Source organism: Mytilus edulis, chromosome 4 (genome assembly GCF_963676685.1).
Source record: "Mytilus edulis chromosome 4, xbMytEdul2.2, whole genome shotgun sequence".
NCBI classification, from domain to species: domain Eukaryota; kingdom Metazoa; phylum Mollusca; class Bivalvia; order Mytilida; family Mytilidae; genus Mytilus; species Mytilus edulis.
Genome location: NC_092347.1, coordinates 24,811,490 through 24,883,578, shown reverse-complemented (window position 1 = coordinate 24,883,578; position 72,089 = coordinate 24,811,490). Strand labels below are relative to the sequence as shown.

Genomic DNA, 72,089 nt, shown 5'->3' with positions numbered 1-72,089 from the left:
CCTTTATAACCAATAACAGTAAAAATGAGAACTAAATGACGTAAAATTTGGAGCATGCAATAAAATGTAAAGTTTTAGATGATGAAAAAATTAAACAAATTTTGAGGAATCCAGTTAGTTTTTTTCCAAAAAATAACGATAATGATCATTATTTGATGCTAACAGTAGCCAATAATGACTGCTTGAAGCCTGATGGTAAAGGGCATTACTACCCTCTTACAAATTTTATTAATTGATATAATCTTATGGACAGTTTAAATTTCTATAAATCTTTATTATTTGCAATTATATTTCATCTTTATATTTTCTACTGCAGCCTTTATAGATGTAAATCAGATGTTTTAATGATCAGAAGGTTTATAGAGGGGGGCAAGGGGTTTAACTGTTATGCTGTTATGGGGCATTTTAATTCTTTGTTATCTGTTATTCTGAAAATATATTTACTGTTAGCTGTTATTGTCTTATTCTTTGTTAGCTGTTATAGGACTATTATCTATTTTGTTATCTGTTATTGTGAGAATCTATTTGCTGTTAACTGTTATTGAAAATTGGAATGTTAGCATTTTGACAGCCAATCTTCCGTCGAAATTGAAGATAATTGAAAATTGTGATTTGAATGGATAATAGTCTCATTGGCACGCTTACCACATCTTCTTACAATGTATATCTATTGGGGTCTTTCTACCGGTAATATCGGGTGGCCCTGTATTTGCAGAAGAATTTCAGTATTTTACATCACATAAACATATAAAATCAATTAGACCCAGGACCATTCCAGTATATATTATTATTATCCTTTGTAATAAATTACATTGTCTGTGAACATGTAGCAGTTTGTACAAATTATAATTCACTTATTACTTGTACAATAACTTATAGTATGGATTTTGTTATAAAAAAGGCATTGGTACACCCTATAGACTGTTTTATTCAATGACCACATAATAATCTTTATGTTGTACTATTACACCACTGTCCCTAATTAGGGGAGGATTGGACACCAACTAGCATGCTAAAGTTGACGCAGTCACATTCTGTATGTGCCTATTTCCAAGTCAGGAGCCTGGATTCAGTGGTTGTAGTTTGTTACTGTTGTTGCTAAGTTTCTCGTTCACTATTTTGTGGATAAATAAGCCAGTTAGCTTTCTCCTTTGAATTGTTTTATATTACTAAGTGGTGTGGGTTTGAATTATGGCTTTGGGAATTATACAACATCTTTTTCTTTTAGCATTTATATTATAAGTGCTACTCCCTCTCTTTTCATTTACATGAAAGAGAACCCTGATCACCATATTTTTAAAAGCTTTTTAGCTGCTTCACATGGCGAAAGTGAAGCTCAGAAACCATTGATGCAAATACAGATGTGTCTTCAGTTTAATTTTTTGACAAATACCCTTTTTAAAATCCTACAGCTTCTCCAATGCTGTACCCAAATTTTCCATATTCTATAATTTCACATAAGATACATGATTAATGTTTCACTTGGTGTCATCCAAATTTTCACTAGGTCCAATTTCTATTATACTATCAGAATTCTCACTTGAGTCCATTTCTATTATCAGAATAACCACAACTGACATGCGTGTTTCAGTTACAAGTCCTGTCTCCAATGATCTGGGTATTTTTGTATTTTATAAGTGAGTTTTATCATGAGGTCATTAAATTAAAAAAAATATATTGTGCATCAATGTATTTTTTATTACTTGTAAAGTATATATATTGCTTTTCAGAATTTTTTTTATCTAAAAATCAAATTGAAAATAAAGTGTCACTGGCTGCACTACTTTCAAAAATTAAATAAAAAAACCTAAATCATTAAAAATTGATCCCTCAAATGCCCTAGATTAAAAATATCCCTATATCAAAAACAGAAACTAGTAATTTCGTTCAGAAAAATTCAACATCCATACTATAACTTATTGTACAAGTTACGGAAAAAAATAGACCAAGGCAGAACTGCCTCAACGGCCGAAACGTCTTGTTTATACAAATTTTCTAGGTCCATACCACAAGTTATATACTAAGATCTACGAGTCATCTACTGGATTGGTCCTGGACAGATTCATTTTCATATTTCATTACTGTTATCTGTTATTATCCCTTTTCAATTCCTTGTTATCTGTTTTTCACCAAATCAATTCACTGTTTTGCTGTTATGGGGACCCCCCTTGCCCCCCTCTTTATAGTTCTTTTTAACTTCTTTCTCTTCTTTTCTTCTGAAATTACTATGGATTGTCAGGAAATGAAATATCATTTTATTTCTTTTACAGGTGCCCTTGTGTGGTCAATCCAATGGACAATAACAATCATGCAGACAAGATATATATTGCTTTATTGTTTAATAAAATCTTTAAATGATAATTCTGAAAGCCAAATGATTCATTTTTTTATGCTGTTACTTTTTATACGACCGCAAATTTTGAAAAAATTTTCGTCGTATATTGCTATCACGTTGGCGTCTGCGTCGTCGTCCGTCGTCCGAATACTTTTAGTTTTCGCACTCTAACTTTAGTAAAAGTGAATGGAAATCTATGAAATTTTAACACAAGGTTTATGACCACAAAAGGAAGGTTGGTATTGATTTTGGGAGTTTTGGTCCCAATATTTTAGGAATTAGGGGCCAAAAAGGGCCCAAATAAGCATTTTCTTGGTTTTCGCACTATAACTTTAGTTTAAGTTAATAGAAATCTATGAAATTTTGACACAAGGTTTATGACCACAAAAGAACGGTTGGGATTGATTTTGGGAGTTTTGGTCTCAACAGTTTAGGAATTAGGGGCCAAAAAAGGGCCCAAATAAGCATTATTCTTGGTTTTCGCACAATAACATTAGTTTAAGTAAATAGAAATCAATGAAATTTAAACACAATGTTAATGACTACAAAAGGAAGGTTGGTATTGATTTTGGGAGTTTAGGTCCCAACAGTTTAGGAATTAGGGGCCAAAAAGGGACCCAAATAAGCATTTTTCTTGGTTTTCGCACCATAACGTTAGTATAAGTAAATAGAAATCTATGAAATTTAAACACAAGGTTTATGACCATAAAAGAAAGGTTGGGTTTGATTTTGGGAGTTTTGGTCCCAACATAATAAGGGGCCCAAAGGGTCCAAAATTAAACTTTTGTTTGATTTCATCAAAATTGAATAATTGGGGTTCTTTGATATGCTGAATCTAACTGTCATGACTGTGTATGTAGATTCTTAACTTTTGGTCCCGTTTTCAAATTGGTCTACATTAAGGTCCAAAGGGTCCAAAATTAAACTTAGTTTGATTTTGACAAAAAATGAATCAGTTAGGTTCTTTGATATGCTGAATCTAAAAATGTACTTAGATTCTTGATTATTGGCCCAGTTTTCAAGTTGGTCCAAATCGGGGTCCAAAATTAAAATTTGTTTGATTTCATCAAAAATTGAATAAATGGGGTTCTTTGATATACCAAATCTAACTGTGTATGTAGATTCTTCATTTTTGGTCCTGTTTTCAAATTGGTCTACACTAAAGTCCAAAGGGTCCAAAATTAAACTTAGTCTGATTTTAACAAAAATTGAAATCTTGAAGTTCTTTGATATGCTGAATCCAAAAATGTACTTAGATTTTTTATTATGGGCCCAGTTTTCAAGTTGGTCCAAATCAGGATCTAAAATTATTATATTAAGTATTGTGCAATAGCAAGTCTTTTCAATTGCACAGTATTGCACAATGGCAAGAAATATCTAATTGCACAATATTGTGAAATATCAAATTTTTTTTTAATTAGAGTTATCTTTCTTTGTCCAGAATAGTAAGCAAGAAATATCTAATTGCAAAATATTGTGCAATAGCAAGATTTTTTTTTAATTGGAGTTATCTTTCTTTGTCCAGAATCAACTTAAATCTTTGTTATATACAATATACAGTGTATATTCACTTTTTACTACCAACTGATAAATTAAAATAATCTTTACCATTCAGTGATAAGAAGCAGTTTTTTTTACATCTTAATATTTTATGATGTATTTAAATGAGTAGTTATTGTTGCAAACTCCATTAGAAATTTTAATTGAGATTAGTTTTGGAATAAGGGAAAGGGGGATGTGATTAAAAAAATTGGGTTCAATTTTTCTCATTTGAAATTTCATAAATAAAAAAGAAAATTTCTTCAAACATTTTTTTGAGAGGATTAATATTCAACAGCATAGTGAATTGCTCTAAGAGAAACAAAAATTTTAAGTTCATTAGAACACATTCATTCTGTGTCAGAAACCTATGCTGTGTCAACTATTTAATCACAATCCAAATTTAGAGCTGAATCCAGCTTGAATGTTGTGTCCATACTTGCCCTAACCGTTCAGGGTTCAACCTCTGCGGTCGTATAAAGCTACGCCCTGCGGAGCATCTGGTTCCATTTACTGTAAATTAACAAATTTTTTTATAATGCTGTTATTAGTTTGGCTCAAATGTAGTATACACATATTTAGTTCTGGCTTTTGATATATGTATTCCTATGCAAATAAAAACTTGTAATATAGTTATAAAAATAGTTGATTAATACTTATCATTTTATAATTATTATTTGATGAAATGGAAAATTATAATTGTAATGGTTGACAATTTGATAGAATAAAGTTCTTCTTTTTTAAATTTTATGGTTGACTTGTAGACAGATCGACAGGTGGACAAGTCAACAAATGCCTTTATTAAGGAAAATGGCTTATATATCAAAATGAGCATGGTGACCTATGTTGGTTTTTTGGCTCTTTTGATTCCTTTATTAATCCCCTATCAATATAAACTTGTCTTTTGAAACAGAGAAGCGAGTTCCCTTAAAATAATCCCTTTTTTAGCTCACCTGGCCGAAAGGGCCAAGTGAGCTTTTCTCATCACTTGGCGTCCGGCGTCCGTCGTCGTCCTGCGTTAACTTTTACAAAAATCTTCTCCTGTGAAACTACTGGGCCAAATTTAACCAAACTTGGCCACAATCATCATTGGGGTATCTAGTTTAAAAAATGTGTCCGATGACCCGGCCAACCAACCAAGATGGCCGCCATGGCTAAAAATAGAACATAGGGGTAAAATGCAGTTTTTGGCTTATAACTCAAAAACCAAAGCATTTAGAGCAAATCTGACAGGGGTATTATTGTTCAACAGGTCAAGATCTATCTGCCCTGAAATTTTCAGATGAATCGGACATTTCGTTGTTGGGTTGCTGCCCCTGAAATGGTAATTTTAAGGAAATTTTGCTGTTTTTGGTTATTATCTTGAATATTATTATAGATAGTGGTAAACTGTAAACAGCAAAAATGTTCAGCAAAGTAAGATCTACAAATAAGTCAACATGATCAAAATGGTCAGTTGACCACTTTAGGAGTTATTGCCCTTTATAGTCAATTTTTAACCATTTTTCGTAAATCTTAGTAATCTTTTAGAAAAATCTTCTCCTCTGAAACTAGTGGGTCAAATTTAACCAAACTTGGCCATAATCATCATTGGGGTAACTAGTTTAAAAAATGTGTCCGGTGCCCCGCCCAACCAACCAAGATGGCCACCATGGCTAAAAATAGAACATAGGGGTAAAATGCAGTTTTTGGCTTATAACTCAAAAACCAAAGCATTAAGAGCAAATCTGACATGGGGTAAAATTGTTTATCAGGTCAAGATCTATCTGCCCTGAAATTTTCAGATGAATCCGACATTCCGTTGTTGGGTTACTGCCCCTGAAATGGTAATTTTAAGGAAATTTTGCTGTTTTTGGTTAATATCCTGAATATTATTATAGATAGAGATAAACTGTAAACAGCAATAATGTTCAGCAAAGTAAGATCTACAAATAAGTCAACATGACCAAAATGGTCAGTTGACCACTTTAGGAGTTATTGCCCTTTATAGTCAATTTTTTAACCATTTTTCGTAAATCTTAGTAATCTTTTAGAAAAATCTAATCCTCTGAAACTACTGGGCCAAATTTAACCAAACTTGGCCATAATCATCATTGTGGTATCTAGATTTAAAAATGTTTCCGGTGACCCGGCCAACCAACCAAGATGGCGGCCATGGCTAAAAATAGAACATAGGGGTAAAATTCAGTTTTTGGCTTATAACTCAAAAACCAAAGCATTTAGAGCAAATCTGACATGCATAAAATTGTTCATCATGTCAAGATCTGTCTGCCCTGAAATTTTCAGATGAATCGGACATTCCGTTGTTGGGTTGCTGCCCCTGAAATGGTAATTTTAAGGAAATTTTGCTGTTTTTGGTTATTATCTTGAATATTATTATAGATAGAGATAAACTGTAAACAGCAATAATGTTCAGCAAAGTAAGATCTACAAATACGACAACATGACCAAAATGGTCAGTTGACCACTTTAGGAGTTATTGCCCTTTATAGTCAATTTTTAACCATTTTTCGTAAATCTTAGTAATCGTAGAAAAATCTTCTCCTCTGAAACTACTGTGCCAAATTTAACCAAACTTAGCCATAATCATCATTGGGTATCTAGTTAAAAAAATGTGTCCGCTAACTCGGCCAACAAACCAAGATGGCCACCTTGGCTAAAAATAGAACATGGGGGTAAAATGCAATTTTTGGCTTATAACTCAAAAACCAAAGCATTAAGAGCAAATCTGAGAGGAAGTAAAATTGTTGATCAGGTCACGATCTATCTGCCCTGAAATTTTCAGATGAATCGGATAATCGGTTGTTAGGTTGCTGCCCCTGAATTGGAAATTTTGCTGTTTTTTTGTTATTATCTTGAATATTATTATAGATAGAGATAAACTGTAAACAGCAATAATGTACAGCAAAGTAAGAACTAAAAATAAGTCAGTCTGACCAAAATAGTCGATTGACCCCCTAAGGAGTTATTGCCCTTCATAGTCAATTTTTAACAATTTTCTTAAAATTTGAAGATTTTCAATAACATTTTCCACGGTCATGAATCCATCTGTGTCCATTGTTTAATATTCACATGGACCAAGGTGAGCGACACAGGCTCTTTAGAGCCTCTAGTTTTTATCTCACTAAGTAACAAAATATAGGGCACTTAATTACACATCAAGGTAGCACAATACAAAGATTTTTCATACGGAATCAGACATCTTTAAACTGATGTAATTCAGCTCATCTTTCTTTAAATTTTATAAATGAGGTACCAAAAGAAAGAAGGATTAATCTTTCAAATTGTGATAATTTCATTATGACATAATTATTACATAACTTATTATGTAATTAGTTGCCATATTGTGATGTCCATACTTGAATGAATTTAGCTTCTTTGTTATTCATAGCATCCCAAAATATTTTATAGATTCTTGCACAACACGAAAAAAGAAAAATGGGCAAATTTTTTAATGGATAAAACCTGAGGATTTTGAAAATCTGCCAAAAAAATTCCAAAACATGACAAGCAAACATCCTTAATCATAATCCTTACACTTGCATGGGTGCATGGGTATTAACTCTATGCCTAACCCATACCTTACCACGAACCCTTGAAACTTGTCGACCTATGTAGGTATAGACAATTATTTGTAAAAGTTAATTTGTTGACCTGTCGACCAACAATTTTGTTAATGTTAATTTGTTGAGCTGTGAATGTAGACAATTTTTTTTAAAGTAAACTTGTCTTCCTGTGAATTTAAACATTTTTTTCAAGATTCTACTGTCAACTTGACAACTGTATGATATCTCATATCTAACAAAAGAAGATAGTCAGCAAGGAACTACATAACTGTATACTCCAGTTTATCCATTTATTTTCCAATGACTGAAAATTCACAGATTTTTGATACATTTTTTTTTAAATTGCTACACCAGTAAAGATTTCACAAAAATAAAGTTATATTGTAAATTTCGATAGCATGATTTATTTTGAACATTTCCTGAAATGACAACAATTATTTATTCTTTTTGTCCAATGTTTAACATTACCAAGCTATAAATACTTCGAAGTTAGGTTTGAATTTACAGTATAAATATGTTTTCATTATTTATATATCCATGATACTATTGTACATTTTATGTTGCTTTATAATAAACAAAATTGTATAATAATTTTTTATTTGAGAAATACCTATTTCACAAAGCATCCTCGAGACTTTCATCAGTTTACAGACGTTATTATAAGTTTTGCATGTTGGCACAATGGAACGGGATATGTCCGTTGAATGTTACTACGTTTGATATGTTTGGCTTTATTTTAAAATAAAATGTTCCACAGCATGCCGCTTGGTACATCATGACCAGTTGGAGCAAATATGGACACAGCATTTAAGATTGATACAGGTCTTATTTGGATTGTGATTAAATATTAGACACAGAATAGGTTTCTAACACAATGAATGTGGTCTAATGAACTTATAAATTTAGAATTTGTGATTTACTTACTGATTTTAAAAAGATGTGGTATGATGCTAATGAGACACTCTCCACAAGAGACCAAATGACAGAGATTAACAGCTATAGGTCACTGTACAGCCTTCAACAATGAGCAAAGCCCATACGGCTCTTCAGCTATAAAAAGCCCCAAAATGACAAATATAAAACAATTCAAACGAGGAAAACTAACGGCCTAATTAATGTAGAAAAAATGAATCAAAAACAAATATGTAACACAGTAACAAATGACAACCATTGAATTACAGACTCCTGACTGAGGACAGGCACATGCATACAGAAGTAACAAAATGTGGGTGGGGTTTAACATGTTACTGAGATCCCAACCCTCCCCTAACCTGGGACTGTGGTGTAACAGAACAACATAAGAAAGAATTATAAAAAGTTGAAAAAGGGCTCAACTCATCAGATGGATACAAATAAAAATACATCTCACAAAAACAGAGTGGACGTGAACGGGAACTTGTTCATCCCAATAACAAAAAGACACTTAAGTACAGATCTGAGAGTACTCCTAGTTACTGATAGCTAGTTCAAAGCCCAAAACAACTAATCAAATGATCATTAAACTAAGACAAAACTATCAATCAGTGCACATCCAACATCCAATGGATTGAGTATAAACAGTCAGAGAAAAACATGACCTTGTGCAATGCCAAGATACAGGAAAAACGAAAAAAATATCAAGATAATGGTCAGTGTTGTTGAATTCATCAATCAAATGCAATTTAGACAGGTCTCTACTGAGTTTGGTTATAAACTTTGTTTCATAACAGTACAAAAACAAGTCTATTAAAGGGGTGCAATAAGTGCCCATAGGAATACCTACATCTGTGACAAACTTTGTCACAGAAACGTACATAAATATTATCAAGGAGAAAATTAACAGCTTCAATCATCTCATCACACCTTATGTAAGTATATCTAGCATATATGCCTTTCTCATTAATAATTATAATACAAATATATTTCCGTGAGACCCATTCTATATGGTCCAATATCCAAAATTTAAATGCATGGTTAGGTTGTGAAGCATATCGAGGAACCATGGCGGTGAATTATATTTTTTTTATGAAATTTGACCACTTCAATGTGGACTAAATGACAGCGGGCCTAAAATTCTAAATCTACTTAAATTGTTAGATTCAGCTTATAAAAAAACTCGCCATATCCAATCCTTGTTGACACCAAACAAAGACGTAGAAATTCTATATATTGTAAATAGTATTTTATTTCGTATTGTCACTTTTATTGTGTATTTATATATCTAATTACAAGAGACTATTAAAATGCATATAGTCTATATGCATTTTAATAGTCTCTTATAAATAATTCTGTATAGAATTGCTCTCATTTTATTTGGTGTAATTTTACAATTAATGTATAAAGATTGATTGTACTTTTTGAGAGATGAGACTTTAATAAAACATTCAATATTATATATGTAAAAAAAACTACTAGCAAAGCAGACGTGTTGAAGAAGATTGATTAGATGATGAGAGGGACGAATGGGCTTTGAAAAAAAAACAAGCAAAAAAATCCTACTTTTGATATAAAAGTAAGAAAATGTGGTATAATTTCATTCCAATGAGACAACACTCCACCAAATACCAAACGAAACTATATGTCACTGTACGGCCTTCTACATCTTTATAACATTGACGGAACCATATTTTTTTTCCTGCATCAGATACGCATTTCGACAATAAATGTCTCTACAGTGATGCTAAAGCCAAAATACTTAAAAATCAAAAGCTTATTCAAAAGATGAAGAGCTATACTAATCCAAAAGGTTAAAAACCAAAAGCTTATTCAAAAGATAAAAAGCTATACTAATCCAAAAGGTTAAAAACCAAAAGCTTATTAAAATACGCAAAGGATGAAGAGCTATACTAATCCAAAAGGTTCAAAAGGTATAGCCAAAGCCAGGCAAGGAATAAGAGCTTTGTATGAGGGAGATATATTCCTTAATTCAAAATCATCTTTAACATTTTGTAACAACAGAATTTAATAATAAAATAAAATCATTTTTTCATGAATGCCAGTACCAAAGTCACTGGCTACTGGACTGGTGATAACCTCCATGACTAATAGTTCATCAGCAGAGGTATCAATCTAGTGGTACTAATAACATTAAAGGTACCATTTTTTTTTCTGCACCAGACGCACATTCGGTCTACAAAAGAGGGACGAAAGACACCAAAGGGACAGTCAAACTCAGAAATCTAAAACAAACTGACAACGCCATGGCCAAAAACGTAAAAGACAAACAGACTAACAACAGTACACATGACACAACATAGAAAACCAAAGAATAAACAACACGAACCCCACCAAAAACTAGGGGTGATATCAGGTGCTCCGAAAGGGTAAGCAGATCCTGATCCACATGTGGCACCCGTCGTGTTGCTTATGTGATAACAAATCCGGTAAAAAGTCTAATTCGGTAGGTAACATTCATGAAAGGGAAGGGGATTGTAGTTACGACGTAAGGAACATATCGGATATCATTTGTGAAACGGTTATTCCATAACGGTCAACCAACTTGTGATGGCGTCCATAAAATTTACGAAGGGATGATTTCAACTTTACTATTTAGAATCTTGGCTATAGCTTCCTTGTGAGCAGCAACCCTCTATCAAGAAAATCATGATATGAAAATGCAAGCACGGGAATCTCGTATCAATTGGGAGATATATACCCTGTATGCAGGTGCTGCTGGAATGTTGCTACTTAGAAATGGAAAGTTTACAATTGGAAAGCTGAAATCATCTCTTTTGTCGTAAAGTTTTGTTTTCAACCGACCCTCATTGTCAATTTCTAGGTGTAATTCAAGATATGAGGCTGACTGAACTGTATCTGTAGTATCCTTTATCTTTAGTTCGATGGGATAGATGCATTCCACATAGTCACCAAATTTTGAATTATTTAGTGAAAGAACATCATCTATATAGCGGAAAGTAGAGTTAAAGGATATTGCTAACTTCTTGTCTTTCTTCCTAAGAAGTTCCTGCATGAAGTCAGTCTCGTAATAATAAAGAAACAAGTCGGCAAGTAGAGGGGCACAGTTTGTTCCCATTGGAAAGGCGACAGTCTGTTGAAAAACACGTCCTCAGAACGTAACAAATATGTTGTCAATCTGAGACTACTATAACACAGTAGTAGTAGTTATAGTAGTCTCAGATGAAATCAACGATAATTGGTATTCTTTTCACAAATAATTCGTGTAAATGATTGTCCTATGAATTCAATTATGTATAAAGAATGAAATGTTAAAAAGAAACTTACTTACTGGTAAATTATTAAACCAGGGATATCATTACCATAAATTACTTAAAACCTTTACTAAATTTTTCCATAGATATAAAGATTTGGTTTTGAAGTTTGGTTGTTTTAGTTTGGTTGTACCTGTAGAAAAGTTATTTTAAACGGGATAGCACATCCTCATTTTTACAGAAATGTTGTTAACTGTGCCCAGAAATTTAGAAATGATCCATGTAAACTTGTCGCTCCTTTAAATAAACTTATTCTTAAAGGTTACCTATTCAACACTGTAATAAGATCATTGAATATTGTTTTTATTGGTATAAATATTGATTTTGTTATCAGTAAATTAAAAGCTAATTACATATTCCTAGTATGTTATATGTATATATACATATTCATAGAGCTACAATCTGTCGATACCTGTAACTTGGCATTGCACAAGGTCATGTTTTTCTCTGGCTGTTTATGACGTCTTTACACTAAATCCATTGGATGTTGGATGTGTACGGATTGATAGTTTAGTCTTAGTTGCATGATTTTTTTTATTAGTTGTTAGTGGCTTTGAACTAGCTGTCAGATAACTGCGAGTACTCTCAGATCTGATCATTGTGTCTTTTTGTGTCGGGATGTATAAGTACCGGGCCACGTCCACTTGTATTTTTGTCCATCTGATGAGTTAAGCCTTTTTCAACTGATTTTTATAGTTCGTTCTTATGTTGTACTGTTATACCACTGTCCCAGGTTAGGGGGAGGGTTGGGATCCCGCTAACATGTTTAACCCCGGCCCATTATTAATGTATGTGTGCCTGTCCCAAGTCAGGAGCCTGTAATTCAGTGGTTGTCGTTTGTTTATATGTTACATATTTGTTGTTCGTTCATTTTTTTACAAAAATAAGGCCATTAGTTTTCTCGTTTGAATTGTTTTACATTGTCTTATCGGGGCCTTTTATAGCTGACTATGCGGTATGGGCTTTGTTCATTGTTGAAGGCCGTACGGTGACCTATAGTTGTTAATGTCTCTGTCATTTTGGTCTTTTGTGGATAGTTGTCTCATTGGCAATCATACCACATCTTCTTTTTTATAAATATCAAAAAAATCATGCATGTTGTATTTTGTAATTTTTTTTAATTAAAACCTTGAAAATTGCGATAGTTTAACGATTGTAAGCATTTAAACTCAGCCAGATTCGAATACAAGTTAAGAAATTCCGGTAAAGTATATCAAACAGATGTACAATTGTATATCCTTATCAAATTGGGAAATATTACATTTAGTTTTTTATTAAAGATTAAAAGTACTATTTGTTACTTCATATTTGAATCTTTACGCTAATTGCCGCTTAGAAAGTAATCAAAAATTGTTTCATTTTAATTTTATACACTTTTGGAATTACGAATCTGAATTTTTCAATTAATTTTATACACCTGTTTGTTCGTAACAGTAGCCACATCCCTTTTCACCGTCACCTGTTTATTTATTAACCATTTGTGTAAACTTCCGGTATTCCCGAACGAAATAACAATTTCACTTTTTATGGTCAAGGGGTAGAGGGAGGTTGACTTTGTGAAGTCTTTGTATGGACAATGCATTTAATTACTCACAGTATCGTTTAAGAGCGATGCAAGGTATCTTTTGCTTGGTATTATAGATAAAACATATAATTCCACTGAACCTATAGTACTACAAAATATATAATATATTAGTAGGTGCACATCAGAAATTTGTATAGTGCTGTTAGGGACGACATCAAAAGATCAATGTAGGAGAAAAAAAACTGAAACTGAATAGGTTGAAAAAGGGGGGGGGGGTAAAGTTGCTGCAATTTTGACATTGATTTTACATGTACATTATCTATATTGGTCAATCAATTTTTCACAAATTAAGTTAAGAGGGGGTGGGTCACTCTAAAAACTATGTGAAAAGTAAACTTTCAAGTTCATTCGTCACTGGGAAAAACTCTTCAATTATGCACGCCTTTTTAAAATCATTTGTCAGATAGAGGGGATCACCTGTATCCCTGCACTAATATGAGGCAGGCATTACTTGTAAATGGGGACGAAGTCTGTATTATTTATCATGTTGACAAAACGAAACGGAAATTCCGTAACATTCTATTGTTAGGGATATAGTTGTGACGTTATTTAAGTTATGACGTCATTTTCAATGTAAACAAAGAAACGATGTTACATGTATCAGGTAACGTTTTTTCATATCAAACAATTATTAATAATGATTTGGTGTTGAATAAACAAGACCAACTGGAAAACATTTGTGCGCAGATGCAGACTGGAAAAGGAAGTAGATCTAGAAAAAAAAGTTAACAATTTTGAGTTCATTAGTAGAATAAAAAATTTGGATAATTTTCCCAAATTTAAAAAAATAAATTTTTTATTGATTTTTCTACCGTAATTGGGGACTTCATCCCCATATAAGTATAATGTTCATCAAGGGTCTAAGTGATTGTCATTGTGCAGGATAAACTAGAAATGAAGTTTGTTTTTTTAAGTACAATGTACTTAATCACAATCCCCTAATGACAGCAGTGTTGATTGTCAGACTCAATTTTGAGAATTTAATTTGAAAACCAAAGTTTTCGAAGGAAATGGATCGAACTCAAACGTTGTCTATTAAGGTTTTAACTTATTAGCTCACCTGACCTGAAAGGTCAAGTGAGCTTTTCTCATCACTTGGCGTCTGTCGTCCGTTGTCCATCGTCCATAAACTTTTACAAAAATCTTCTCCTCTGAAACTACTGGGCCAAATTTAACCAAACTTGACCACAGTCATCATTGGGGTATCTAGTTCAAAGAATGTGTGGTGTGACCCAGCCAACCAACCAAGATGGCTGTCATGGCTAAAAAAAGAACATAGGGGTAAAATGTAGATTTTGGCTTATAACTCTGAAACCAAAGCATTTAGAGGAAATCTGACTTTTTAGTTAAATTATTTATTAGGTCAAGATCTATCTGCCCTGAAATTTTTAGACTAATCAGACAACTCATTCTTGGGTTGCTGCCACCAAATTAGTAATTTTAAGGAAAATTTTGCAGTTTTTTGTTATTATCTTGAATATTATTATAGATAGAGATAAACTGTAAACAGCAATAATGTTTAGCAAAGTAAAATCTATAAATAAATCAACATGACCAAAATTGTCAGTTGACCCCTTATTAAAGGAGTTAGTGCCCTTTAAAGTCAATTTTTTAACCATTTTTTGTAAATCTTAGTTATCTTTTACAAAAATATTCTCCTCTGAAATCTGGGCCAAATTTAACCAAACTTGGCCACAATCATCATTGGGGTATCGAGTTTTAAAAATGTGTTTAATGACCAGGCCAACCAACCATGATGGCCACCATGGCTAAAAATATAACAGGGGGAAAATGTAGATTTTGGCTTTTATCTGAAATCAAAGAATTTAGAGCAAATCTGACATGGGGTAAAATTGTTTATCAGGTCAAGATCTATCTACCCTGAAATTTTCAGACAAATCAGACAATCCATTGTTGGGTTGCTGCCCCTGAATTAGTAACTTTAAGAAAAATTTGCATATTTTTGTTATTATCTGGAATATTATTACAGATACAGTTCAACTGTAAACAGCAATAATGATAAGCCAAATAAGATCTTCAAGTAAGTCAACATGACCAAAATTGTCAATTGAACCCTTTTGAGTTATTGCCCGTTATACATGTAGTCAATTTTTAACAATTTTTATAAATTTTTGTAAATTTTTAGAAAATATTTTTCACTGTACGGTAATTACTGGGCCAAGTTCATTATAGATAGAGATAAGTGTAGCAACAAGAATTTCAGTAAAGTAAGATCTACAAACACATCACCATCACCAAAACACAATTTTGTCATGAATTTATCTGTGTCCATTGTTTAATATGCACACAGACCAAGGTGAGCGACACAGGCTCTTGAGAGCCTCTAGTTTTAACCTACATTGATCTTTTGATGTCATCCCTTAATGTTATGAACAAGATGAACTTTGAACATAAATTAAAAGCTTTTCAAATTACAATGTAAAAGTCTTCTTGAACACTATACTATACCCCTTTCTGTAGGTGTTCACTTGAGTTATTGAACATCAGTAAAAAATTCTCATAAACACTCTTTCAATTAACATGATTAATACAAAATCTCTGCATGTAAAAAATATCGTTAATCGGGTCTCATTTATATTTAAAGACAGCTGAATGTCAAGAAGAAATAAATTTATAGTGACAAGAAGAGAAAAAAAAATAGCAAAATAGCATTAAATGGTAGTTAACATATTTTAAAAATGTCAACTTTTATGTAGAAGAAAAATAATGATAAGGTTCATCAAAGAAATGAAAAATATGGCCATGTTTACACCACAAAATCTACTTTGAGAAACTGATGCATCTAGGAATGTTTTAAGGTATAGCAGGACCTAGATATTTAAAGTTATATGTATAATCTATGTTTCAGAAAATTAAGAACTTACCTTACCCTAATTTTGATGTGCATTTTTTTCCAGTCTGCAGAAGATTGTAAAATAAACTAACAGTAATCAAACAAGTTTCATTTGATTAGGTCCACTCAGATACACACTTTAAATCACCTATTGGTTGCAGTTGTCTATATTGTTCATCTGTTGTCTATTTAAATCCATACTACTCACAACATTGATTATATGTCATGAGGGGAGCTTCTCAAACTTTTCTCTGCAACTTAAAGTATCTTTTGCACCTTCTGCTGAAAAAAATTAATAACAAAACCCTGAAAATTTTATAATTTTATGAAACATAAAATGGATTTAAAATTTAATTATCTAGGTCCTGCCATGCCTTAAAACTTCTTCAGGTACACAGGTTTGTCTGTACTCTTGAGGTAAATTTGTGATGTAAAAACAGCAATATTAGCAAAATGGTTGATGAACCTTAAGCTACCACATTGATTTCACAATCTTCTGCAAGAGTCATCTGACTCAGACCATGTCTGGCATTTTGTTGCATATTGATATGTTGAACCTTATGAACAACATTTAAATATCAGAAAAAAGGTCATGGTTGTAACTTCCTTGTTTTTCATGTTTGTCTGAATTCATGCAAATGCCTTGTTCAGAACAAAATAAAAGATGATTTATTTTTTTCATTGATTCTTTAAATGTCTTTTTGTTTTTTAATCTGATAATAATGTTTTAAGTTTATTGGTATCTACAGTTAATTAACGGTATGTCAATGTATGTAGATAATTGTTGTATAAATATATTGATATGCATGCTCAGATCATAAATCTACATTTTGTATCTGTAAAACTGTCACATTGTTAAGTTCATTGTTTTTGAAAGAACTCACTTTATTCTGTCTTTCTTTTATCTCTTTAATTTCTGATATCAAAAAGAAAAATTTCTTATGTTGGAATTGAAAAAAAAATAAACCTGCATTTATTATCACAGGGTTTGAAATTAGCAGGGGTCCACTCGCCAATGGCCCCTAAAATTTTGTGTGGGCTCCCAAAGTTTCTGCTTTTCTTGTATAGAACTAAATAAATTGGCTACAAGTTTAAAGCTGTGGTCTACCATTGTCAAAATCTTAAGTTCAATCCCTGTTATCATATTTTCTTACTGTTTTTATTCAGAGAATATTTGTATATTCGTCAAAGATGTTCAACTGACTTTATTAAGATAGGTTATATTGTTTAAGATTATGAGTCTTAGCCAACTTACTTACAAGTACTGTTACTTTTTTGCAAGCATTCAAAAAGATTCCCATTAAAACTTAATTTTTTCAAATTTCAAATTTGGAAAAGTTTCAAGAAGAAATCTTCAATTACACAGTATTGTGCAATAGATTTGTTAGATCTTTGACCACATTAATTTTGTGACTTGTGACAAAAACCTATATTATGTCAAAAATTTTATCACAATCCAAATTCAGACTTCAAGCTTGAATATTGTGACCAAATTTGCCCCAACTGTTCAGGGTTCAACAACTGGGGTCGTATAAAACTCCGCCCTGTGGAGCACCTGGTTTGGCATCAGCATCAATACATGTTGGTTTATTACATGTTATTATGCTTACAAGTTACTGGCTCCATGCCTTGATTACATGTATGTCTAACTTGTGACATAGACTTCTTTGGGTATTTGTATTTCCCTTTCTTTCTTTAATTTCATTATGATGTGCACAAATTCATGTTATATACAATGCTTTTATTTTGACTTTTATATAAAGTCCATGTTGTTGTAATTTTTTTTAAGAATTCTGTTGTTGTCCTTACATTTTATACTTTGTAGTTACTTAGTGGCACCCAAATTTGTGTGTGTTGTTAAGTTGCTGTCTCATAAATGTATCATCTGCACTGTGTTTATAAATTTGTTTCTATTTGTACTAGTTTCAAACCTATACCATGGCAGTAAAACTAAAAGAGAACAACATTACAAAAATAGCATCAAAGTGCAAGTGTAGGATAATTTTATAACATTAAGCATAATTAATCAGTTTCTCTAAAAGAGGGGCGAAATATACCAGAGGGATAGACGCCCGGATAGTCAAACTCATAGATCGAAATAAACTGACAATGTCATGGCTAAAACTAAAAAAAACAAACAGACAAATAATAGTACAATAGACACAACATAGAAAACTAAAGACTAAGCAACAAGAACCCCACCAGAAACTGAGGGTGGTCTCAGATGCTCTGGAAGGGTAAGCAGATTCTAAGTTTGTTTTATCACTATGAAAGTAAAGAGATGTTGTACTAGGATTGCCAATGAGACCAACATCCACCAAGAGTCTTTCCTGATAAACATTTTGAAACAGATGGTTTATATTTGGACTTTTATAATTCTGAGACTTGCATGTAATTTTTAGTTTATTTGTTTAGGTTTCATCCACTTTTATACTGTTTGAGCTGTTATCTCATATAAAATATTTTCATTTAATGCTTTATTAATTCAATAGTACTACAATACTTTTTGTGTCCTTTTTTCAGTGAAATTGGACTGTTGTTATATTCTATATCAAATTCAATGTACGTACTGCAATACTATTAGTGTCCTTTTCTCATTGATGTTAGACAGTCGTTGTATTGTTTATCAAGTTCATTGTGGGTATTTAGGCAGACCTTTAAATCAGAGATTTCCTACATTATGTTTTATATCTTTTATAGGTGGGGACAGTTTGTACAATAGAATGGCTACAGCAAACTTGTTTAAAGAGGCTCAAGATGCTGAATTAGAATACAAAGCTAGAAAAGGTAAGACTATTCTAGAACAAGTTGTTTTCAATTTTAAAATATTAAAGGAAGAAAGAAATTGTTGTGTTAGAGTATAGTAATACAGAAATTACTTATGCTTTACCATGCTTAATTTTATTGTCTTGTATAATTAAATAACACCATAATTACTTTTTTTTCAAATTGAGATTGGAAATATGAAAACCAATGTCTAGGCTGAAATAGTGCAACAGTTAAAATGAGAATTACTATGAAATACAGAATTTCTAGTAATGCCACATAGTGTGTTTCTTTTCAAATTAATTTAAGAAAAATGTTGACTCTGTCACTCAGGATCTAAACTAAAAAAGGGTTGAAACCAATACTGTACCTGTAGTAATTAATAGCAGAACATTCATAGGAGAGATAATTGTTAAAGTTAAGATTATATAAATGTTTAATTTCAAATTGTTTCCAGTTTTGTTTCTGTGGATGTTTGAATTAATTCAAGAAGATAAAATTTGTGAATTAGAATGAAATACAAAATGAAAATTACAAGATTACAAAAGATTTTTTTCATTGATTAAAAATGAATTATAAGGACTATATTAGAAATTAATTTCTACATGAAACATTGTGTGGAAGATGTCATAAAACATTTCATAATGTTCTCATGCACATTAAAATTTCTTTTTTTTTTAAATTGTAGAAACAATGACAACAATCTTTTTTACATGTTACTTAAACAAGATGGGAAGTGGAACAAGACTTATAACTAGGAATTTAATTTCCCAACATGGGCTTTGACTATCTAAGCTTTTAAAATCACTAAATGTTGTGTTAGTACACTATAAATTTTAAAGTTGACTATAGGCGGATCAAGGGGGGCCCAGGGCCCACCTTTTTGTGGGAAAAATTTGGATGGTTATATAGGGAATCACTGAATCATGACGGTAGCTTTTTTAGGTCAGTCAGTCCCTTAGGAAAAGTTCTTGATCCGCCACTGTCGACAAAATTTTTACACAGAATCTTTGAGCCTCAAATCTCTTGGAAATAACCATGGTATTTTTGTAATTAAAAAAAAAAAATCCTTGCAACATGTCTCTATCATGTCTATCAAATAAATAAATGTCAGTACTCTTGTTAATTCTATAAATCCTGTGAAAAAACTTTCTGTTAATAATTTATTGGATCATCATTTTCCAGTGACAGACAAAATATCAGAAAATATGAATGTGATAGCTAATGAACCATCTTTAGCCTTCTTCAGAATCCAAGAACATGTGAGAAAATCTCTACCTCAGCTTGTAGAAACTAAGGTAAGTCAGCGTGTAGAAACTGAGGTAAGTTAGCTTGTAGAAACTAAAGTAAGCTGGTAGAAACTGAGGTTTTAAAGTCAGCTTGTAGAAACTAAGGTAAGTCAGCTTGTAGAAACTGAGGTAAGTCAGCTTGTAGAAACTAAGGTAAGTTAGCTTGTAAAAATAAGATAAGGCAGCTTATAGAAACTACTGGTAAGGCAAGTCAGCTTGTAGAAACTAAGGTAAGTCAAACGGAATGGGGGTATAGCAAAATGTTTGGAAATGTGTTTATATTCGGAGACAGATGTCTTACCCATTTGTCTGATTGGATAGGAAACTTAATTTCCAATGCAGTTCTAACCTTAATTTTTTAGGAACTAAAGTAAATGTAGAAGAAGGGATGGGAGATAAAGGCATTTGTTAAGGAGACTTCAATTCAGTTATTGAAAAATGTAGAAACTGAATTGAATGAGTTAGTCACTATAAATGAATAGAATCTAGAAATAAATAAAGAAACAAAAAATGGAAAGAAACAAGTTGACAAATTCTCTTTAATGAAAAGCCTCTACCTCAGCTTAAAGAAACTTTTGGCTAAAATACTTTAGTTCAAGACAAAAATGCATTACTTGACCTTGCAGAATTTCATTATGACCTGTCTAAAAGGGAACAAAGAAAATCCCTGACATTTGTATGAATTCTGAAATATGTATAAAATACGTTGAATTGATGAATAAATATACTAATAAGAGGATTTAGTATGATTGCCATTAATACATATTATTCACCAAATACCATTATTACTGACACGGAACGTCATCGTTGTCATCAATTCACAAGTCATCATCACAGAATTATACGACTTTTCAAACTTTCTTTTTTCTCTTTTTACTTTCTATCCTCTTTGTTCACCTATGAAAGCTAGTATTATATTGTATAAACTGGTTTTTTTTTTATATGCATGTCCATTATATTATACTATTATTGTAACTTTATATTGTATTATGGAGAAGATTTCATAAGTATGATTTACTTGTGTCTAATCCATTTTGCTTTAATTCAGCAAATAAAAGATATTTAAACTAAACCAAATACCAGAACACACTGAAATCTAAATATTTCAAGCAGTATCATTTGATTTTCATTAAGTTGTATCTAAAATAGAAATTATAAACCCTTGATGTCGTAATTCTATCTTTTTCTAAAGCTAATTACAAGAACTTTACATTTTCTTTCAATCAAATTTAATCGTAAAACATTTTGGATATAAAGAATATTTTGAAAAGTACAGTGTTTTATATTAATTTTTTCAGCATGAAGTTCAAGACATACAACAGAAGGTACAGGGTGCCAGCTTTGACACAGAATATGCTACAAAGTATATATATTGTATAAATTTTATTGTTTAATGTACTAGAAAGTATATACAAGGAATTCAATTGATTTAGTATTTTCTTACTCAGAAGTGGGGCCCTATATTGCAATCACTTTTTCCTTTCCATCAGTCCCTTTCTCCAACAAGTATTTTTTGAAACTACTAAGTAGACTATTTCATATTTTGTCAGCAACAAATAAGAGTCACTTATGTGTCAGATTGAGAAGAATTTCACTTTTAAAACTTGGTATCTTTTATGACCTTTTTATTAAAGAGAAGAGAGGAGTTTTCTTTTTTAGCTCACCTGGCCCAAAGGGCCAAGTGAGCTTTTCTCATCACTTGGCGTCCGGCGTCCGTCGTCGTCGTCGTCGTCGTCGTCCTGCGTCCGGCGTTAACTTTTACAAAAATCTTCTCCTCTGAAACTACTAGGCCAAATGTAACCAAACTTGGCCACAATCATCATTGGGGTATCTAGTTTAAAAATTGTGTCCGGTGACCCCGCCAACTAACCAAGATGGCCGCCATGGCTATAAATAGAACATAGGGGTAAAATGCAGTTTTTGGCTTATAACTCAAAAACCAAAGCATTTAGGGCAAATCTGACATGGGGTAATATTGTTAATCAGGTTAAGATCTATCTGCTCTGAAATTTTCAGATGAATCTGACATTCCGTTGTTAGGTTGCTGCCCCTGAATTGGTAATTTTAAGGAAATTTTGTTGTTTTTGGTTATTATCTTGAATATTATTTTAGATAGAGATAAACTGTAAAAAGCAATAATGTTCAGCAAAGTAAGATCTACAAATAAGTCAACATGACCAAAATGATCAGTTGACCACTTTAGGAGTTATTGCCCTTTATAGTCAATTTTTAACCATTTTTCGTAAATCTTAGTAATCTTTTAGAAAAATCTTCTCCTCTGAAACTGCTGGGCCAAATTATTTGAAACTTGGCCACAATCATCATTTGGGTATCTAGTTTAAAAATTGTGTCCAGTGACCCCGCCAACTAACCAAGATGAACGCCATGGCTATAAATAGAACATAGGGGTAAAATGCAGTTTTTGGCTTATAACTCAAAAACCAAAGCATTTAGAGCAAATCTGACATTGGGTAAAATTGTTAATCAGGTGAAGATCTATCTGCCCTGAAATTTTCAGATGAATTGGACAACCTGTTTTTGGGTTGCGGCCCCTGAATTGGTAATTTTAAGGAAATTTTGCTGTTTTTGGTTATTATATTGAATATTATTATAGATATAGGTAAACTGTAAACAGCAATAATGTTCATCAAGGTCAGATTTACAAATAAGTCAACATGACCAAAATGGTCAGTTGACCTCTTTTGGAGTTATTGCCCTTTAAAGTCAATTTTTAACCATTTTTCGTAAATTTTATATATCTTTTACTAAAATCTTCTTCTCTGAAACTGCTGTGCCAAATTGATCCAAACTTGGCCACAATCATCTTTGGGGTTTCTTGTTTAAAAAATGTGTCCGGTGACCTGGCCATCAAACCAAGATGGCCGCCACGGCTAAAAATAGAACATAGGGGTAAAATGCAGTTTTTGGCTTATAACTCAAAAACCAAATAATTTAGAGAAAATTTGACATGAAGTAAAATTGTTAATCAGGTCAAGATCTATCTGCCCTGAAATTTTCAGATGAATTGAACAACCTGTTTTTGAGTTGCGGCCCCTGAATTGGTAATTTTAAGGAAATTTTGCTGTTTTTGGTTATTATATTGAATATTATTATAGATATAGGTAAACTGTAAACAGCAATAATGTTCAGCAAGGTCAGATTTACAAATAAGTCAACATGAACGAAATGGTCAATTGACCCCTGTAGGAGTTATTGACCTTTGTAGTCAATTTTCAATCTGCTTCCTTTGTTTAATATTCACATAGACCAAGGTGAGCGACACAGGCTCTTTAGAGCCTCTAGTTTGAAAACAGAAAATCAGTATTTTTTCTATTTTACAGTGCAGTGAAGAATTTACAGAAAAGTAGTATGCATTTCCAGAATATACAAGATCTTATGAAAAATGCCATGTTTATGAAGCAGCAGATAGATTACCAACATGACAGAAGGTATTATGAGATTTAAGAACTGCCTAATTATAAAAAAGAAGATGTGGTATGAATCGTATGATTGCCAATGAAACAACTCTCCACAAGAGACCAAATGACAAATAACTTAACAACTATAGGTCACTGTATGGCCTTCAACAATGAGCAAAGCCTAATCTAAGTATGAAATGGTCTCTATAGAAACTGCCCTGAATGTGGTCTTAAAAACATTTAAATAATATTTTAACTTTCTTGCTTTAAGTTTCTATGCATAGTTTCTTGGTTTGACAGATATTTTGGAGAATGAGCAGATTGATGATTATAAAATCAAAGGCTAGAGATGACAACCTCTTTCAGATAACAAATTTCTTTAAGTAAAAGGACATGTTTGAATAAGATTGAGGAGAAACACCTACCGTATGATAAAGTACAATTTTTATACAGGGTAAATGTTGTAGTTCAAACCTCTTTCTGACAGATGGTGAAGGGCTAGTTATAGTTGTAGTTGTTCAAATGCATTCACCCTGTTCATCATGATACTTTAAACGTCAACAGTGCTCTTCTCACACTATCACATTTATATGTTCAGTGAACAACTAAATCTGGATCAAAACCTAAATTTAGAATTTAGCCTACATTTAGGTAAATTCTTCATAATGAATATGTTTACTAAGTTTATTTTTACTGAGGAACTACAAATTAGAGCTTCCTGAAATTTAGTATCAAACTTCATGCGAGCATGCAATACTATCTGATGTGCTTTCACGTCAATCACTTATCAACAGAGAACAGGAAAAGGTGAGATCAAGTATGTACATGTCCCTTACTGATGAACAACTATTTTCGGATAGTCAATCACATGACAAGTAAGTTGCTTGGCAACAACCATGTGATGCTTAGCAACAATCTCTTTGTTGCATGCTCGAACACATTTGAAAGCATTTTGATTTAGTTAGAAATAAAATAAATTCATGAAAAGCTTAGTTAAAAAATTGAATTGAATTTCTATTAGAATAAAGAGGTAGTATGATATAAATGTTTTGACAAATATTTATATATTTAACTTTTAACAACTGTGTTCATAATTATGACCTTATATGCCAAATTAAGCTTTTGTGATGACGTTTATTTTATTCCAGTTTTTGTGAAAAAAAAGAAGTGTATTGTCATATTATATATATATTTTTGGAAGAACCTTATTTTTTTATGTTTGTAAGTTGATACTGTGCATGAAGTGATAAGCATGTACTAATATTACAGGACCTAGTGTTGTGTTGGTCAGTATTCTGTTAATGCTTTTGAGTAAGTCAATGATGTTGTTTGTAGTTGTAAACTGTGTCATTTAGATGTTGTATGTTTTGAACTACTTTTATTTCATTGTTTACAAACTATTACAGTTCACTAATGATAATATTATAAAGTACTTAGTTAAACAGGGAATGAAAGGGAAATAAAAAAAACACTTTTTAAAAAATGAATAATATGCAATTTTATTTTTTAAGTTTCTTTAGTTGAGCTGCCTGCTGATCCTTATGTCCAATTTCAACATTTTTATAAGATCTCTGCAATTCGGTTAATTACTTGATCTGAAATTCTCTTTGAGGAAATCAGTTGGAAGAATTTTGCAAGGCTTATTTTCTCCCCATATCTAACATAACTTGTTTTGTCAGTGATAGTCCAAATGTCTGGTCCATCATACGTTTTTTGATTGAGTTAAGCTTTCCAATTGATATTTTATAGTGTGTCTTTGTATGTTGTGATGTTATATTATTGTTTCAGAAAAGAGGAGTCACCTTATGCATTCATTTCAAAGCTGTTAATTTTTTAAATTATGTAATTTGATCAATTTTTTATTTCAAATGGCATATAGACTGAATCCAGCAAGTGGCAACTAGAGTCAAAGTTTTAACTGAAGTTGAAATCAGTGATTAAAACCTTTGTCAAAAATTGACATAAAAATGAATAAAGTGAATGAGAATAAAATACAGCAAACAAGACAGGATGATTCAAAAGTTTTTAAACAGTTAATGTAAACATGTATAAAACCACTTAGAAACTCAAGAAATCCAAACGAAGATGTATGTTTATATCGTCGCTGTTATGCAAAAACCTTGTATCTTAGGTTTTGATAATTTTACACCAGACAGAAAAAACTGAAATCTTTTTATCGATTATTTAGAATTAAATATGTATTTTCCACTGAATGCGAAAATATCTGATCTTCTAACCAATCAATTACCAAGACGAGCAAAAATTTCTGCACCTATATTGTATTTTCAAAGCTTTTCATCATTTATTAGCTTTGAGAACCTAAAATTGATAAAACAGTACCTGTTATAATGTCAGCTGCTATGCCATGTGTTTTTCTTTTGAGATACGATATTTTTGCACAACAAAATGTCTCACCAAATCCGACGACACTTTTTCGTCACATGTCAGAATTCGAGTTAATGATTGGTTAGAAGATCAGATATTTTCGCATACAGTGGAAAATACATAGTTAACCCTAAATAATCGATAAAAAGATTTCTGCAAAAAATTGAGATACAAGGTTTTTGCATAACACTGACGATATGCCAATGCATCTAAGCTACTAGTAATGAATACATTTTGAGCTTCTGATAATTATTTATTTCAGTGAGCCACTAGGAACACCAGTTAATGAGCCAGTTGAACCAGTAGTAGAAGCATTAGTATCACCAGGTGGATTAAGTATAAATGCTGATGCATCATGACAAGAATATTAAGAGGGTGATGTGCAATAACATTCCATTTATTTATTGTTGTTAAGTAGATTTTTGTTATGTATATAAATGTCTACATTTTATGAATAAAGAAACTTATTACTGTTATCCATAGTAATTTTACACAGGTATTTCTTGATCTTCTAGAATATTAAATTAACAGGAACTTTTTTTAATTTTTAATTTCACCATTTTTCTTGGAGATTTACTTGAAAAATACCTTACAAGTTCCTCATGCCCATCAAATAGGTTTTCACTGGACTTTGACCTCATTTCAGGATCAGTGAATCAGGTTAAGTTTTTGTGGTCAAGTACCTCATATACTTTAAGCAATAGATCTACAATATTTGATGTATGGAATGATTGTAAGGTGAACCTGACCAACTGCATGGTAGGTGTCATCTGACCTTGATCTCATTTTCATGGTTCATTGGTTAAAGTTAAGTTTTGGTCTTGTTTTTTTCTGCTGCTGTATGCAATAGGTCGTCTATTTTTGATGTGAGAAAATATTTTATGATTTACTTGTCTGGCATGTTTTATTTGATCTTGACATAATTTTTAAGGTTCATTGCTCAATGTTTAGTTTTTAGCTTTTTGGTCTGTTTTTAGCTCACCTGGCCCGAAGGGCCAAGTGAGCTTTTCTCATCACTTGGCGTCCGGCGGCGGCGTCGTCCGGCGTTAGCTTTTACAAAAAATCTTCTCCTCTGAAACTGCTGGGCCAATTTTTACCAAACTTGGCCACAATCATCATTGGGGTATCTAGTTTAAAAATTGTGTCCGGTGACCCGGCCAACCAACCAAGATGGCCGCCATGGCTAAAAATAGAACATAGGGGTAAAATGCAGTTTTTGACTTATAACTCAAAAACCAAAGGATTTAGAGCAAATCTGACATGGGGTAAAATTGTTAATCAGGTCAAGATCTATCTGCCCTGAAATTTTGAGATGAATCGGACAACCCATTGATAGGTTGCTGCCCCTGAATTGGTAATTTTAAGTAAGTTTTGCTGTTTTTGGTTATTATCTTGAATATTTTTATAGATAGAGATAAACTGTAACAGCAAAAATGTTCAGCAAAGTAAGATCTACAAATAAATCAACATGACCATAATGGTCTGTTGACCCCTTTAGGAGTTATTGCCCTTTATAGTCAATTTTTAACCATTTTTCGTAAATCTTAGTTATCTTTTACAAAAATCTTCTCCTCTGAAACCACTGGACCAAATTAAACCAAACTTGGCCACAATCATCATTCGGGTATCTAGTTTAAAAATTGTTTCCGGTGACCTGGCCAACTAACCAAGATGGCTGCCATGGCTAAAAATAGAACATAGGGGTAAAATGTAGTTTTTGGCTTATCACTCAAAAACCAAAGCATTAAGAGCAAATCTGACAAGGGGTAAATTGTTTATCAGGTCAAGATCTATCTGCCCTGAATTTTTGAGATGAATCGGACAACCCGTTGATAGGTTGCTGCCCCTGAATTGGTAATTTTAAGGAAATTTTGCTGTTTTTGGTTATTATCTTGAATATTATTATAGATAGAGATAAATTGTAAACAGCAAAAATGTTCAGCAAAGTAAGATCTACAAATAAGTCAACATGACCAAAATGGTCTGTTGACCCCTTTAGGAGTTATTGACCTTTATAGTCAATTTTTAACCATATTTCGTAAATCTTAGTTATCTTTTACAAAAATCTTTTCCTCTGAAACTAATGGGCCAAATTAAACCAAACTTGGCCACAATCATCATTCGGATATCTAGTTTAAAAATTGTGTCCGATGACCCGCCCAACCAACCAAGATGGCCGCCATGGCTAAAAATAGAACATAGGGGTAAAATGCAGTTTTTGGCTTATCACTCAAAACCAAAGCATTTAGAGCAAATCTGACATGTGGTAAAATTGTTTATCAGGTCAAGATCTATCTGCAACAACAAAAGAGAGTTTTTAACGACCTCAGCTGGCTATACTACCCTTGCACAATCAACTGAATTTTGCAGAAATCATTAATAGGATAGATTGCCCTTATATGATAATTTTTTAAGGTCTTTCCTCTCCGCGAGGAAAGACCTTATTGTTTTTCTCCTGTTTTTTTTTTTTTTTTTTTTTCATCCAGCATTTGTTTAACATGGCCTCCCCTTGTTTCTATTGGAGTTATCAAGACCAAATATGGACCATCGGTAAACCTCATCATGAAGTATTACCAGATGAGGCTGTGTAGGATTTCATCATCCCCTTTAGAAGTTATCTCCCTTTTATTGGTTTTTTTCGACATGGCCCCCCCTCGTTGTTTTTGAAGATATCATGACCTTATTTGGACAATAGTTAGATCTCATCATGATGTGTTACCATATGAGGCTGCTAAGGATTTCATCATTCCCTATGAGAGTTATGTCCCCTTGAAGCAATTTTTTTCTTTTACATTTTTCTCAAGAAGTATTTAAGATAGAATCGATTTGAAAACGGCAACATATACAGGACCAGATGGCAATGTTAATTAACATATACAATCATTTTGTTGTTAACGCTTATAAGGAGTTATTTCCCTTGAAAAAATATAAACAATTTTTGAAAAATTGTATCTCGAGAACCGGAAGTCGTAAAGACTTAGGACCTACACCAATAATCTTAAGTGCATGTGACCTTTAATTTGCACCCAAGGTCAAAGGTCACCGAGTGCAAAAAAAAATTACGCTGCAATTTCAAGCTTTCATATTAAGAAAACGATAAGAGTTTGCTGCATACTTACAGAAAATAAAATGTTCCTCTCGACGAGCTCTACATTTTATACACTGACCTCAAAAGAGTCCGACTGTCTGTTTAAAAGTTACGACGAGATGATTCTTAAAAGTATAGTATTGTGTGTATATCTTTTTAAAGGGAACAGATATCAACCTACTATAAACTGCAAAGATGATCAGTAGTTCAAGACCTTCAATTTGAGGTCAATGTCAGGTCATGATGAAATTTCACCTTGACCTTCACATTTTACTATGAACTTGACCTTGTAATATTTGAAAGGTCAAGTGGTCCTGAGTTGAATGGTGATAGTCCCATGTCTCTACGACTTCCGGTTCTCAAGTTATGTATTGCATCATATATTTGATGATTAATTGTGACCTTGGTGAACTTTGAAATTGTCCCAATTCTTTTTCTATAATGTTGTCCTTCAACTGTAGATCATTGATCATTTAACAGATTTGAGATATCTATTGTCGTTTTAGAGATATTGCAGTTTGAAGTTTTTCGAGCGGAGGCATGTATTTCTGAATCATCAAGAGCTTACCACTTAAAATGTTTTAGAAATTGAAGAGGTTGACATAGTTATATGTTTGACCAAATACCAAAAACATTCCATGGAAAAAAACACCCAAAATTCAATTTGAAATTTTCAAGTTTTGCATTGACTTTGTAAGTTTCATAACTTCTATTTATATAATTGATATTGCATCATTATTTGCACTTTGTCAAATGGGATCATCTGATATATCAAATTACAGGTCTTAATAAACTCTACTTAAAAATGAAAATTTTAAACCCCCTTTTCATCCCAGGGGGACGGGTGGGGTCATTTAGTGCAAACATTCAAATTTCTCAGATGGTAAGGTTGTCGTATATCAAATGAAAGAACATAAAGCGTACATTTCAAATTTCAAATTGACGTCTCCCAAAAATGGGTTGGATGGGGTCATTGAGTGCAAAAAATAAATGTTCTATTAAGGTAGGGTTGTTGTATATCAAATGAAAGGTCATGATGTGTACATTTGAAATATCAAATTCCCGACCTCCAAAAATTTGTTGGATAGGGTTATTAAGTGCAAAAATCAAACTTTCAAGAACATGGTGCTGTCGCATATGAAACGAAAGCTCATCTTCTCTGCTCCATATACCATAATTCCGATCTCAAAAATGTATACGGATGAAGTCATTAAGTGTAAAAAGCGAAAAGTTTCAGAAGGTGTGCTTGTCGTATATCAAACGAAAGGTCGTACAAAATACAATACGAAAACATCACTTTTACAGGAAAGACCTTTCAATTGTTTTACAAACAATTGAGATACTAGTTATCCTGTTTTTTTTTTTTTTTTTTTTTTTTTTTCATCCAGCATTTGTTTGACATGGCCTCCCCTCGTTTCTATTGGAGTTATCAAGACCAAATATGGACCATCGGTAGACCTCATCATGAAGTATTACCAGATGAGGTTGTGTAGGATTTCATCATCCCCTTTAGAAGTTATCTCCCTTTTATTGGTTTTTTTCGACATGGCCCCCCCTCGTTGTTTTTGAAGATATCATGACCTTATTTGGACAATAGTTAGATCTCATCATGATGTGTTACCATATGAGGCTGCTAAGGATTTCATCATTTCCTATGAGAGTTGCGTCCGCTTGAAGCAATTTCTTTCTTTTACATTTTTCTCAAAAAGTATTCAAGATAGAATCCATTTGAAAACGGCAACATGTACAAGACCAGATGGCAATGTTAATTAACATATACAATCATTTTGTTGTTAACCCTTATAAGGAGTTATTTCCCTTCAAAAAATATACACAATTTTTGAAATTTTTTATCTCGAGAACCGGAAGTCGTAAAGACTTGGGACCTACACCAATAATCTTAAGTTCATGTGACCTTTAATTTGCACCCAAGGTCAAAGGTCACCGAGTGCAAAAAAAATTACGCTGCAATTTCAAGCTTTCATATTAAGAAAACGATAAGAGTTTGCTGCATACTTACAGCGTATAAAATGTTCCTCTCGACGAACTCTACATTTTATACACTGAGCTCAAAAGAGACCGACTGTCTTCAAAAGTTACAACGGGATGATTCTTAAAAGTATAGTATTATGTGTATATCTTTTTAAAGGTAACAGATATCAACCTACTATAAACTGCAAAGATGATCAGTAGTTCAAGACCTTCAATTTGAGATCAATGTCAGGCCATGATGAAATTTCACCTTGACCTTCACATTATACTATGACCTTGACCTTGTGATAATTGAAAGGTCAAGTGGTCCTGAGTTGAATGGTGATAGTCCCATGTCTCTACGACTTCCGGTTCTCAAGTTTTGTATTGCATCATATATTTGATGATTAATTGTGACCTTGGTGAACTTTACAATTGTCCCAATTCATTTTCTATAATGTTGTCCTTTAACTGTAGATCATTTACCATTTAACAGATTTGAGATATCTATTGTCGTTTTAGAGATAATGCAGTTTGAAGTTTTTCGAGCGGAGGCATGTATTTCTGAATCATCAAGAGCTTACCACTTAAAATGTTATAGAAATTGAAGAGGTTGACATAGTTATATGTTTGACCAAATACCAAAAACATTCCATTGAAAAAAACACCAAAAAATCAATTTGAAATTTTCAAGTTTTGCATTGACTTAGTAAGTTTCATAACTTCTATTTATATAGTTGATATTGCATCATTATTTGCACTTTGTCAAATGGGGTCATCTGATATATCAAATTGAAGGTCTTAATAAACTCTACTTAAAAATGAAAATTTTAAACCCCCTTTTCATCCCAGGGGGACGGGTGGGGTCATTTAGTGCAAACATTCAAATTTCTCAGATGGTAAGGTTGTCGCATATCAAATGAAAGAACATAAAGCGTACATTTCAAATTTCAAATTGACGTCTCCCAAAAATGGGTTGGATGGGGTCATTGAGTGCAAAAAATAAATGTTCTTTTAAGGTAGGGTTGTTGTATATCAAATGAAAGGTCATGATGTGTACATTTGAAATATCAAATTCCCGACTTCCAAAAATTAGTTGGATAGGGTTATTAAGTGCAAAAATCAAACTTTCAAGAACATGGTGTTGTCGCATATCAAATGAAAGCTCATCTATTCTGTTCCATATATGATAATTCTGATCTCAAAAATGTAGGCGGATGAGGTCAATAAGTGTAAAAAGCGAAAAGTTTCAGAAGGTATGCTTGTCGTATATCAAACGAAAGGTCGTACAAAGTACAATACGAAAACATCTCTTTTACAGGAAAGACCTTTCAATTGTTTTACAAACAATTGAGATACTAGTTATTATATTTGTTTTTTTTGGCAAAGGGGGAGCAGGGGGTTGCGCAACAACAAAACAACTTCACAACTTTTTCATTACTTTGCATTTCTCGTTAGATAAATTTTACAAAATTCTCCCTTGAAACAACTGTCAGATTTAAACAAACTTGGTTTAAATCACCACTAGGATATCCAGGGACCACTGTGTATGATGACCCTGCCTGCCCACATGGCTGAAATAAAACAGGTTTCAAATGCACTGTTTAGTATTATATCTCTGAAACTAAACGACAGTACAACAGTTGCATTTATCATGCATCAATTGTAAATAAAAATATCAGGTGAGCGACACAGGGTCCTTGGACCCTCTAGTTATATTACCCCCAAAAATTTTTAGGATCGTATAATGTTATGATGTTATGTTGTCGTCCAAAGACACATTGGTTTCTGGATAATAACTTAAGTTTAAGTTAATAGATCTTTATGAAATTTTCTCAGAATGTTCAATACCACACAAGGAAGGTTAGGATCGATTTGGGGATGATGGTCCCAACCGTTTAGGAATTAGAGGCCCAAAAGGGGCCCAAAACAAGCAATTTTATAGTTTTATCTATATTTTGTGTATGAAAATCAAATGATTGTAAGGTGAACATGTATTTCTAGTTTGGTTTATCTTTCCTTGATCTCATTTTCTTGGACCATGTTTAGTTTATGTGATAGTTGTAGTACATATTTATATTTAGGATTATCAACATAAAATCAGTGGTCAGTAAGGAAGGCAAGACATTTTGGTGTGTGCAATCTTGATAGCTATATTCATGCTGAATATCTGTACTATTAGAGCAAGTAAAATGTCTTGAGAAAGCCACTTATTTAAAGCAAGTAATTGGTCAGATATGTTCTGACTAGTCTTCTCCATAATTTGCTGAAAATCTGCCATAGATTTGGAATATGCCACATATATGAAACCCACCATTAATGCAAGATATATATATAATGTCCCCCATACAGGATTCACCTGACCATGACCGTTTATCATGCACTCATGATAAATTTTAAAGTTAAGAGATCATGCAACTTGTACAAATCTGTGTCTATTTCTGCTGTACATTTCTATTCCAGGTGTATCTTGGTCTGCCCCTGCCCCTGCCATGCTTTTCTTGTGGGTTCCACTGTAAAGCTGGCCTTGTAATTCGGTTTTCTCGGTCTGTATCCTATCCATCTCCACTTTCTCTTTTCCAACACCTCATCCACTGGCGATTGGTTTGTCTTTTCCAACAGATCTTGATTAGATATCATCTCAAGCTGTTTGATGTTAAATATGCGTCTGAGACAGTTGTTGATGAAGACTTGATGTTTTTGAATCAGATTTTTTGTTGCTTTCCAAGTCTCAGCTACAAATGAGAGTACCTTTTTTACATTGGATTTGAATAATTGTACTTGCTTTCCGAATTGGTCACCTCATATTAAGAGGACGACCATTTGATTTACTGGAAAAAGGGGGGGGATGGAGGATTTTGAAAGTAAATAACTTCGCCTTGATAATAACAAAAATAAATGGTTTGTTCTGTGGTAGTTTGAAAATAAATAACCTGACTTGCAGTGTATTGAAAATAAATAACTCAGCAGGTCTAATATCGAAAGGATGAGATGGCACCAGATTCTTCATAAATTCATCTTTTTTCCCCAAAAAATCGTGAAACTCTTCCATTTTTTTTTAATAATAAAAGTATAAATATTATTTGAATATACTTGAAATGTCTGAAAATTAGTTTCATTTAACTTGAGGTAAACCTTACCTCACTTTTACTTTAACAGCACAGTAACTACATTGAGGCAAATGCCTCATGTAGGAAATTTCAAAACCAAACGCTTGTCTCCATATCAAAACCAAACGTTTGTCTCCATATCAAATTGTGTTCACGGCGAGTCAGTGGCTTGCAAGAAGCAAGTTCTCTTTTCCCTTAGACGTAGCCGTGGCCCTGATTTTTCGGGATCAATGTTTCTTATTTATTTGTCTTTTTGTTCATTGATTGCCCTTCTGTTTTCTGTTAGTGTTGCATTCCTTTTGTAATCTAGTAATTTTGTTATGAACTTGATCATGAGTTTAAAAAAAAAACAGCAGCCACAGACGTAACTATGTGAATTCCATTTTTGCTTTACCATGCACATGGTCTTTTGATGTTGTCCATAGAACCTTATTTATACATTTGAGACCAAAATATTGTCAAAACAAGAATGTGTCCACAGTACACGGATGCCCCACTCGCACTATCATTTTCTATGTTTAGTGGACCGTGAAATTGGAATAAATTCTCTAATTTGGCATTAAAATTAGAATGATCTTATCAAAGGGAACATGTATACTAAGTTTCAAGTTGATTGGACTTCTACTTTATCAAAAACTACCTTGACCAAAAACTTTAACCTGAAATTTGCACTATCATTTTCTATGTTCAGTGAACCGTAAAATTGGGGTCAAAACTATAATTTGGCATTTAAATTAGAAAGATCATATCATAGGGCACATGTATACTAAGTTTCAAGTTAATTGGACTTCAACTTCATCAAAAACTACCTTGACCAAAAACTTTAACCTGAAGCGGGACAGACGGACGAACGGACGCACAGACCAGAAAACATAATGCCCCTCTTCTATCGTAGGTGGGGCATAAAAATTGTTAAAACAAAACTTGCATTTTCAGATTATAAAAGGGTATTCGGAACACCCAGAAAGCATGATTTTGCATCATTTGTTCTATAGCTTCTTGGGCCTTCAGTGGCCCCAACATTTTGCCTCGCTCCACTCGGCGAAATATGTTTGCCAATACTTTTAAATGAGGCTAGTTACAACCAAATTTTAATACTATGTATGTATGCAATACATGTATATGCAGTTGGGATTCATTTCTGCAGAGGATGATGATTAATTCTGATTAAATGGTACATAATGACTTGACTATACATGTATTATTTATAACAAACAAATCATTTAAAAATTGTATGTTTTCGAATATCATAAATATAGTTGTGAAAATAAATAACTGATCAAAAACAAATCCTCCTGAACCTACCCCCCCCCCCCCCCCCCCACAAAATATCAAATGGTCGTTCCCTAAATGCAGTTCTAGCTTTGTCAAATCTGATTTTTACATCTTTATCTGAGCCAACAAGATTATCCACCACGCTTCCAAGGTATGTAAAGGAATCCCCTTCTTCTAAAGCTAGGGTGGTAACCATTAGACTTGCTAGGGAACCTGTGTTTGCCTTTAAAGCTTTTTGTGATTGATAGATAGGCCTGTTTCTACAGCTCTCCCTTATTCCAGTGCTATAAAAATGAGATGTGGTTTGATTGTCAATGACTATCCAAAAGAGACCAAATGACACAGAAATTAACAGCTATAGTCTGTCCTGCTTTGTTGGTGTTTGTGGGACAGCAAAGCAATGTCATTACAAAGTCTACGTCACTAAACTGGGTGAACATGATCCATTGAATTCAATACCGTTCCTTCTGTCGTCTGTTGCTTAATGATCAAGTAAACCACCAGGAGGAAAATTATTGATGACAGGAGGCAGCATTGTCTTACCTACTTGTTATATCAAAGGCTTCTTTTTCGGACTACCTATCATGTTGATGTATACTGGTAACTTTCCAAAGTTATGTCGCTATGCAATGGAACTAGAGGCTGTGTCGCTCACCTATGTGCATAATACGGGGTATATATCTCCCAATTGATACGATATTCCCGTACTTGCATTTTCTATCATGATTTTCTTGATAGATGATTGCTGCTCACAAGAAAGCTATTAAACCAAGAGTTCCAAAATGGTGAAGTTGAAATCATCCCTTCGTAAATTTTACGAACGCCATCAAGAGTTGGTTGACCGTTACGGAATGACAGTTTCACAAATGATATCGGAGATGTTCCTTACGTCGTAACTAAAATCCCCTTCCCTTTCATGAATGTAACCTACCTAATTAGAAGTTTACCGGATTTGTTATAACATAAGCAACACGTCGGGTGTCGAGCAGGATCTACTTTCCGTTCTGGAGCACCTAATATCACCCCTAGTTTTGGTGGTGTTCGTGTTGCTTATTCTTTAGTTATCTATGTTGTGTCATGTGTTTTATTGTTTGTCTCCTTTCAATTTTGGCCAGGCGTTGTCAGTATATTTTCGATTTATGAGTTTGACTGTCCCTCTGGTATTTTTCGTCCCTCTTTTAAAGTAAGGACACAGTTGAATTCATGACAAAATTGTGTTTTGGTGATGGTGATGTGTTTGTAGATCTTACTTTACTGAACATTCTTGCTGCTTACAATTATCTCTATCTATAATGAACTTATCCCTGTAGTGTAAGAGGAAAATATTTTGTGAAAATTTACAAAATTTATGAAAAATGTTAAAAATTGACTATAAAGGGCAATAACTGCTTAAGGGATCAACTGACCATTTTGGTCAATTGACTTATTTTTAGGTCTTACTTTGCTGTACATTTTTGCTGTTTAAATGGTCTTAAAATTTCAGGGCAGATAGATCTTGACCTAAATAAACAATTTTATCCTGTAAGATTTGCTATGAATGCTTTTGTTTCAGGGATCAGAGATATGATTGAACCAAAAACTGCATTTTACCCTATGTACTATTTTTAGCCATGTCGACCATCCTGGTTCCCAGGCAGGGTCATCGGACACAATTATAAAACTAGATACCCTATGATGATTGTGGTTAAATTTGTTTTAGTAGTTTCAGAGGAGAAGATTTTTGTGAAAGATTACAAAAAATTAATGAAAATTGTTAAAAATTGACTATAAAGGACAATTTCTCCTTAGGGAATCAACTGACTATTTTGGTCATGTTGGCTTATATTTGTAGATCTTACTTTACTTAACATTATTGCTATTTACAGTTTATAACAAAAACGGCAAAACTTCCTAAAAAATACCAATTCAGGGGCAGCAATCTAACAACGGGTTGTCCGATTCATCTGAAAATTTCAGGGCAGATAGATCTTGACCTGATGAACAATTAAATCCCATGGCAGATTTGCTCAATATGCTTTGGTTTCTGATGAACAATTAAATCCCATGGCAGATTTGCTCTAAATGCTTTGGTTTCAGAGATATAAGCCAGAATATACATGTTACCCCTATGTTCTATTTTTAGCTGTGTCGGCCATCTTGTTTACCTTTTTAAAACTATATACCCAATGATGATTTTAAATAGGTTGGTTGATTTTGTCCAGTAGTTTCAGAGGAGTACAATCTAATTAAAAATCTCTCATCTTTTCTGATATGTTGCATGGAATCTTTTGATCTTATGAGTTTTTAACTATAAATAAAACAGACGGGATATGGATAGGAAAAAGTACAAACAGTTTATTTTACCGAAGCAAAAACAGCACATATCAATCGGACAGATGAACCTAGGCATACATTAGTAAATTTATTTTGGGCTCATTAAAGCTTGATGTTCGGTGTGAGCCAAGGCTCCACGTTTAAGGATGTCTGCTTGTCATGTTTTGGAATTTTTGTCAGATTTTCGGAATCCTCTGGTTTTATCTAATTAAATGCCTTAAAAAAAATCCCCATGAACCCCCATTTTTCTTTTTATAAATCTTTTACATGTTTTTAAAATTATAAGTTATTTCACGGCTGGTAATCTACACACGCAGAACATTTGGTTCTGCAATGAAAACCGTGAGAGGATTTTCCGGTTGTGCTTGAGTGGAGTAATTGTCACCGCTTCAAAAGGTATGTACATTTCTAAATCTCAATTTTCTTATTCAACTGATCAAAATATTAAAAATCAGAGAATGCTATGCTGTGGTGAATACTTTAACGAAGAAATACATGTATCATTTACTGTTGTACGTAGAGTTGAACTCTTACAAAATCAGTTGCCCCACGAGAAATCGCCTAAAAAAGTGACATTTTAATTTTAAAATGGTTCTATTTACAGACCTACAAGTTCAAATTTAGTTTTTTTTTTAGGGCAATGGGTATGAATGTTGTTTTTGGCGGCGTGTACGCTGTCCGGTGTTGATAGACGTCTTAATAATTCCAAAAACTACATTTTTTCATTAAGTCATGCGTGAGGGGATCGGTTCTGATTGAGGACATCATGAATGCGTGAGGGGAAGTACAGAAATTTTTTTTAATCTTTGGCTTTGTGACTTTTGTTGACTCAATAAATGTGATCAATGCTGATTAAAAATCATCACAGATTTGTCCTTATACTTTAACAGATGTAAACTGATCACTGATTTAAAATTGTTTGCTCAAATTCAGAAAATGTCATTATTCAAAGGTAAAAGGAAAAGAGGACTAAAATTGACTCTCTACAAAAAGCCATGGAGATAAAAGTTGTCCCAGCCCTCGAAGCGAACTAAACCCTGTGGGAGTAGTCCTGTCGTCAAATATACGTCACAGAGATCACCACATATATTAAAGAAAAGTATATCGCCGATCAAAACTTCAACACTTATATATATTAGACGTAATCTGTTCACCCAAAATCACGAAATTTCCGAAACAAAAAGGGCAGATATACAGAATTTATTATTCACGAACATCGATGTAAGCCAAGATAATCTCGAGGAAGACCATAAGGAAGAGCATGTATGAGACAACGAAGAAGACATAGAAGAAGTCAGAGAAGAAGACCACGTAGTAGACCACGAGAAAGACCACATGGAAGACATTGAGGAAGAACATAAAGTTTTTCAAAGTGCTTTAGATAAAATCTCAGACGAAGGGAAAAGGGAAAGATTTTTTAATTTTTTTTTCATTAGTGGACGTTTTCCTTTAAAACAACATTGCATTCTACCTGTTTTTGGACATTGTTGAGTGGTTTCAAAAGGATTAATCAAGACGAATGAGATACTCCCCAACATCTCTGCAGTATTTTTGGTTATCGTTGACAACATTTTTTGTTTTTATTCTTCGTGAAACATATTATTAAACCCTAGGTTCCAACAATTTATTTCAATATCAATCTCAGTGATTTTTTTAGCACACATTATGTGTTTTTTCATGAACAATGTAGTCTTACTAAGGTAAGTTTCAACGACTCATAGCTTGAATATAAAGATATTATTTGTACTTCCCCTCACGCATTCACGATGTCCTCAATCAGAACCGATCCCCTCACGCATGACTTAATGAAAAAATGTAGTTTTTGGAATTATTAAGACGTCTATCAACACCGGACAGCGTACACGCCGCCAAAAACAACATTCATACCCATTGCCCTAAAAAAAACTAAATTTGAACTTGTAGGTCTGTAAATAGAACCATTTTAAAATTAAAATGTCACTTTTTTGGCGATTTCTCGTGGGGCAACTGATTTTGTAAGACTTCAACTCTACGTACAACAGTAAATGATACATGTATTTCTTCGTTAAAGTATTCACCACAGCATAGCATTCTCTGATTTTTAATATTTTGATCAGTTGAATAAGAAAATTGAGATTTAGAAATGTACATACCTTTTGAAGCGGTGACAATTACTCCACTCAAGCACAACCGGAAAATCCTCTCACGGTTTTCATTGCAGAACCAAATGTTCTGCGTGTGTAGATTACCAGCCGTGTATTTGTAAAAGTCTTATAAAATTTTATTTATTTTTTTTATAGTATTTGAGAACTTTAACTGGTCAATGATAAAGCTATGAAAAATCAAGAGAGAACATTTCCCCGCCAAAATTCCAATGGCTAATATCTCGAAAACAAGCACATTGACCCCTATATTTTTTTTGCTTTTTTGATTCCTCAATTTATTCCCTATCATACTAGTTTTATGAAAAGTTATTTATTTTGAAACCGAGCAGCGAACATCCTTAAGGGCGTACTTTAACCGATAATGGTTTTTATGCATTTCAAGTAAAACAAAGATGTGTCTCACTGGCACTCATACCACATCTTATTTATAAATGTGATCATAAATTTCTCGGAAATGTTTAGAGTGTGACTTACTGATGTGTAGGAAATGTATGAATAATATTCATCCCCATATCAAAACTGCCTGGGGGACCTAGGATTATACCTATCAAAAATATTTGGCCCAAGAACGGTATTTTGCCAAAGTTGGCTACAAACAAAAATGATAAATGATTCTCAACTTAAAATATTCTAAGATGAATCCGTGTGAATTGGTGATGGAGATCGTATCAAGGGGATGCGATTATCTATTTCGTATTCATAAAGTGAACTTTGTGACGGAAGTAACGTATAAGTGATACCTTGATTTTTGTTCTGGCATTTTAAACATGGCAATAACTCCTGGCAATGACTTAATCATAGTTATACTGAACATGCTGAAGGGACCATTACTGCTGCAAAGGGCCAAGAGTGGAACCACAACAACTATAAGACGAAAATAACGGAACAAAAACATCATGATTAGGGGAAAAATGGTGTGTTGAACCTGTTTTTTTGTCTTGTCATTTCTCTCGCTTTAATAGCAACTGAATGTAAAAAATATCGCTAAATTGAAAATACGTGACAGCTGAGGAATAGCTGAAATTATACCCACTGAAGAGCTTTTAAACAATTGACTGCAAAAGACAAAATAAAAGAGAAATAAAAAATGCAGAAAAAACAACTTTACTTCAAGTCTTGGTAATATACCTGCAGAAGCACTGAAAAGCAGACATTTAAACAGCGACTCAAAAGCTATATATGAACTGTTTGAAAAAATCTGGAAAGAATGAGAGGTCCCTCTAGAATTGAACTTCCAAAATTTAAGTATTTGTGACAAATATAGAGGAAGAATGCTACTATCAGTTCCAGGGAAAATTTTAGATAGAGTTATGTTAAATAGACATAAAGCCTCTTGACAACCTAGCTGTATTTAGACAGAACAGATCATGTGCAAACCAATTAGCAACTTTATGAATCATCAATTTCACAAACCACACCATTTTTTGGGAGATACATAATGTTCATACTAGTAGTAATTTTGTTTTCTTTGCGTACTCCAGCCAAACATATGATCTACTTTTTTAGCGCACCTGGCCCAAAGGGCCAAATGAGCTTTTCTCATCACTTGGCACCCGTCGTCGTCTGTCGTCGTGACTAGGAATACATTGATGTATGATTCATGCCCCCTGCCCCCCCCCCCCCCTAAATCCGCCTCTTGGTTTGATTATATAACTGATGTAAACATGTGTTGTATAATATGTTGTGATTTGTATTTTGTTTTGTCACTATATATATCTTATATACTTTACAACAATTGTTTTAATATTTATATGAATGTCAGTAAGTAATTTTGTCGGATTTTGTGTTTGTTTTTTGTTTTTTATTTTGTAACAAACATGTTTTTGATTTGTTTATAAATATGATAATAAAGATTCCTGATATTATTATTAATTAAACCAGGGACTTAAATTTCGGTTAGTAAAAAAGTCCCTGATTCAACTGAAATATCACATACTAGGCCTTACGTACGATTTAGTGACATATATATGTAGGCGATGTACACAAAATAAAAAATTAAAAAAAACACAAAATAAAACTTCCAAGTCATAATTATTTTCTGAATGATTAATCTGATTAAAATACAGAACCAGTTACCATCATGCTTCGCAAAGCGTGAACACATGACCTGTATATAATCAGATTGCTTTTATATGTCAATTTTTGCGGCTCAATGGGGTACGTAGTAAGATTGTGTCAGAGTCTGTTATGCCTCTGATTAAATCAAATATAGATAGTACAATAAGCTTTGGCCATTATACAATAATGAATTTCTGCTTTAAATATAGCAATTGTATAGAAGTCAAGCCTGTATAGAAGTCTTACTCGTTTAAAAAAAATCTTATTGATTTATAAGCTTTTCCGGAATAAACTCTTCATCCGGAATTGGTTTTAAACGGATTGTTACCATACCTTTCGCGCCATCTTACTCGTTTGTCAAGAACAAAACAATATTTGTTTACAGTTTTTCTGATAGTGCTTAAAAGGTAAGTTTCACCCAGAGGCATATATATACAGGAAAACCTGTTAGAATGATTACTATCTGATTTGAAAATCTCTATCAGTCACAGTAGTTGTCATTGTATCCCGTTTTATATCGAACATGATCATGATGATAACGGGACCATGTGCCCCATCCTCTCTCAGACGTGCTGTTTTTGGGATACGATTGCTTTTAAGCAATCTGTAGACTTCTACCGTTGACTCGGGGGCTCATTCCCTCACGTCAACCGTTTTATTCTAAACATTCAGCAACATCTCAGATTCTTATGATTGTCTTGCTTTAAAAGGTAAAAACAAGCAAAAGGATTGAACATAAACAACTTTCCTGTAATGTTCTTCTCATAATCTTCATGTTTGATTTTTCCGTTGACTTATATGCGTGTTTTTAACAACACGGAAAATCAGAATTAAGCAGTATTTATATTTAGTGTTTTTATAAATTTAGAAACACGTCAGAGGGAATTCCCCAGTTTTGATAAATGCGAGAGTTCTTTGAATTTCGATAATTCTATTTCTGTCATATAAGAACTGAAGTGGAGTTTTCTATATTTTACCGTTATGAAACTGATACTGTACTCTCATATAGAAATTGAGACTCATTCATCATATCATAAATTAAATAAACGTTATTGTTCCAAATCACAAATCGCGGGTTTGTTTATGTATTAATGCGCATGCGTATAGTTTTCTTGATTTCAAGGGGTATCAGATTGAGTGGTTGTTCTGGATTCCCCGCTTATTAATTAATTTGAAACTCATTCTATGTCTTCTATGTCTGCCTGCTACTGAGGGTTTAATATTGTTGTTGCATAATTTAAAATCATATGCATCATTTAAATTAAAATCAATGAAGTTTTACTTATAACACCCCTTTAGCCGAAATGGAGTCTTCCATATTATCGTTTCGAGTTGTCTCCCTTTCAGAAGTATTTCCCGTCAAAATCGTCTCAATTTAAACAGAGGAGTGTACGGAAGGATTCATGCCCACTGACCAAAAGGAAATTAATAATTAAAGAGTTAGAAATGGGGTTCCTCCTAGAATTAACGGTGATAAGATACGAAGTAATAGTCCGAGATTACTGGGTACAAGTCAAATCGGCACCTGGTCAAATCGGCACCCATAGAAAAAGTCAAATCGGCACCTATTTAAAAGTCAATTCGGCATCCAATGATATTTGATATAATATATGGGACTGGGAAATGGGGTTCCTCTTAGAATTAACGGTGATAAGATACGAAGTGAAAAGTCCCGAGATTACTGGGTACAAGTCAAATCGGCACCCATAGAAAAAGTCAAATCGGCACCTGGTTAAATCGGCATCTAGTCAAATCGGCACCTATTTAAAATTCAATTCGGCATCCAATAATACTTGATATAATATATGGGACTGGGACTATTTAAGTTTGTAATTTAAGTATACTAGCATAAAAGTCCCCCATGGTCCCAGCTTGTCTGGCAAATCAGCCGTTGGACATCAGAGTAATCTCGAACTATGAAGTGAAATACCTTCTCTCTCTCTCAGTGACTGCTGTGGAAAGTAAACTTGGAATTGATAGCACACAAATAAAACACAATAAGTACATTGCTCCTACACTTGTATCCGGGATTAGCTATTTTTAAAGTTGAGTGACTATTCAGATTTATATTACCTTTGCATGTGCAGTTGAATTAGTTTTGAAAATAATACTATCCAGCTGTACCAGGCCTTGCGGTCATAAAACTTTCGAGTCAGTTTTTTTGTACTCATACTAAAAAGTCAACCAATGAAATTGCTTGATTTCTTGTTTCGAGCATGATTTTTGTGCTCCAAGCACTGAGCAAAGTTTTATGCCTTCAAGGCCATAGTCCAAATACTTATGACGTCTTGGAAGGCTATCATATTTTTTTTTCTTTGACGCCTTACTTCGACGTCGAAATAAAGCGTCAAAGAAAAAAAATATAATAGCCTTTCAAGACGTCATAATTATTTGGACTATCAAGGCCAGGGCTGCCAAAAATGCGTGAGACTCACGCATGTTCATGCTTTTTTGCAGCAGTATCCTTGGATCAATTTTTTCCTCTTTTTGGCCAAATCTCACGAATTTGCTTAATGAAAAGTTGGCAGAACTGCTATATATGTGTCAATGAAAACTATATGGCAATCGTATCCCTCAGAGCATTCTGCTCTTTGATTAAACGTTCAGGACAGGAATCACCCCAATGAATACATTTAATAGCTACAAGTTTACAATTGGTTATCAGGTTGGGAATATATTGCGCCTACACTTCTGTGCACTCAAAGCAAGTAAGCACCATCAAGTAGAGACTAGATATATTTTCCATTCAGAAAATACCACGGATTCACGGTTTTAACCCTCTTGCTGCCGAGTTTTTTTCTTGCTTAGTCGCGCCAAAAGCATCTTAACGTTTCATGTCTGTGATGTTGCAAAACTTGTGCCCCTCTGTAGAACAGCGCTTTCACACCATTCATATGGTAGTACATGTAATTATAAAAAGTGATGTAAAAGTATTTTTTGGGAAAATTATTGCTCTAAGATTGTTCTAAACGATGTTTTAAATACATTATCTAAAAATACAACTTTGAACCTTGAAATATATTTTTTTTTATCTTGCTATTGTCTTTTAAAAAAATGAAAATGATATACCCATTGCTTAACTAGCTTTTGTTTTATCTTTTGCAAGTGAAATGCATAACTGATTCTTAACAAACTCTAAAATACTAAAATATATGTAACCTTGTTACCCGATTAGATTAGTAAACCTTGTTATAAATAAATATCGTAAAAAATCTCTCAAATATTGAAATAACTGTACAAACAAAACCAAACCCAATGAAAATAAATATAAAAATAATGCGTATATACATACAAAATTGAAATAACTAAAACTTGAATTCCGAGCAGCTGTTTCTCACTTGCCGATTCTATGAACTACTTGTTGTAAAGTATGAAACGTGTCAGATTAAAATTTTCATTCCAAGCCTTGTTTCAGTAGGAGCGAGGACATAACCTATATAAACGTTATTATCCATATTAATTTAGCTTATACATTTTTGTATTTGAATCATGTTTGTTATTGTTTGCTTGTCCACTTATTGCTCAAAATTTTAGAGGAATGTTTGAAAATATGAATAAAAAAGTACATGTACCCCTAGAAAAACTACGGAAGAAAATTAATTTCTATATAGTCTACAAGTGAACCTGAATCAATAATAATTATAATTCATTTTCATTTCTATGATAAAGTACACACTAAATGTCTTTTAAAATCTGTTGATTGACATTGTTCCTTTCTCAACGTTCAGTGGCAAGTATTTCATCCAATATTAAAGTCGTCTAAAATTGTATGTACAATAAACAAATGTTGCTCAGTGAGTGTCTTACAACATTTTGTACAAGGTAAATAAAGATCTGTGAGGCCAGACTTTTTTTATTATCTGTTTAACGAGATCCGCAGACTCCACCTTTCCCGATTTTAGAATAAAAATAAAAGTAGTGCTTCTTACTTTTATTATTATTTTTCCCGCCTACTGTTACGAAATCCTCAGAAAAAAATAAAATGTGTTGTTCACGATACTCGCTTTCAGTCAATTTCGTTATCGGATATGTTTAATTTTTACCAAGTCAATGAAACAGCAATTTTCATTTAAAAGTAAAGAAATTCAAGGCATAAACGATATATTTTCTTCTAAAAGATTTTTTAAGCTGGTGGCATGCTTTTCATACTTGTCAAGTTACACGAGAGCGTACATCAAATCATTCTAACTTTCGGCAAAATCAGTTTTAACTTCATCAGAACTTGATGAAATTAGCCTCAAGTAAACTTGTCATCCATGTATTGCATTAGAAACGCCATATTCCTTTCCAAATAGCGTATCAAACATCGTTTATTTTTGTAAATTTTTCTTCGTCCGACATTTAAATTTGTAGAACTACGGATCGGAATTGGGATTTCATCGGAATCGGACCCGCTATGACCGAAATCCGGATTCTTGCGATAATGAATACAGACGCATGAATGGCACTGCTGACAGACAAAAATTGATCCCAAAAGGGAAAATTACGCATTCCACACGCATTAACATACTTTTGGTTAGATCTTCTTGATTAATGTATATATTTCCATGTATAAACATTGTTTCAATTTATAGGTTAAAGTTGCTTAACTCGGGGACTATTACACCAGAGACATATATACACATGTGTATATATATATGTCTCTGCATACACTAAGAGGTTCCTGACTGCATGGGTGACTGGTATATACATATATAGTGTATATGCAGCGAGGTTGATATATTTGAGTGGTGCCATGGATCTATATTAGTGGAAATACAGAATCAAAACATAGTTTTTAAGTTTATATTAATAGAAGGGTTAACCAGAGACATATATAAACTATATGTATTTATATTTCTCTGGGTTAATATGCTGGTCTGTTCTCATTTCATTGTTCTTGTATTTTGATAAATTCTAAAAAAAAAAAAAAAAAAAAAGTCACTTATAATGGTTTTATTTTTATTTTTAGTGTCGACTGGACCAATTTTGCACTTTTATTTATTTTTTTATTTCGCCCCCTCGACCCTAATTTTTTACAAATTTTCTTGTTAAACAGATAAAATAAAAAGTCTGGCCTGATGAATGGCTGAAAATTGAGGTTGCCACTGGGAAAGGATATCGATGAGATGTAGAATAGGAGGTGAACTCATTGTGTCAACTACTAATTTAACATCCCCATTTGGAATGAAAATAAATATATTTAGATTACGCTTCCATGATGAAAAAGATATAAAATTTATTAAAATATCGTATGGCAATACAAGTTAGTATAAAGGGTAACATTTGTGTATTTTTACAAAAAAAAACTTTAATGAGAATTAAACTACGCCATTCCCGCTCTATAGAAATTTTTCCAGTTCTCTTAAACATGTCAAATAAAGCGTGTATTGTGAATATTATTGTTTCACATAATCAAGTATAACAGCTACCTTTTTTATGATTATTTATTAGGAATGCGATTATTTTATGAGATATTCTGAATGAAAGATGTATGAAAAAACGGTTTAACAAATTTCTAAAAGGAATCCAACATTTTTGGATAATGACGAACTAGATCATTAGTCAACTCATTCGATGAGGTGGTATTATAGTACTAACAAGCTAATGATCCTGTTTCATTTTTTAAAATCCGTTTTAAGTATACAAATAATGCATTTTATTCAGTTTGTTTCATTCCCCCCAAAATCGTCTGTTTGGTGCCATCTTTTGACGTGGCCAGTGCCCTTCTGTATTGTGACGTTACCATGGACCTTTGATGTTCTACACAATCAACAAGATTTATGTGTAGAAGCCATAAATGTCCCTTTGGCAGCAAAAGGGTTAATAGCTATATTAAATTATGCATATGCATTTATATCAACCACTGGTGTTAAACTGATCGTTGTAATTGCAGTCCCCAGACATGCCAGATCCCAATATGGCAGAGGTAGAAATTGTTAAAATTGTTTTCAGTTTATTTCTACATGTAATGTGTTGGTTTCAAGAATTAGTTTTGACCATGGGCCATTGCTTCCAAAACAATAATATATAATTTGCGTACATTTATAAATTTAGAGGACACTGTCCTGCTAAAAAAGCATGAAACGGACATCTACTTTAAATTTTCAAGGCTTTCAAGTCATTTTAACATAAATTTTTTTAAAAAATATTGGAAGTTTATGCGATATTTTTTACCTGACTTAAGATAGGTGCAGAAAGTATAAAAATGACAGGAAGTTTACCAAACTTAACAAACACATGATGGGTATGCACACAATGATCAAATAGATCTTCACACCTTGTTAATGTACGGTTACCTGTTACACATGGTACATAATAACTGTCTATTATGTAATATTTAGTTGTCATTGTTAATCCCATTTATTAAAGTATCCCTATCTATAGATCAAAGCAGTAGTGTTTTGACAAGGCAAATCAGACTTTTGAATTATTATATCTATATATATATATGTCATATTTTAATGGCAAAACAATTTTTCTCATTTTGAAGATAAACAGGATCAAGTTAGGTAAGTTATTTCAGTTTTCAATCCTTAACATATTTTACTTAACTTTTATAACTTATTTTAAAATATATACATGTATATTAAACAATTGAATTCTTATAAAGTTTTAAGGGGACATTTGCAATGACATAAATTATTATTATGTTCAAATTTTGTTGAAATAAAAAGGAATTATTAGGAATCAACCCCACTTATATCTTAGAAACCATTGACGTACATGTACTCAAGTTGTAGGATTTTATAAGCAATTAAAAAAACTTCATTAAAATACATTGAAAATAAACAATCTGTATAAGAAAATATTGGAACAACACCTTAACTGGCCTTTGCATTTCGCAAGCAAGTGTATACGACACCAATCAATAACGGTTTCTGAATTTTGATATTTTCTCAAAAACTTAGCATTTTTGGAAAAAAGATTGTTTCAAAGACAAATTAAGGAAGTTCAAAACACTACATTGATAAGTGTTCCACACAAAATTGTCCTTTAATACTTTAAATGGCTCAAAGAAACATCCAAAAACTATAAAATTCAGACAAATTATAGTTATTTATCAATCAGTGGTACAAGTGTATAACATATAACAACAAAACATGTGAATGCATCTACAAGCAACTAAGAAAATAAAAATTGTGGGAAGTCCCTAAATTTAAATATTAAATTAGATGACAATTATGAAAAATTAAATAATTGCTTATCCTGCAGAATATACAGCTTCACCAGAACAGGGTTTGTTCTTCTTTCAACAAAAGTTTTATAGATTAACGTATTCTGTCACTGCATATATAAGTTAGCACCACTGGAGGTTACATTCCTATTATAAAGTTCAATTGATTCTGTAATGATAACAGGAAAGTTCTGTCAATGCATTGGTATGGGAAAGCCCAAGTATAAAACTATAAATCAGACATGTTAGACTGTAAAGTTTTGTTCACTTCATAAACAGTTCTGCAGGTATTAATTAACCTTTAACTTATAGAAATAAATAAAATCGCTAAAGTAAAATATTGTCAAATTTTCAGTCCTAACAATAAGTCATATCACTAAGGCCGACTTCATTGGGAACCCGAGTTCTGACTAGAGTGGATGAAATTGACATGGTCATATATAACACCTGTTATGATTGGATATAGCTTTCCCGCCATTAGAACTAGAGGAGCCCTGGGTTGTGGCAGAGTTCCTTGAGATCAACTGGATATCCTGGATGTTATGACGTCAATCCAATCAAACTTGAAATAAACATATTCAGAGTAGGGGCCTTGTACTTACAGTAATCTAGAGACCTTTCTCTTCAAAATTATTTACTGTTTAATTTTTAGGAAATATTAGCATATATTGTCATTGTCAGATTTTGAGCAGTTACTGTATATACATGTATAATTTAATGTTAGGGCAAGGAACTGTCCCAAATAACACAACACACCTTCAATAGATATACAATGTAAAGAAAAAAAATGGTCCCTCAAATCACTACTCTGAAGTTTGAGTCTTGCATTGATATTGGATTAATGTATTCCTTTCTAGAGGATTTTTTTCATGTATTAAGCTTCTATATATTTATAGCCCCATCCACATGATATTGGAGATTAATTATGCAGACAATCTTAGTGATACATTTGGTGAAATTTTTATTATTTTATCAATTTACATCTGTCATGAGGAGACTGAAGGGTTTTCCCCAGGAGTGTTAAAATAAATGGCATCAAATAGTAAGGCATGTTTAATTGATTCTGATGTGTTTCAATGTTTTGTATTGTACCTCCTGGCTAGTATGATTGAAACCAATTGTAAAACACATAGATGGGATAATGACAGTGACATTAATTGACAGTTTATCTGTTTGCTGTATTTATCCATTTTTTACTTTAGGCCAAATAAAAATATATGTGTGGTTCCAGTAACCCTACCGTCCCTACTTTTTCGGCTTAAAAATAGCATTCTATAAAGATTTTATTGTCATTTTTCATTAAGCACTGTTAAAGTCAGAATGTTGCTCCCATAGACTCAATGTAATAAAAAAAAACATAAATTTTTAAAAAATCCCTACTTACTTACCCTAACTTTTTTTCAGATGTAGCTGGAACCACACATACTTTTTTATTTGGCCTTATAAGAGACCTGACAGGATTTCTGATGTTAATTATTATGCAATAGCCATCTGTAAAATGTTTATGTGTCTTAAACAAATATTTTAATGAGCAGATGACACCTTATCTTTTATCAAATGTATATTTCACAGATTATTGAAAATATTTAGTGATTGTAATAGCTCAGCATGTATAAAATTCTGTCATGTTTTAATTGCCACTAGCCAAGTGGTTGTATAGATAATGAGCTATATATTTATGTAACACATCCTAATACAAATATTGATTGCCTAAATATATATACTACATAATATCTTGGTTATCACAGCTTAGTACATGTAAGTGACAATATTTAAAAATTTTCCTACATTATTGGAGAAAAACCCAATACACAATTTTATGAATAAATGAATACATTAATTTAGATGTTTTTTGAAACATTGATTTATAGAAAATAATTTTGTACATGTACAGGACAATCTTAAACAAAATAAAAGTTTTGAATATATATGTATGGATAAACTTGAATGAAACTTGTATGATTCTTCTGATTACCCACTGAAGTCAGGCTTATTTATGACAAGTATTCACATTTTTCATACGAATGATGATTAAAATGTTGCTAGATAGACAGTTGTAAATTTAATTACAAGATAAATGTAGAAATAAACAGTTTAAATAGAATAAGATATTGTACATGTTCAGATGCTATGACCCAAGGCATTATGTGGTCAATACAAGGTTCTGTTTTCGTTTGTAATAACTGACATGACTGAGCAAGGACAGAATCATGTCATATTTTGCTGAAGAAAATTTTGTTCTACATTTCACTGATGTATTGACAGTGTTTTTTTTGGTAGAACACATAACAATTGTACACTTACAGCAACAGTTCAATTTGAGACTCGGGGTTCTGTAGACCACTCTTCAATTTTGGTAATATTAGAGCTGCTTGTACAGTTCTTTGATGATTTGATTGTTTACATTTCATTTATTTAGAATTCAAAGTCCAAGTCACAGTAAATAAAATTGTCAGGACGTCTCAAAGTGTTTGGAACACTACATACCTGCATCTTTTAAAAGAATTACACATTGTTGTTTTAAAAATCTTTGTTGAAAAATTATTAGAATTGATAACATCAGTAAATCAGCATTATAAATAGGTTATTTGTTGAAAAATAAATATAAGAAATGATTACATCAGTAATTCAGCATTATAAATAGCTTTTTGTTTACAAAGAAATATGAGAAACGATTTCATTAGAATTCTGAAATATAAACTGTTACAGGTGGTCATGTTATCTGGGGAGATATAAAACATGATTAGAATGGACATTTTATGGTTTGATGATTTTGTAACTGAAAGGGGATGTCAGAAGTTATAGAAATTTATTGAACCTGTAGGACAGGTCATTATCTGGGACATAAACCTGATGTAGTTTTAAAATGCTCAAAATGCCTGATTTTGCGTTATTTTTCTCAGAGCTTCTGGGTGCCTTGAGTGGCCACCAGACTCCTTGCTGAAATTTTTTTTCGCCTCCCTACGCTCAACAAATATATATTGCCTCACATTTAAAAGAGGATAGTTACAGCCCTGTTTGAGAATTTTCAGGCATATAAATGAAAAAAGTTCCATTTTCATGGATGGGTTTTAGGTTATATTTTCTTAATAAGGTACTTACAATGTATCATTGTATCATTAATAACTGGACAGTTTAAACACCCTTGTTTGATCATTATTTGAAATCTTTTAGGTATAGAATATGAATGATGTATCCCTGGCAGGAACAGTTTCTACAACAGTTCCAGAATGACAACCAACCACAAACGAGGGTTAGTCCCTCAGACCCAAGGGCCAGGGTTAATCCCAGTGACCCCAGAACTAGGGTTAGTCCACCAGTGTTCTCAAGCTCTGTACCTGGTGATGTAAGAATGAGAAATCCATTGATGATGCATAATCTACTTCAAGAAATGAGGAACATATACCAGTCAGGTTAGTGCATGATTATTTATAAGGTCTATGGTGTGCAGTAAAATATGTAACATCTACCAGACAGATCAAGATTAGTGCAGGGTTATTTCTAAGGGCCATGGTTTGTAGGGAAATAAAATTATAAAAGTAAGAGATCTGGTATGTTTGCCAATACATTTAATACTAATATGCACAAAACTTCAAATGATGTAGATTTAAGCAATTATAGAAACTGTACAGCCTTCAACAGTGAGAAAAATCTTGCAGTCCTCTTTTATTGGCTCTGACATGAATGAATATGAAACAGTTTGATTCTGAAAACACAATCTTATTTATAACAAAACAATGTACAAAAATAAATATGACGAACATGAACCAACGACAACACTGAACTACAAGCTCCTGACTTTGGACCAAAAAATAAAATATTTGGCTGGACTTAACATGTTTGTGAGGAATTAGCCACCCCTAACCTAAGAGTATTTGTAGTTACTGACAGCTAGTTCAAAGCCAATAACAACTAATAAGAAAAAACATGTATTTAAGACTTAAATATCAATCAGTACACATTCAACATTTAAAGGTTTTACCCATAGTGTAATGACATCATTTACAGTCAGAGAAAAACATGATCTTGTGCAAAGCCAAAGTAAAGGCATTAACAAACTGATTAACAGATAGTACAAGTAGTATTATAAAAGTACATATATATATGTTTAACAATAATTTTTATCCCCCACATAGCTAGTTGCAGGGACATGGAAATACCGGGCTATTGTCCTTCCTGTCTTATTTGTGCTCTCATGTGTACAATTCTTGCCAGATTTGTATTCACTTGTATCATAGGTTATACTCTTCAGGTTTTAAAAATTAGTGCTGATCAGTTATATTTAAAAGTGTTATGCCCCTTGGAAACTTTAATTTCATGGAAAATTGCATCCTTCCATGGATTCCTTAGAGCTCTCATGTGTAGAATTCTAAAGAATTTTATGAAATATATCATAGATTCAAATTAACATTTCTTTATCACTTTCTCAAATAAGTGCCGATCAAATATTTAAAAAAAATTATGCCCCTTGGAAATATTGAATGAAATGGAAATCATATTGCGTTTGAACCCTTCATTTCTCAAAATTTTAAAGAGTAAAATAGAAGTGCTTTATTTAGTTATTGACCTTGTACCTTGGATAGATAAAATATGTGCAATGTGAACTAATGCTAAGGGGATTGGAACTGGTCTAGTGGTAGTGTTCTCCTCAAGTGTGTAAGTTCAAACTTTGGTCAGGTTATTAAACTCACAGTAACAACAAGGAGACCAATAATGGGTCCAGACAGGGTGACATATCTCCTTGTATGCTGTTACCTTGTAAACTAGCACATTAACATTAAAATCCCAGCTCAACTAGTTGGTTTAGTACAAAGCAGAGTTCATAAATATTCATATTTTATGATCATGTTCTTCTAAATATGCATTTTATTTGCAATTAGACGTTAAACCATTGAATTGATACATTGTAGAAGTCTGAAAGGTTGATTTACACTGAATAATCTTTGACTGCTGACATGACAACTTGTACTTTTATATACTTATCAGTTATTTCAAATAGACAGAAAAAATATTACACTACAGTCATTTCTTATAATTTAATTCCTAATTCCATTTTAAGCTGGAGTAAATTATGAAAAAAATGATGACATCACAGTCACATGTCTATGGAAGCCAATCAGAAGATGCATTACATCCAAATTTCAATTATTTTGTATTATTTTCAGGTATGGTTGGTCCAACAAGCATTGCGCAACATGGATTACAGAACAGAGCTCCCCCACCATTATACAACAGTATGACCAGAACAAACACAGGCCCACAACTTAGAGGACCACCGCCATTGTTAAATGTTTCAACGTTGAGACAGCCACCACCTGCTCATTCCAATAAGAGACAACCACCACCGCCTCATTCAAATATCCGACAACCACCGCCTCATTCAAACCAACCAAGTTATATGGTGCATCATAACATTAACCAAATCAGACCAAACATACCCCGTAGACACACTAGTGGAGAAACAATCAGATTGACAAATCCATTTGAAAATGAGATAAATGTTCCTTGTACAAGGACTTCACCTCACCTTTCACCAGATATGTTCATATCTCAAGCTGGAAATACTCAAATGTCTACTCAAAGTATTAGTTCTACACAAACAAATTATTCTACTTTGCAATCAAATGTGACCAATAACAATGTGTCACAGCGGCTACAGCAATCAAACATAGATCCACGGCTAGTTTCACAACAATCAAACATAGATCCACGGCTAGTTTCACAGCAATCAAACATAGATCCACGGCTAGTTTCACAACAATCAAACATAGATCCACGGCTAGTTTCACAACAATCAAACATAGATCCACGGCTAGTTTCAGAGCAATCAAACATAGATCCACGGCTTGTTTCACAGCAATCAAACATAGATCCACGGCTGTTTCATCCATCATTGTATCTTCCACATCTGTTCCCTCCATTGGGGTTCATACCCCCAAACTTGCCAGAAAATAATCTAGTCCCAAATATGATGCCAAGAATGCCACCAAATCCATTCACAGAATTCAACATTCCTCGACCACAGTTTACGAATAATCAGGATCCACCAGTCATCAACCAAACAGAACCAACTGAGGCTTCAGATAAATCTGTGATGGGGAGATGGTATAAACTCCCTATTTCAGATTTGGGTTCAGAAAAGAAAGACTTAATAGAGGAAGAAAAAGAACGTATTCATCGCCCATCCAAGCCAATATCTCATTCTAGCTTGGAAAATGTTGTTAACAAGCTTGCTAGAAGACGTGAAACTGTTTCTCCAATATCATCTGTTGCCTCTCAATTCCCAGTATCAAGAGAAGAACCTATATGTGGTCCATCAACAGGTAATGTCTTATTATGTCCTGCTACACCACAGAATCAACACCAAGGTCAATCACTTGACACAATAAGACATGAAGGTCATTCGATTGACACAATAAGACCTGAAGGTGAATCAGTGGACATATTAACACACGAAGGGCAAACAGTTGACACAATAAGACACGAAGGTCATTCTATTGACACAATACAACCTGAAGGTCAAGCAGTTGACACAATAAAACAGCAACATATTTGTTCTGATGTAAGTGCTTGTCAAAATTCTAAAACAGAAGAAGGAACAAATAGTAACTCTATACAAAACAACAAAGAGGAGATATTTGATGATATTGGATTATACATAGTAAACACTTATAGCCTAGCTGGCAATGATGTCAGTTCTAAGACAGAAAACAATCTAGAAAATACCGAGTCATCAGAACAGAATCAACCATCTCAGAAGAAAATACCACCACTGAAAATTAAGCTGCCATTTAGAAAGAGCCCAAAGAAAAAGAGATTTGGTAATTCCAAGAAATCAAAATTTGTCAGTCCTATTAAATTAGTTCTCAACAAAAATAACAAAAAACAAATTGAAATTAGGAAACCCAAAGCCTTAATGTTTGACCAATCTAATTCTAGTGAAATAAATGATAGTAGCTCTACAACAAAAGCTATTGAAGACAAAAAACAAATAGAAATAAGGAAGCCAAAAGCATTAATGTTTGACCAATCAAATTCTAGTGAAAAGAAAGCTAGTAGCTCTACAACAAATGCTATTGAAGAGAATGGTGGTGACAATTCAATATCTGCAACACTGAATCAAAGTGATGCTAGTGGAAAATCTTTAGGTGATGTTGTTGAAAAAGTAAAACAGAAAAGGCAGCGAAGAAGATCGGCAGTATTGATTGATCAAACAGGAAAAGTTCTAAGTTCTGAAGAAAATCTACCAGTGAAAACAACAGAAAAAACAGAAACTGTCATTGAAAATAATAAGCAGGAGAAGAAAGAGTTGAAAAATACTGAAAATGTTATTGAGAATAGAAAGCAGGAAAAGAAAGATTCTGAAAATACTGAAAATGTTATTGAGAATAGAAAGCAGGAAAAGAAAGATTCTGAAAATACTGAAAATGTTATTGAGAATAGAAAGCAGGAAAAGAAAGATTCTGAAAATACTGAAAATGTTATTTCTGGTAGTGAAAATATTGATGAACCAATGCTACCATCCTCTGAAAACATAGTATCTAGCGAACAAAATGCACCTTCCTTGAAAGAACCAAAAAATTCAGACAGTTTAAGCAGGGAAGAAAGAAATAGGGAATTAATTGAAAAGAACTGGGTTCACATTGAAGCAAAACTCAAATTAGTGGAAAAAAATCTGAAGAACAAAAGTCCACAAAAGAAACAACCATTGCCATTAGAAACAATGGCTGTTGAGAAAACGTCAAGTTTGAAAAGGAAATCAGATGAAATGAAATCTGATAACAGTAATAACGAATCTGTTTGTAAGAAAAAGTCTCCATTGAAAGAAAAATTGTTCAAGTCACCTTTAAAAAAGACAAAAAGTCCCAAAATCACTAAAACTCCAAACAATAATACAAAAGAAGTCCAGGCTTCTCAATCTAGCCAAACATGCTCAAGCGTAAGTTCTAAATCAAAATCTGAAGAAAGAAGTTTGACACCAAAATCAGGAAAAGGAAAAAGGGGAGGTAAATCTAAAAATGAGACCCCTGAAAAAAACGATAACAGCTCAGTTGACATTAGTGGGAATCCTAGTAAAAGACGTAAATTAAGTGGCACAGTTGAGAAACATATGTCTGAAACAAAACTGTCTTCGACCTCTGCCTCTTCTCGTTCTGTTGAGGAAAGATCCACTGGTGATGTGATAGTTGTTGGAGAAGATAAAACAACTGATATTTCAAATGAACAAACAAAGGATACAACAGAGTTAATTTCATCTATAACTTATCCATCATTTTTCATTACATTCCATGGTAAAAGAGTTTTATGTCTGAATTCCTCGTCAGGCAAACTTCTATTGATGAGAGAAATTTTAAGAAGGAATTTTAAAGAAGTTGTAAATAAGAAATCTCAGAATGATAACGACATGCAAAAGCAATATAAAACTGTTTATTTGGCAAAGGAAAGAGACTTGAAAATATGTTACAAAGAAATCCCAGAGGAACATAAAAACTTAGCTGTTAAATATTTAAAAGCAGAAAAGTTGATAAAAACACAGAAAATACCAGCACATCTGGGTGTGATAACTCTTGAAAATGCTTTGAGGTTGTATCATTATATGAATGGTACAAAAACTTGTTCAATGAAATGTTTAGAAATGTGGTCCCCAAAGGAATCAGATATAATATTAGAAAATTCAGATAAAGAATCACCAGATAGACTTTCAGTTCCGAACAATCCAAAGAAATCAGAAGAAGTAAAAAGCAGAAGTAAGAAAAATAAAAGTGGGTATGATAGCGATGAAACCATGATTTATGAAGATGAAGGTGCTCCACCCTCCCAAAATCAAAACGAAGATGAAGAAAATAATGACAACAGTAGATTGGTGTTACGAGGAGGGGTGGCTGAATGCTACCAGGCATACTTTAGGTATATTGTTGTAGAAGGTGAAAAGTTTTATCCATACGAGGACTTATTATTAAAATTTGGCAAAATAGCCTTAACACGTGCATTACAAAGTAAACTTCCCGAAAAGTTTCTGGCTTATAAATGTAGTGAGGTAGAGGCAGATTTCCTAAATAAATTGGAGGAGGTGTTACCAACTTTAAGTATAGAAGCAACATTATTGGAGGAATCCCTATTTCAGAAAGTGGCAAGTACTGTAGAAAGTAGTAGTATACATGGGGAAGTGGTTGATTTAACTGCTGAGGACATGTCGAATGAATCTAAAACGGACATAGATGATATAAATATATCTCAAGACGATTCTATTATCGAAATCAGTTTTAATTCACCAGAATCCCCTTTACAGTGTGAAGAAACAAAACATGTCAGCTGTAATTCTATTAGTGGTAATATTGACAGTAATGTAGAACCTACAAACAATGATATTCGAACTGAAATTCCTCAACTTTATCCAAGTCCTCCCACAGACAACACATGTAATGAAATTAGTGGTAATATTGACAGTAATATAGAACCTACAAACAACGATATTCCAACTGAAACTCCACAACCTGACACAAGTCTGCCAATAAGAGACACATGTCTTCAAAGTACAGACACTACTTCAACTGAAATTCCTCAAACTGACCAAAGTCCTCTAATAGAAGACACATGTCTTCAAAGAACAGACACAATACTAAATCAAACTGAAAAGATTGTAGAAAGAGCTGTATGTGATTCCACAACAGATGTTTCTAATACAACAGAGGAAAATAACAATGATGGCAATTCACCAAGTGTAATGATTGGGAACACGGACTTAGCTGCTATGTTAGCAGAACTTGAAAGTGAATTTGGTAGTTCGTCTGATAATGACAGGGCAACAGATATCTCTGCTGGATCTGCTCTTGGTAAGTATTTTATAATAACATGTTAATATATATAAGGCTTGATTTAGTCTCAGTGAGTACATGTTCTTATAATGACATGTCAACAGGTATATTGCTGGAACTTCTCTCAGTAATTATGGTCTGTATGACATGTCAACAGATATTTGTATAATACGGTTCATGCTCTGATGTTGATGTTTCAACAGATTTTTTTTATAGAAAACATAGAAATTATTGAACACTAACTATCAAAATAAGTTATATATTTTGAAATTTAAAATATCTTGGTTGATCAATGCATTTACCATACACATACACAATAATGGAAAAGCTCATTAAAAACGAGAGACCCAAAACAATGATTTGCATATAATAGTATAAGCCTGTTTTGTGCATATAAACCGGTACCATAGACATCAGGAAAAAACCAGTGAAACTTGAATTTACCAGCATTTTGTCAATGGTGAGTCTACATTTTGTTCAGCTACATATGTATTTATATATATATATATTGAAGCTCGCTAAAATCTTTGTCATAGCTACCATTCCAGTTTTCCGGTTTCCACACTATAGTTGTATTTGTCAATTTCATGTCTATGTACCACCAATATTTTTTAGAAGGGTTCAGCAAATATATCATTGATTTTGTTTATCTTATTTTCTTTCAGTGATCTGTTTCTAAGTTTATTTTAAAATGCTTAAAAACCAGTTTTATATTTTTCAGAGTTTATGACTGAGTCGTTTAGTAATTCCAGAAATATGATGGAGACATTACTGAATATTTGGAAACATGGTGTGTGTAGTAGTTATAGTATGTAGAGCAAATTTTAACATATACCCTCTGAAAACTTTATTTCAACCCATAATACTCAAAAGGTCACTTAGCTTATCTCAATAGTATATTGCAACAATTGTATTTGCTGGCAAATGTGAAGAGGTTTGCACATAAAATGAAAAAAATAACTGTAATTCAGAAATTATTGTATTTATTTTTGCAATTTTTGAAGAATAGATTCAATCATAAATGCTACATTAATTATCCTGATTTCAAGAAATTTTCAAAAAAGATATATGTATCAGACATGCCAGATGTCAAAATTTTAGTTCTGATCTCTGCAATGCTTACCTTGTCTCATTTTTCACAAAAACATCAACCTCACAATATGTTTTTGGTGGTAAAACTTGAGAGCAAACACTCCCAAAAATTTTGCTAATTAAACATGTTAAATAAAACTATCATATGTCAAAGATCTTAGAAGTAAAATCTGAATTTTATTTGAATTATGGTTGATGTTACTTAAAAACAGTTTATCATTTATTGTAAACTATGAATTCAAGATTTTTTTTCTATTTGTCTATTTTTTTTCAAAACATTGCAACAAAGGGTTTGCAAACTTTAAAAGCTCACGTTTTAAATTTATTTATCATAATGATTATTCTTATGCAGCACTTTCAGAATTGGCACTAACTAATCTTGCATATTTTTTCCATTGTTCAACATTCACTGAATTCCTGATTTATTAACTCTCCCAAGTGTAAACAGAGTTTTATTTTGTATATTTTCAGCAAAGATCTCTGCATTGCAAGCAGAAATGAATGATTTGAAGGCTGGAACCAACAAGGTTTTGTCTACATGTGAAAAGTATCAAGGTGGGTAATATAAAGTACACATGCACTGGTAGTATATATAAATGCTTAATTTACAACTCTACCATGATCCATGGTTGTGTCAAACAAATTAAATTACAACAATGTTATAGTATAGAGTTGAAAATAATTCAATATTATTTTTATACGACCGCAAATTTTGAAAAAAATTTCGTCGTATATTGCTATCACGTTGGTGTCTGCGTCGTCGTCGTCGTCGTCGTCGTCGTCGTCCGGCGTCCGAATACTTTTAGTTTTCGCACTCTAACTTTAGTAAAAGTGAATGGAAATCTATGAAATTTTAACACAAGGTTTATGACCACAAAAGGAAGGTTGGTATTGATTTTGGGAGTTTTGGTCCCAACATTTTAGGAATTAGGGGCCAAAAAGGGCCCAAATAAGCATTTTCTTGGTTTTCGCACTATAACTTTAGTTTAAGTTAATAGAAATCTATGATATTTTGACACAAGGTTTATGACCACAAAAGAACGGTTGGGATTGATTTTGGGAGTTTTGGTCTCAACAGTTTAGGAATTAGGGGCCAAAAAAGGGCCCAAATAAGCATTATTCTTGGTTTTCGCACAATAACATTAGTTTAAGTAAATAGAAATCAATGAAATTTAAACACAATGTTAATGACTACAAAAGGAAGGTTGGTATTGATTTTGGGAGGTCCCAACAGTTTAGGAATTAGGGGCCAAAAAGGGACCCAAATAAGCATTTTTCTTGGTTTTCGCACCATAACGTTAGTATAAGTAAATAGAAATCTATGAAATTTAAACACAAGGTTTATGACCATAAAAGAAAGGTTGGGTTTGATTTTGGGAGTTTTGGTCCCAACATAATAAGGGGTCCAAAGGGTCCAAAATTAAACTTTTGTTTGATTTCATCAAAATTGAATAATTGGGGTTCTTTGATATGCTGAATCTAACTGTCAATATATATGACTGTGTATGTAGATTCTTAACTTTTGGTCCCGTTTTCAAATTGGTCTACATTAAGGTCCAAAGGGTCCAAAATTAAACTTAGTTTGATTTTGACAAAAAATGAATCAGTTAGGTTCTTTGATATGCTGAATCTAAAAATGTACTTAGATTCTTGATTATTGGCCCAGTTTTCAAGTTGGTCCAAATCGGGGTCCAAAATTAAACTTTGTTTGATTTCATCAAAAATTGAATAAATGGGGTTCTTTGATATACCAAATCTAACTGTGTATGTCGATTCTTCATTTTTGGTCCTGTTTTCAAATTGGTCTACACTAAAGTCCAAAGGGTCCAAAATTAAACTTAGTCTGATTTTAATAAAAATTGAAATCTTGAAGTTCTTTGATATGCTGAATCCAAAAATGTACTTAGATTTTTTATTATGGGCCCAGTTTTTAAGTTGGTCCAAATCAGGATCTAAAATTATTATATTAAGTATTGTGCAATAGCAAGTCTTTTCAATTGCACAGTATTGCGCAATGGCAAGAAATATCTAATTGCACAATATTGTGAAATATCAAAAAAAATTTAATTAGAGTTATCTTTCTTTGTCCAGAATAGTTAGCAAGAAATATCTAATTGCAAAATATTGTGCAATAGCAAGATTTTTTTTTAATTGGAGTTATCTTTCTTTGTCTAGAATCAACTTAAATCTTTGTTATATACAATATACAATGTATATTCACTTTTTACTACCAACTGATAAATTAAAATAATCTTTACCATTCAGTGATAACAAGCAGTTTTTTTTACATCTTAATATTTTATGATGTATTTAAATGAGTAGTTATTGTTGCAAACTCCATTAGAAATTTTAATTGAGATTAGTTTTGGAATAAGGGAAAGGGGGATGTGATTAAAAAAATTGGGTTCAATTTTTCTCATTTGAAATTTCATAAATAAAAAAGAAAATTTCTTCAAACATTTTTTTGAGAGGATTAATATTCAACAGCATAGTGAATTGCTCTAAGAGAAACAAAAATTTTAAGTTCATTAGAACACATTCATTCTGTGTCAGATACCTATGCTGTGTCAACTATTTAATCACAATCCAAATTTAGAGCTGAATCCAGCTTGAATGTTGTGTCCATACTTGCCCTAACCGTTCAGGGTTCAACCTCTGCGGTCGTATAAAGCTACGCCCTGCGGAGCATCTGGTTCATGGTTTGGTCTGTTTTTAAGCAATTTAAAGATAACTATATTTGGATTAGAATGATTGTAAGACGTACATGTATTTCTGGTTTAGTTTATCTAACAGTGACCTCATTTTTCTCAGATCATGTTTAGTTTATGTGATACTTGTAGTAAAACTTTTATATTTAGGGACTATCAACATATAATCAATAGTTATTAAAGCAGACAAGACATCTCAGCTTGTGCACTCTTGTTCTATATTTTCATTTTTCCAAAATGCATACCTTTATATATTTTTAGGGGAAAATATACCAGTAAATATATTACATCATATCATTTAAAAATAAAGTATATGAACAACATTTTGTGGAAATTTCACTGCACACTAAACTTATATAAAATGGTTTGTCCTTATTTTCAGGTCTGATAAACAAAATTAAAGAGAACATTGAAGGTGTGTATATTTTTATATAATATAAATTGAGCTTGTAATCAATGCTACATTTGAACACTAAAATTTGTGTTTGTCAATCTACTGGTTATTGTTTGACTGTTGTTTGTCTGTCTAGTGATAAACACTTGACTGTTGTTTGTCTTGTGATAATTGTTTAACTGTTGTTGGTCTATTAGTAATTGCTTGACTGTTCCTAGTCTATCCAGTGGTAATTTGCTCGACTTGCTTGTGTGTACATTAGTAATTGCTTTACTGTTGTTTGGTTGTCCAGTTGTGATTGTTTGACTTGTTTGTCTGTCCAGTAGTAAATGCTTGATTTGTTTGGTTGTCCAGTTGTGATTGTTTGACTTGTTTGTTCGTCCAGTGGTAATTGGTTAACTTGTTAGTCTGTAAATTGGTAATTGCTTAACTGTTGTTTGTCTGTCCAGTGGTAATTACATGACTTGTTTGTCTGTCCAGTTGTAATTGGTTGACTTTTAGTCTGTCCAGTGGTATTTACCTGACTTGTATGTCTGTCCAGTAGTAATAACTTGACTTGTTTGTCTGTCCAGTTGTAATTGGTTGACTTTTAGTCTGTCCAGTGGTATTTACCTGACTTGTTTGTCTGTCCAGTAGTAATAACTTGACTTGTTTGTCTGTCCAGTTGTAATTTGTTGACTGTTGTTTGTCTGTCCAGTGGTAATTGCTTGACTTGTTTGTCTGTCCAGTTGTAATTTGTTGACTTGTTTGTCTGTCCAGTGGTAATTGCTTGACTTGTTTGTCTGTCCAGTTGTAATTTGTTGACTTGTTTGTCTGTCCAGTTGTAATTTGTTGACTGTTGTTTGTCTGTCCAGTGGTAATTGCTTGACTTGTTTGTCTGTCCAGTTGTAATTTGTTGACTTGTTTGTCTGTCCAGTTGTAATTTGTTGACTGTTGTTTGTCTGTCCAGTGGTAATTGCTTGACTTGTTTGGTTGTCCAGTTGTAATTTGTTGACTTGTTTGTCTGTCCAGTGGTAATTGCTTGACTTGTTTGTCTGTCCAGTTGTAATTTGTTGACTGTTGTTTGGTTGTCCAGTGGTAATTGCTTGACTTGTTTGTCTGTCCAGTTGTAATTTGTTGACTTGTTTGTCTGTCCAGTTGTAATTTGTTGACTTGTTTGTCTGTCCAGTTGTAATTTGTTGACTGTTGTTTGTCTGTCCAGTGGTAATTGCTTGACTGTTGTTTGTCTATTGGTACTATTTGATGTGTGTGTCTGTCCATTAGTGGTTGTTTGATTGTTATTGGTCATTCGAGCGGTAATTGCTTGATTTTTGTTTGTCTAGTAGTTGTTGGTTGACTGTCAGGTGGTTAATGATTTCTGTTTGTTTGTTTGACCGTTAGTAAAGTGTAAAATTGTTTTTCTTGTGTCTCATTATTGTTTGTATATGCAGTGCTAAAGGTTTGGTAGTTTTTTGTCTGTCCATTTGCTAAGGTTTGATGCTAGTTTGAATGTCCTGTGGTGAATGGTGGATGGTTGTTAGTATGTACAGTGGTAGTAAGTGTTTCTTGTATATTCTTGTCAAGAACCAATATTGTGATAAGTTGGCTCTATTTTTTACTAAAAATGTGGAAAATATTAACTGTCACTTGAAATTGAAGCTGTATTGGAATGTTTAGGTATTTTATCTTTCAACTATCTACATATTTATTCCATATTAGTGTTCTCAAAGCAAATAATGGAAATGTTTGAAGTAATTTACATGTAATGCCAAAATAGGAATGCAATTTGAAACTCTGCTAAATATTTTATCTCAGAAAATTGATTAACTGTTTTAAATGCCTCATGATGATTTTATAGAAAAAGAGATAACTATAGCTTTTGCATAATAATACTGATTTATTTTAGGGAAAAAGGAAAATGAAGCTGATGATAAAGTATAGACCAAACAGAGTAGAAGATCAGTTACCACAGAATGTGAGAGATGAGTATAGGCCAAACAGAGTAAAAGACCAATTAGCACAGAATGTGAGAGATGAGTATAGGCCAAACAGAGTAAAAGACCAATTAACATAAAGTGTGAGAGACATTCCTATATCAACAGTATTATTAACCTCTCTTAAATATTTCACTGATCTTACTGGTAAATTTGAAACATATGTCATATGAACTGTGCTAAATATTTTTTTTTAGAAGATTTTACAATATCAGCAATAATGCATTTTATGGTGGGCTATGGTGTCCATTGTATTGCCAATATGTCATTGTTTTGGCATATTTTGTCATGTTGAAATGTATAACACATTATAATCATATGCCAGACAATTTACTTGTGTTCATGACTTTGAAATGTGGAATAGGTTAATATGTAAGTAGCAACATGATGTGTAAATATTTAGTAGTGTGTATTAAGCATTTAGTGTAGTGTATTAGGGACGTGTGTAAATATGTAATATATCGGCTCAGTGTGTAAATATGTAGGGTAATTAGCATATAGTGCAATGTAGTGTATTAGGAAAGTGTGTGAACATGTAGGTTTACAGGGGCGGATCCAGCCATTTTAAAAAGGGGGGTTTCCTAACCCAGGACAAAGGGGGGGTTCCAATTACATGTCCCCATTCAAATGCATTGATCGTCTAAAAAAAGGGGGGGTTCCAACCCCCAGAACCCCCCCTCTGGATCAGCGCCTGGGTTATTAGCATTTAGTGAAATGCAGTGTATTAGAGAAGTGTGTAAATATGTAAGGTAATAAGTATTTAGTGTAATGTAGTGTATTAGGGAAGTGTGTAAATATGTAATATATCGGCTCAGTGTGTAAATATGTAGGGTAATTAGCAAATAGTAAAATGTTATGTAATAGTGCAGTGTTTAAATACTTTACCATATTATGTAGACATGTTGTGTTATTATCATTAGTGAAATGTAGCAAAGTGTATAGATATGTTTTATTCTGTTTAAATATGTGCTATATTAGATCAGTGGGTAAAATAAGTTAGTAAAATGATTGTTAGTAATTTCTGCTGAAAAAGTACATTGAAATGATTTGGAAATACATGTATATTGTGGGAGCAAAAAATACTTAAAAGATTTTTTTGGCGTAAAGATTTGAATTTTTCTTCAATTTTATAGACCTAAGTAAATGAAAATACAAATTTTCTGTACTTCATCATAGGATTAATGGTAGAGGTAATTTCATGGTATTGATTAAATTCATATATTTTGTTTGGTTTTAGTTTCTGAGGTACTATATAAAAGTGAGAAAAATATATCAATTTTTTTTTCTCAAAAATTCCAAGGGTTCAAAGTAAAATTTAAAATTACCAAAAATATACAATAATGTGTGAATGTAAATAACTTATGAAGGGATAGTGTTAATCGTTTTGTAAATACATTATCATGTGGTATAGAGTGGTTAATGTGTGTGTACTGTGTAGTAGTTAGTGACATTGAGCCTCAGTTTTAGTTCGATATTGATGATAATTATCAAAATATGTGTTTACCTGTAAATATTTTGTTTAAATGATGATTTTTTTTTATATAATTTCTTTAACCGATTCAGTATATCTTTTATTTTAAGGGTTTAAAATTTTAAAATTTTGAATGTTCAATTTTATTTTTGTAAAATCTGGAAGGGAAGGTGATTGATATTGTAATGAAAGTTGAAATAATACTCTAAAAAAAACTTGACTGATATTACGTGTATTTATTTATGAAAGGAACAAAATCTAGATTTTTTTTAATGTATACTAAATTAAACTTGTTGGAATTGGAATATATTAAAAGGAAAAGATATCAGTATTTTATATAAAACTATAAAGATGTGGGTCAAATGAATTTAAAAAGCCCACATGTTAAATTGGTTTGCCAGATGAGTATTTCCTATACATAAAACATCAGTGCTGCTCCAATAAATAGTTTAAAATCCAAATCAAAAATGAATATTTCATTTGCTTTAACAGGCTTTTGACTTGTCATTAACAGTAGAATAATGCTGAAATCTTTGAAGCATGTTGCTAAAACCTAGTTGAATAGGTAATTCAGATTTTTTTTTAGTTCCCATATATTTCAATTCATACATACATTCCCAATCACATTTCTATCTACATTTTACACAAGCAGAACAGTTTTAAGAAAGGCATTATAATTTGTGCAATCAGTATTATAAAGATACATGCAAATATGATCTCCAATACATTGTTTATATTAAATTATCAACAGGTGCTTCCAGATATTATGTTTTGCCAAACAATTTTAAATGGTAAACTGTTGCCATGATTTTTTATTTATTTATGTTTTTGTACAATCTATAATAGACCATAGTAGTTCACTGATTCATCAACTTAGAAATATTCATGTTTATAGTTGGAGAAACTGTCTATCTCATTTGATTTTCACATGTGTTTCCTCTTAACGTCTTTATCAAAAACGAAAGTTTAAAAAACTAACCTAGTAAAAACCTTTTTATCAACTTGAATTGTTGCAGCCATATCATGCTGTGCTAGACATAGCCTTAATTCTACCTCTATGTTTATTATGTTCATGTATATTTTATTATGTTAAAACTAGTGTACCAGTGCTATGCAAGTGCCAAATTAAGTCCCATACTTTGCCATTATTTTGTAGTTTTGTACATAGTGTAGTTTGTAGATTTTTCCAGCATTTTTTTACTTGTTTCTCAACTTTGTAGGCAAATATCAAAATTTTATTATCGATCTTCATTGGCTAATTGTTTTGAAATATTTTTGTGAAAATCTTGAAAGTTTCAAATGAGAACTGGAACAATTTTATGTTGATTAAACTTTAATTATCAGTGTGTTATCAATCACACCAATAAATAACCATGGAACAGGAAACTAATACAACTGCATTTATATTTTATACAATTAGTCCCATTCATTACTTCTCATTTGGTGCTGATTTTTAGGGGTAAATAGTTCAACATTAATCGTGTATAACTAATACAGATGCATTGTATATACAGTATTGATGTGCCATTTTAAAAGTTTGGTATGTTGCTAAAGTTATGCACATTTAGTGTTCTAAGATAGATCAAAATAATACATGAAAATCAAAAGCTGTTATAAGAGCAATAATGAATAGAAAGGGCATTAAATCATTTTACATCTTCTTTTTTATATTAAATAAATTTTCAGTTTTATACTTCATCGTTTTGTTTTCCTTGAACATTTATGGTACTGTACAGTGGTGTAGGTATTTTGCCTGTTTATATTGCTTGTTTATGAGTTCTTGACCATTCATCAGATATAACTTTTAACTGTTAAGTATGTTCCTTAATCAAATACTCATTGAACCAGACAGACAGACAATTGATGATGCCATTGTCAGTTTTTGCACATAATTAATATCAAATTTACTAGAATTCTAAAAACTGCATTTTTTGATCATTTTTGTATTAAAATTTAAATTGGAATCATTTATTTACTGTACTTGAATCTATTTCGCAATAACATATTTGCAGGACACTATCTTTCTTGCATCATGTTTTGCTATCTTGATTCATAATCAACTTTAAGTTGTATGTTGTTTACAATTCAAGATGGCAAAAGACATCCATACTACCTTAATGACAGTTTGTACACATTTCTAATGTAGTATTTAACACGCATAGTAAAATGTGAATAAAAGAGAGAATTGCTGAAATGTATTTTGCTTATTTTGCAAAGTTTAAAGCTAGAAAAATCAGTTCAAAAATATCACTCATGTGAAGGAAAAAAATTGCAGCTGAATAATGCTATTTATTTGAAGTCTTTAGATGACTGCATTTAAGTATCACTGTAAAGACATTTATCTATTATCTATTACTAGTTCTTTTATGATTTTTGCATTCTTGTTATATGTCCCATTTGAATAAAGCTGTTTATACTTGTTATTTAAGGATATATTGTGAAAATGGGAAGCTTATAAAATGAGGAGATGTTGTATGATTGCCAATACGACAAAATCTATATAATTAAACTCAAAAGTTAAAGATTAATGGTAGCTTCTTTTCAAACTTCCTAAGAAGCTCCTGTATGTTTGAAACTGTATTCATTTATTTTTGTGGGTACCAATTTTGGAGGTTTTGAGGAAATATTGCATATTCATGGATATTTAAATTCGTTGTTTTGGCCAAGTCTGCAAACATTCCTTTAGAAAATTTTGTAATTCGCTGAACAGTTAAATTTGTGGTTCTCCTGTACCCACGAAATCCATCGAAATTAGTATCCAACAAATATTAATGAGTCCACAGTAGTTAAATGGTGATTGTTACAGAGTTATCTCCCTGTAGTGTTACATACCATCTTAATTAACCCGATCTGTCTAAGTTTGGAATGGTGATACTATCGTTCAGGGTAGAAAAGTCAACTGTTTATTACTGTGGTGCTAGAAAAAAAGAGATGTAGTTTATATGTACTTAGTAATAAAAAGTAAAACAACAAAAATACCGAACTCCAAGGAAAATTCAAATCAGAATGTCCATCAAATGGCAAAATCAAAAGCTCAAACACATGAAACGAATGTAAAACGACTGTCATATTGCTGACTTGGTATAGGCATTTCAGAAGGTAGAAATTGGTGGATAAAACCTTGTTATATGATCGCAAAAAATTTTGCGGTTGTATATTGGTATCACATTGTTATCAGCATCTTCCGAAGACATTTGGTTTCAAGGTTGTGATTGATTCTTAACAGTTAAGGAATCAATTTGAAACTTAGTACAGATGTTCTCTATGATATAATCTCTAGTTTCAATGCCAAATTTAAACTCTACCTTATATTTTAATGTCATTTTCTCATGTAAAAATTCAAAACAGAAAGTCCTTTATCAAAATCAAAAGCTGAAGCACATCAAACAAATGGAAAACAACTCGTTTATTTCTGACTTAGTACAGGCCCAGCATTTCCTCTTGTAGAAAATGGTGAATTACATCTGGTTAATGGCTAAGTCAGAGAGCTTTGTGTTGAATTGTAACAGTGGAGTTGCATTCAAAGAATTTTAGTGTTGTACAAAAGTTAACAAGAGTGCACACGCTGAAATATCTTCTTCACTAACCATTGATATTATGATGATAGTCCTAAATATAAACCTTTACTACAAAAGAGGGACGAAAGATACCAAAGGGACAGTCAAACTCATAAATCTAAAACAAACCGACAACGCCAAGGATAAAAATGAAAACGACAAACAGAAAAACAATAGTACACATGACACAACATAGAAAACTAAAGAATAAACAACACGAACCCCACCAAAGACTAGGGGTGATCTCAGGTGCTCCGGAAGGATAAGCAGATCCTGCTCCACATGTGACACCCGTCGTGTTGCTTATGTGATTACAAATCCGGTGTATAGTCTAATTCGGTAGGTCACATTCATGAAAGGGAAGGGGATTGTATTTACGACGTCAGGAACATATCCGATATCATTTGTGAAACGGTTATTCCATAACGGTCAACCAACTCGTAATGGCGTCCGTAAAATTTACGAAGGGATGATTTCAACTTCACCATTTGGAACTCTTGGTTTAATAGCTTCCTTGTGAGCAGTAACCCTCTATCAAGAAAATCATGATAGGAAATGCAAGCACTTCAATATCGTATCAATTGGGAGATATATACCCCGTATGCAGGTGCTGCTGGAATGTTGCTACTTAGAAATGGAAAGTTCACAATTGGAAAGCTGAAATCATCTTTTTTGTCGTAAAGTTTTGTTTTCAACCGACCCTCATTGTCAATTTCTAGATGTAAGTCAAGATATGAAGCCGACTTAACTGTATCTGTAGTATCCTTTATCTCCAATTCGATGGGATAGATGCGTTCCACATAGTCATCAAATTTTGAATTGTTTAGTGAAAGAACGTCATCTATATAGCGGAAAGTAGAGTTAAAGGATATTGCTAAATTCTTATCTTTCTTCCTAAGAAGTTCCTGCATGAAGTCAGCCTCATAATAATAAAGAAACAAGTTGACAAGTAGAGGGGCACAGTTTGTTCCCATTGGGATGCCGACAGTCTGTTGGAAAAACATGTCCTCCGAACGTAACAAATATTTTGTCAATCAAGAAATCAAGCATCTTGATAATATCGGTTTCAGAGAATTTCTGTTTGAATCAGAGTGATTCTTTACAAAGTAGGATTTATCCCTCCCTAAGACAAGATACTTGTATCTACGTTGGTCATTTTTTTAATGAAGCAAAGTAATACCAACTCTTTCAATTTGTCTTTTAGTTTGGAATGTGGAATACTTGTGTAAAGAGTAGAAAAGTCAAATGTTTTAATACTGTTACAAGATGAAAGAGAGTTAGATTGTATGTACTCTAAAAGATCTTTAGAATTTTTAAGTATCCACATCTGATTCACGCCACCTCTAGAATAGGCAGTTTCACAATAACTTTGAAGCCCGTCTCTGATTGCTGATAAAATAGATGTTAATAATTTAGAAAGAGGTTTCGTGGAGCACTTGGAAGACCCAGCAATATACCGTTGTTTGTAAGGACACTTATGTAGTTTAGGTATCCAATACAGTGATGGAAGATCCAGTTCTTCATCTTTGGTTGAAATACCAAAGGAACCAAAAACAGACCTATGATTATCCAGGATTTCCTCTTTGGTAAGTGTCGTGAGAGTATATGTTGAGTTTCCAAGTGAATTGTCTATACGTAATTCGTTTATCAAGCTATTAATGTAATGACTTTTACAGACAAAAACGATGTTATTTGGGGCTTTGTCTGCGGGGACAACAACATATTTATCATGGAGGTCGGATAGGTGTTTAGCAACATTTGGGTCTTTAAAGATTGACGTAGCATGGGCATTGATGGACCCATTCAGTTTCTTAATTCTGATTTGTATTAACGACCTCACTGCCTTAATCCATTCGGATAGAGTGTCTACGTCTTCCTTCTCGCGCTTAGCCCATTGCCTGGCATAATCCTCGACTGAATCCATTCAAATTTTAAAGTTGTATTTCCAATTGATGGATTTAGGCTCACGATATTTCGGACCTTTCGATAACACATTTCGTAGAGAAGTGTTATTAACA

General features: G+C 32.7%; 2 protein-coding genes and 1 long non-coding RNA gene across 6 annotated transcripts in view; all 3 read left to right on the top strand.

Moving 5' to 3' along the window:
* The window catches only part of LOC139521763 (uncharacterized), a 14,719-nt gene extending 12,315 nt beyond the window's left edge, over positions 1-2,404 (top strand). Inside the window, exon 9 of the long non-coding RNA XR_011664064.1 lies at positions 2,271-2,404. This is a non-coding gene — a long non-coding RNA (uncharacterized lncRNA). The remainder of the gene's footprint in view (positions 1-2,270) is intronic.
* A 10,704-nt stretch (positions 2,405-13,108) lies between these two features.
* On the top strand, positions 13,109-26,422 carry LOC139519285 (BLOC-1-related complex subunit 8-like). Of its 2 annotated transcripts, XM_071311253.1 has the most exons (7): positions 13,109-13,266; positions 18,788-18,874; positions 20,039-20,151; positions 21,441-21,505; positions 23,484-23,591; positions 24,356-24,436; positions 26,209-26,422. In XM_071311253.1, the coding sequence occupies exons 1-7, from the start codon at positions 13,218-13,220 to the stop codon at positions 26,303-26,305; spliced, it is 600 nt and encodes a 199-aa protein (XP_071167354.1). In that variant the 5' UTR covers positions 13,109-13,217; the 3' UTR covers positions 26,306-26,422. The 2 variants fall into 2 exon arrangements, with proteins under 2 accessions (XP_071167354.1, XP_071167355.1); XM_071311254.1 differs by lacking the exon at positions 24,356-24,436.
* Positions 26,423-42,204: 15,782 nt separating this feature from the next.
* Positions 42,205-68,210, top strand: LOC139519284 (enolase-phosphatase E1-like). Of its 3 annotated transcripts, XM_071311251.1 has the most exons (8): positions 42,218-42,312; positions 48,378-48,396; positions 52,236-52,474; positions 54,227-58,894; positions 59,598-59,684; positions 60,440-60,523; positions 63,059-63,091; positions 64,956-68,210. In XM_071311251.1, exons 3-8 carry the CDS (start codon positions 52,249-52,251, stop codon positions 64,988-64,990), a joined length of 5,133 nt encoding a protein of 1,710 aa, XP_071167352.1. In that variant the 5' UTR covers positions 42,218-42,312; positions 48,378-48,396; positions 52,236-52,248; the 3' UTR covers positions 64,991-68,210. The 3 variants fall into 3 exon arrangements, with proteins under 3 accessions (XP_071167353.1, XP_071167351.1, XP_071167352.1); XM_071311252.1 differs by lacking the exon at positions 48,378-48,396 and having other exon boundaries at positions 42,205-42,312; positions 59,598-59,666; XM_071311250.1 differs by lacking the exon at positions 48,378-48,396 and having other exon boundaries at positions 42,205-42,312.
* The last annotated feature ends 3,879 nt before the right edge of the window (positions 68,211-72,089 follow it).

Bases quoted from the DNA above. Each gene is read 5' to 3' on its own strand.
- LOC139519284 (XM_071311250.1), top strand. From the start codon at position 52,249: ATGATGTATCCCTGGCAGGAACAGTTTCTACAACAGTTCCAGAATGAC. The intron at 52,475-54,226 runs GTTAGTGCATGA...TATTATTTTCAG, and splicing joins GAGGAACATATACCAGTCAG to GTATGGTTGGTCCAACAAGC. The intron at 58,895-59,597 runs GTAAGTATTTTA...TATATTTTTCAG, and splicing joins CTCTGCTGGATCTGCTCTTG to AGTTTATGACTGAGTCGTTT.
- LOC139519285 (XM_071311253.1), top strand. From the start codon at position 13,218: ATGGACAATGCATTTAATTACTCACAGTATCGTTTAAGAGCGATGCAA. The intron at 23,592-24,355 runs GTATTATGAGAT...ACTTATCAACAG, and splicing joins GATTACCAACATGACAGAAG to AGAACAGGAAAAGGTGAGAT. The intron at 24,437-26,208 runs GTAAGTTGCTTG...TATTTATTTCAG, and splicing joins GATAGTCAATCACATGACAA to TGAGCCACTAGGAACACCAG.